Source organism: Ostrea edulis, chromosome 3, assembly GCF_947568905.1.
Source record: "Ostrea edulis chromosome 3, xbOstEdul1.1, whole genome shotgun sequence".
NCBI lineage: Eukaryota > Metazoa > Mollusca > Bivalvia > Ostreida > Ostreidae > Ostrea > Ostrea edulis.
The window spans coordinates 40,734,159-40,806,247 of record NC_079166.1 but is presented as its reverse complement, the minus strand read 5'-3'; the positions used below and the strand labels follow the sequence as shown (position 1 = coordinate 40,806,247).

The window sequence follows — 72,089 nt, the reverse complement described above, 5'->3', positions numbered from 1 at the left end:
TGTCTCTCTAATGTTCACTAACTATACAATGCTGATCAAGAGTAGCTAATGTTCACACATCTGGAATACACTAACTATAGGAAAATGTATCTCATGTTTGAATAAACTGAACCATACTATTTATACACAACTGTCATTCTATGATATTCACAAGGTCTGAGCTCCACTACCTATACAATATGTGAACTCCATTAAGGGACCGGTCAATATTTATTGGGGAGTTGGGACCGGTGCAAAGTGCGATGGAACACATATTTTTGGTGGGCTTACATACTGAGAGAACTCCATTTTTTTTTATTTTCAACACTAATAAGACATCAATATTTATATTGCAAATGTATCAATGAAAAAACTATTGAGAAAAAGTGTTCAAAAACTTTTAATTCATATTCCAGAACTTATCTATCTTACGAACAAAACTGTTGAATTCTATGCATGCTTTATTTCATGTCTAAGTTGACAATTTGCAATAAAATACTTGACCTTTGAAAATGATTAATATCTGAACATGTAATTAGATATCACAAAATAAGTGTGAATAAAATTGCAAAAACTTAAATTTAAGTTTTGCATTGAGTATGAATTTCAATCATAGAAAATAAAAGTGATGTATCATGTTAGTCATAACTTCAAGGATACCGACCAGAATTTAAAGTCTAAACACATCTTTCATAATTTCATAGATGATACTGTTCATGCGATGTGAAAAATACTTGTATGTACATGAGACAACAATTCAGTAAAACAGTATTTTGTTTTTTAAAAAGGCAGTGTGAACCACTTTCAACAACAATTCAACAAAAGAAAAAATTAGTTAAAAATATCAAGATTTGAAATTTCACGAACAACAATACTGTGTGTGATCGGTAACAAAGATAATGAAGTAAAATTGTTTTTAATCATTACACATATATTCATTCATTAAATAGGACACATACACATACTTTGTTGTTACACATCTGATGTAGGACAGCAACGATTTTCTATTCTTAGAAGATAAGACATTGGTTAAAAAAGAAAGCTAATATGGAATACATCGGTTCCAAATATTGACCAGTTCCTAATTATTTTTTAAAATGTTCTTTGTCGCGTACATTTGAAGAAGACTATCAATGGATATATTTTCTGTTTTGTAGGTATCATTTATTTACAATATACTTTAAAATACTTTACAAACTCCACTGAAGTACGATCATTTCTGTGAGGAAAATAACAAAAAGGGCAGTGTTGGCACGTGCAAGCTATCTTTCTCATGTTCCAAAAACAAGGATGCATGTACGCATTTTATCTCAAAACGTCATCACTACATAGTTGACAAATTCAGTATTGATAAGAAATAATATTGAACTATGGTACCTTAACAGTTGTTATCAAGTAAATAATGTACTATCACTTTTCATTTGCTTTGTCACTTTAATATTTACTGATGAACATATGGCAATTAAGAAATCAATGGTTTAAAAATATAAAAACTACGTATCATCATGAAGTGGACACTGGGATACTGATTCTGAAGATTGCAACATGGGACAACATTCGACTCATCATTATTACTGTCACCGCGGAGCTGGTAAGATATTCTATGTTATTATACCTCAGTATGAGAATTCTATGCAACGCGTAATCTGATTGCTCTAGACGGTCACGTGCCAGGGTTGACAAAACTTCATATCTTCCTCTCAAACATCATATCTCCCTATCATATTTACCCCTTGGGTAACCTCGTGCAATTTCCATAAATGTCAAGGTAGACGAAGTGTATTGTGACGTCACAATAAGTCATTCTACTTTCATAGTTCGTAAGGCAGAAAATATACGGGTCTCTGATACACAGTTGAATCGCATGATTTCGGTTGATACAATAACAAGCAATTAAATTAACATTTAAGGAGAATGAAAATGCAAAAACTTATTATCATATCACTGTATTTCGTTGTTTGTATATATATATATATATATATATATATATATATATATATATATATATATATATATATAATGTTACCTTTTGACAATCACGTAGATTTTATTTTTGTATACATAGAGAACACACGAATTTGATTTTTTCTTCTTCAACGTTTTACTCAATGAAAATTACGGTTAAGCATGTAAGATTTGAGATCAACAAAATGCAGATTTGTGTATGGCAGATTTATTTGTCGAAATGCCCATCTGGTGCATCAAAATTGGTACCGTATCAGTTTTACATTATGACCCCTGGGTCGAGGCCTCTGCTGATGGACTGTTCGTCCCCGAGGGTCTCTACAGCCCAGTAGCTAAGTACTTCGTTACTAGCTTGAAAATACGGATGTATGTTTAATTGCTGTTATAAAATTTAGAAATTCATTTCAAAATTAAAGATTATCTCCCTCACGCATAGCTCTTATCCTTAGACGAATTTGACTCCACTTTTTTGGCACACTGTTTTTCCCTGTAATACATGTAGCTCTAAAACTTCATTGTTATTTCGGATTTCAAACATCTCGGTTGAGCATCACTGAAGAGACATTATTTGTCGAAATGCGTATCTGGTGCATCAAAATTGGTACCGTATCAGTTTTACATATATAATAAAGCACAGAAAATTTCACTTTATTTGGATACCCACTTTCGCCCCTGCCCTTACGACCCGCGGAACCAAATCTCCTAACAGCACTTAACCAGCGCGCTAGAATGCTCGACCATTTAAGGCAAGTCTAATAAAACTTGCTTTCGATGACGATGGAATTCTCGCCATGCTGTCTCAGGCTGCTCGGTCATTGAGAATGGATATGGGATACAGTTTTTTAACGTACATTTAAGAGGATCATACATGATACACATTGCATTCGAAATATTAATATATAAAGCACATAAATAGCAATGAACTCATAAATAACTGCCCTAAGTGAAGAAATATTTAATATAAAGCACAGAAAATTTTACTTCATATGGATACCCACTTCCGCCCCTGCCCGGGGTTGAACTCACGACCTGCGGAACCAAATCTCCTAACAGCACGTAACCAGCGTGCTAGACCGCTCGACCATTTAGGCAAGTCTAATAAAACTTGCTTTCGATGACGATGGAATTTCATGGGTAGGAGCGGAAGTGGGTATCCAGTGATGACATACAAATACGTTAGCTCAACATGTCATGTCCGGTGGATCAATCGGCATTATGTCAGTTTCCGTTTCACACGTTGAGACAGTTAAAAGCGATATTTCCAGTAAATACATTTACAACGAAAGCTGGGAAAGAGAAATTTTAGACGAACACAACACAAACTTGACGAACGTACATTATGTGGCACTTGAGGACGGCAATGGTGTAGACGAAATCGATAATTTACCGACAGAAAAGTGCGCGGATCATTCCCAGATTAAAAAACCATTTAATAAGAATTTAAACTTTTTTAAAAGAACACGACAATAAGACACTGACATTTATATTTTAACATTTTGAATACTTTTGTAATATGATAAAACGTTAGCAATCATTACACACGTACGCATAATAGACAGCGAATACAAGGGAAGCAACTCTCGTATTTTCCAATATTCTGCACTCCGGACTCTGTGTAAAACGGCTAATTTCTTTGGAACCACACACAGCCGGTATAGACATCTTATGCAAAGCACTGAGTAATACATAAAGTACTGAGTAATAAATTAAACTTGTCTGATTTTAGGTTTATTTGTTTCTTTATATAATCAAACATCAAATTATTTCAACTGTTTTATGCAAAAACTTTTTTTTCAGTGTGTAGTGGAGTTGGCAAACGTGAGTATGAATTTACAAGTATTGTTTCGAGTAAAATTAAAGTGATGAAATACAATTAGGCACTTGCATACTTTGCAGATAGGCTCATCATAATGACTTACGGTTATCAAATTTATGTAGAGGTTGTGGAATGCAGACAGGCTCATAATGACTTAGTCACGGCTATCACATTCATGCAAAGGTTGTGGAATGCAGATAGGCTCGTCATAATGACTTAACCACGGCTATCAAATTCATGCAGAGGTTGTGGAATGCAGATACGCTCGTCATAATGACTTAGTCACGGCTATCAGATTCATGTAGAGGTTGTGGAATGATTTCCCTTAAAAATAAACAAAAATACCGAATACCTACATTTCACAGGGCCACATTCTCTTCAAGAATCAGTCAAACGCTCTGTTTTGTTGCTATTTTATAAAGAAATATGTTCACACTCTGCGCACATAGAAAAACAGAGACACAAAAGCGAAAACAAAAAACTAACACAATAATGATCATGCCTAGCATACTGCACTATTTCATATTGATGACAACTCAAAACGTGCGTTGAAAATCTAGCAAATCTTAAGTCATTGAAATGCCACTGTAATTATTTTGCTTTGCTATTCTTGATAACTTATTATATATTTTAGTATAAGCCGCAAATTCTGCAGTATCATATTGATTATGTTTAAAAGGGGAACACTTTTGAAGGTTGTAGATGTAAGTAACTACACTTTATATGTGAAACAAGTTGATGATTTCTTACGTAAATTCAAGTCCCATGTTAGAATGCATTCCCTGTATCGTGAGGGGAGATAATGAGCAATTTGTTAATATAGGATGGGGTAATTCAAAAACATTTCTTCTGAAGAACCTCTAGGCCAAAAAAGACAAAACTGATCAGAAAGCTTCCTTTGACGATTTCAAGTTCTAAATTCCTCACATTATTATCCCCGCGAATGTAGGGTGGTGTCACGAATGGTGACCAAAGATTTATATGTTTTTTTTTTTTTTTTTAAAAGTGAAGATAACGAACAGTGATCAGCTCCTACATGCAATACAAAAAATGAGTTGGGCAAACACGGACTCCTGGATGTACAAGAGGTGGGATCAGGTGCTTAGGAGGAGTAAGCTTTCCCTGTCGACCGGTCACACCCGCTGTGAGTCCTATATTTTGATCAGGCAAACGGAGTTATCCGTAGTCAAAATCAGCATGCCAAGAACTGCCTAATAATCTGTATGAAACACGTCAGACAGCATTTGACCCAATGATAGGTTGTATTGGCAGGCTATATCGTTATAACGACCATAAAATTTGCGTATTGCTGACTTTAAACGAGACTGTTGAATCCCCGGTTCCATCAACTTCTTTGTCAGTAGTTTACCTCGATTTAAAACCTTATCATACGCAGAGCAAGCTCTTGTGTATCGAATTAGTTGAGAGATATAAACACAATATGCAGGTGATAATTGCTGCATATATATGGGAAGTTGACAATGGAGAAGCTCAAATCATCCCGTCTGTCATAATGTTGAGTTGCTAGGTTGCCGTTACTGTCTACTTTCGATAAAATATCTAAGTATGAAGCAGAAGTGGACGACTCTTTTAAAAACGTTTTTTAAAAGTACAATAGAATAGAGCCTTGATTAGTCATTCGAAGATGCAAGCATCCTCATGTCGTCATTAGAAGAGAAAATTGCATAATTTTATTTTGTGATACTATATCCTATTGTACATGCTATGCCTTCCGGAGAGATTGTTTAATGGGACATTTTGCACTAGAATAAAGATTTAGATATATGTAGCTGCATCAATCTACAACTACAAATGTAACCAGAATTTATGAAAACTAATTTCAAATTTAGAAGTTCAAATATATTTCTGTGTTATTCCAATGATACATCCAAATCGTTTAAATAAATGCAAGCCAAGTCGACCATTACAGTCAGAATCAAAGTCGCGACTTGTGGAGCCAAAGATCAGGCCTGGAGGTTATAAATATTTTACCATGCTCATATTCAAACTCAGCCATGTTTGTTTTGAGTGCAACTCTGAGCAAGCTTCGAAACATACTCGGACAAACTTGAACATGTACTCCATTTAAGCATGAGAATGATTTCATAAAAGTGTTATTATCTTCACTTTTGAGTACAAGTATGATTTAGAGCACATATTTCGAATTTGAGTATGAAAACGTGCTAAAAAAAGTTGTATAACCTCCAACCAAACCAACAGAATTGCAGGCAACGCCAACTCAGTTGAGCTGCAGAACATCTCTGGAATGACCTTCAAGATTACATCAAGAGGTCAACATCTTTTGAAATTTTCCAATTCGTCTTTAAACTTGTTTTCATCGATTAGCTTTTCAGATTGTAATATGTATAAACTATGACTGCTTTTAATTATCAAACAATCCCCCAAAATTTAGCTATTAGTCTTAATTATAGTGTTTTATTTTGATGATTTTACAGATATAAGATCTTCTGTCAAACAGTTATTTGTGTTTTATCGTTGCATTTCTCTTTTTACCCCTGTAAAGCGCCTTAGAATATTTGTTTTATATTAGGCGCTATAAAAATTATATTATTATTATTACTATTATTATTATCAGCATTTAGTTTGCAAATTTAACCTGTCATTATGTCAAATGTTCATTGACATATTTCATATCAACTGTTAGGCCGTTCTTTACATAATGATTTTGACTACGAATTATTCCATTTAACTGATAAAGATATAGGGCTCACAGCAGGTGTGACCGGTCAACAGGGTATGCTTAGTCCTCCAACGCATCTGATCACACATCTGCTCCATGTTTGCCCAATTATAATCAATTTCGACTTCTTTGTATGATTTGAATCCGTGTTCGCTATCTTGCTAAATACAAACAAATTCCAATGATTTACTAAAATAAATTTGTGCCGTTTCAGGTGGTGACGAGACCAATATGTCATCCATTTTGACCAATAATGAAGGTAACCTGCTAAACAAATTTGTTACATGAAATCCATCTCTTCAACAGCTGCTAAATGACAAGAGAGATCTCAGCTGAAGTATTCTTATATTTTTACCTGTTTCCTTTCGACCTTTCAGTAGTATTTCTACTAACCCTTTTGTATAGAATGTGAATATAGTTACATATCTTTCATTCTGTTAATTGATGTCATATTTGATTATAGTTTCCTTAAACAAAATTCAATAATGATTATTAACGTCTTGATTTCCGAAATTCTACTTGCATGTATTAATGTTGGCATGTCATATACATTGTAAAATGTTATTTTTTTTTTTGCAAATCAGCAATGGTCAGAGCGACCAGTTTATGCTTTGCAATTTTGGCCGTCAAGATGTGTATGAGCAAACGCTTCAATAAACGACCAGAGAGCCCCGAGGAAATGAAGCTGAAAAATGTTTGGTTTGAAGGGGTGGATAAGATATCAGAGAACACTGCCCTTCCGAAGAGTTTTGATCGAACCAAGGAGACTGACGTCATTATCCATGGCTACTTGGTGGATACGTCACTTCCAGCTATACGAGACCTTGCAGACACCCTTAGACAGGTAATAGTATTTCATTTTTTTTTATTTATCTGTATTCTTTCTTATTTTGAAACACTGGTTGGATATCATACCTAGAACAGAAAGATGCTCACCTGCCGAGTTTTAACTTGTTGAGAACGTCTAAATATCAATTAACTACTTGTATTTATACCAAATCAAATTGTATTGTATTCATATGAAACCAAAAATGTTTATTTCTAAAGAGACATCATGCTTGCATCATATGATATATTTCATACAGGTATTGCATATCCATTTCTTAGGAGTATTTTTGTTAGATTTCTTTAATAAGGACAAACAAAATTGATATTACGGTTTTAAGGCCCCCACGTATTCGTTTTGAGGTTGCCGCATTGCCGATTTTATCGAATTTTCAATAAAATAAAAAGTTGGTAATAGACTGTTGTATCTGGGGGGAAAATCCGCATTCGTTCTAAATTTTCCCGTTTTGCATTTGAAATTCACTTGCAAATCAAATAAAATAAAATAATCTTTATTTTAAGTCAGACATCGTTACAACAAAAGAGCTATTTACCGACTAGACTTGCATGTTTATGACTTCCGATTCACAGCCCAGTGTATCAATTTAATTCATATTTACTAATAAAGAGTAAAGGTAGAAAACTTCCTACCCCAATTCATAAACAGGGATATGTAATATTACCTCCAAGTAAATGAAAATTGTAAAACCGCCTGCACTTTCACTTTGCACAGTCACTTTAACCAGTGTAACTAATACATAGATTGACTTCATTATTACAAGAAAGGTGGAGATAACGAACAGTGGTCAATCTCATAACTCCTATAAGCAATACAAAATAAAGTTGGGCAAACACGGATCCCGAGATATACCAGAAGTGGGATAAAGTTCCTAGGAGGAGTAAGCATCCTCTGTTGACCGGTCACACCCTCCGTGAGTCCTATATCTTGATCAGGTACATTGTAAGCGGAGGTATCCGTAGTCAAAATCAGTGTGCCAAGAACGGTATAACAATCGGCACGAAGCACGTCAGACAGCATTTGACCCAATGATAGGTTGTATTGGTAAACTAGTTCGTTATAATGACCATATAATTTTCGAAATGCTGACTTTAAACGAGACTGTTGGAACCCCTGCACTATCAAATTGTTTGTCAGTAGCCTGCTTCGATTTAAAAACTTACCATAAGCAGAGCAAACTCTTGCGTAACGAATCAGTTGAGAGATATAAACACCATATGGAGGTGATAACGGAATATTACTACATAAATAGGGAAAGTTGACGATGGAGAATTGAAATAATCCCGTTTGTCATACAGTTGAGTTGTCAGTTTGCCGTTGATATCTACTTTCAATAAAATATGAAAGTATGAAGGAGAACTGGATGACTCTGTGGTGTCCTTTATTTGAAGTTCACTGGAATATATTGAATCGACATATGAATGAACATTAATCGCCAAATACCTACGTTAATGTGGTTTAAATAAAAATATACATAATAAGAACTGTGTACCTTGATAAAGTCTTGTTATCAGCATAATGTATGTACTATATTGAATTCTTATTGATGAAAATTTATATTTGAGCCTCTAAATTGTTTTGGGTCCTTCATCATTTTTGGGCACCTGTCAAAATGGCTGTGATAGTGAGTGTGCAGAAGGTTTTACAATTTCAGTAACTTGAAGTTATTGTGGAACTCAATTTACGAATTGGGGTAAGACATTCCACTTAAAAATTATATTTAATATTCCACATTCTAATTGCTTCTTGCAATGCACAAACATTCTGTTTAGAGGTACAATATAATGAAGATTGTGCGAATATATTAGAATACAGAATGGAATTTTCAATCACGTGATTGATTGGTTGGATTTTTTCTCACGGCGACCTTAGATACCCTATATTTAGAGCTATACACCTTAACTCTTTAGTCATAGTAAATCCGAATCGAAGGAATATAACACGGCCTATGTTCCGAATGAATCATTTATAGTCAGTTATGTATTTGTTACATACATGTTCTGCAGTCTCCAGTTCAGATGACCTTGCCTAAAATTTTGTTGTTGGTGGCCCAGATAAGGAAAGTCTACTGTGTTCATGATTCAATTACATAACTTTTACATTTAAAGTTTCTTTTCCAACAAGTTCGAGATTAAACAAATGCCTCAATCATCTATTTTGTTGCTTATGAAAATGTGAAAAGGCCTTCCCTTATCTGTTTTTGCGAAAATTGGCCTCTCTGAACCAGAGAATTGATTTTATGTGTTCTAATGAATTTTCAATCAAATTCCTTAATGGTTAGCGATGATAAATTCAAACACCTGCACATAACTGACTAACAACTTTGCCCACATTTTGTTATTCTAACCCGGGACTTTATCTTCTGTCACTGTATTAAGCACCGAATTTGAATAGTTTTTTAATATGATTTAAATGCTGCATTCATAGAATAAATTGGTGTGAAATCATTAAACTAGGTGTAATGTTTTAGTGTGACACCATTTATAAAGTTACGCTGTAGCACAAATTACCGTCTTACATACAGGAACAGTCCTCTGCTAAACAGTTCCAACAAATTCATATAAGACAACCAACGTACCGTCCAATTTAAAACATGAAACATCGAACATTGTATCCGATTTGCATGTAGAACATAAATTCATATGCAATGATTTTGTGTTCAGAAAAGCGTCTTCTGGTAATTCTATTTTGGAAATGCGTAGGAGATTTGCCACATTTTTTTTTTTAAAAAGTTCCCTTTGACATCTCGATCAAAATGCAGAGAGAAATTACCCTACCAATTGACCGACTTCACAATTTCTAAAATAAGAGTCACAGAAGTACAGTATTGTTAAAATGAACCATATCTTATGTCCCGTAATGGATCTATCCGTCTGTTTCTCTGTCCGCAAAAACTATATCCGTGGTCATCATTTTTGAATGGATCTTGATAGTGCTCTCATATTTTGAAAAGACCTTTTGTTTAGTAGCAAATTATTGTTAACCTCTTGCCCTTGGCGTTTGACCTACTTTTGAAAAATTTACCTTAGCCATAACATTTGAATGGTAAGTGATAGGGTTTTCATATATTTCATATGGGTACGATAATTATTTTTGCTGTCATATGTGGACATCAGTGTTTCACAAATACATTTTGTTCCCATTTCAGTTGAGAAGATAAGTGACGAATACATTTTCAGATTTATGATACTCACAAACTCAGCCATGTATATGCTTGTTTTAATATATGCAAACTAAATGTCCTTTTAGTATCAAAATTCTACCGTTGAATTTTCGTTGACTCTAATGCAATAACTCACAAAATATGAAGTTTGGGGATTAAAAGGTCAAGCAAATAATCAGTAATGTTTTTAACGCTTTCATATTTTTTTTTATTCAATTGTAAGTTTGCAAGCAAACACTTTTCAGTTTTTCGATATACCAATCCCGAAAAATTTCGGGGGGTTGAATTTTGGAGATACTAAGCTGCGTTTGTTATATGATTTTAAAATGAACCTTTTTTATTTCAATTTTAATCCCGGCCAGTCTTTAACATATGTTAGCATCATTAGCCATAAAGAAAAAAAAACCCAGATGATAAAGATCGATTATTTTCAGAGGAAACACAATGTTTTGCTGATTGACTGGGCCTTGGGAGCGGGAGTGAACTACGCTCAATCCGCCTCTAACGTTCAAACTGTCGGGGCTTACGTCTATAGATTCCTGGAAAAGAACAATATTCCGTTGGACAAGGTTCATATCATCGGTCAAGGCTTGGGAGCACACGCTGCTGCAGAGGCAGGGAAACATTCCAAGGGAAAGATCGGTCGTATTACAGGTAGGTATTAAAGTCTGGTCCTAGCATCTAAGACATGTGCATCTTTTCTCCTTTGAATTAACTATACATCCTTTCATTTATGATCAAAGTGATTTCTTATCTATATAGTTTTCAACCTTGTTAGCTTTAGAAGAGGATTCGAAGAGCAAATCAAAGTACTCATAGTTGCAAAAAAATTCCGTCAACCTCCGAAAAATAGATCAAACATGTCTTTGCAATGACAGAATATAATGCATCACTTTAATCCGAAATTTCAAGCCTTTGTTTTCACTGTTTCTTAAGCTTTAACAATTCACTATACCCCATACCTTTTCTCAGTAGTGGTAAGGATCATTTGGTTTGTTGAAAGTGTTACCTTCACAAACACAAAACCAAGTATTACCTTCACAAATACAAAAGGAAGTGTTACATGTACCTTCACAAACAGAAACCAACGTGTTTCCTTCACAAACACAAAACAACGTGCTACCTTCACAAATACAAAGCAAAGTGTTACCTCCACAAACACAAAACAACGTGTTACCTTCACAAACACAAAACAAACTATTTGCCCAGTGTAAATTGTGAATGTTACGTTTCATAGGTAAGCTCAGATTATTTCAGTAAATTACTAACTACATCATGAATATAATGCATATTGTCCAAATTTGTAACAAATTAACCAAATTTTATTGTTAACATACTTTTATGAAATTGAATCAATATTAAATGTTCGTTTTTTAATTTCAGGTTTAGACCCAGCCAGTCCGTTATTTGAAACTTCAAAGTTTGCAATCAACAAAGAAAGCGCCCAATTTGTAGACATCATTCACACGGATGCGCGACCGTTTGGTGAGAACATAATGCTCGTTCATTTCCTAGTTGACTTGCGTGAATATGGCAGAAATATTAAACGTTTTAAAAATATTTGCTGATCTATAGAAAACTTTTGGATACGATAATTCTGTGGTTTTATAAATTGAATAGCAATGACTTATCAAATATAAAACTCACAGAAAATTAGACCATATACTAGTGTTTCCGAATATCCTTAAAAGTGGTCGTTAATTTATCATCAAATATTGTATAGATAATGTACTTCGTTTTCTGATATAGTATATTAAATGATTAATGCTACTTGGTTATGTGCACTGAATTTAAACTTTGTTATATGATTACATACTTTCTTTGGACTAAACGTTTTCTAAACAATTTTGTTTCTTAGTAATATATTTGCCTATGATTGGTTTAAATTGACATTATTTCTACTTTACAAAAAATCCTGTTTTCTTCTGGGAAAAAGTCCCTCTGACGCTCTTTTGGTGTATGTTGTATATGTCTCATCTCAGCACATGCGCATTAGATAATTATATACACGTTTATCAGATACATCAGTAGAGTATCTAATTTGAAATCAATGTCAATTAGTAAATGATCAGTGACATCATGAAATGCAATTAATTTCATATCAATGTCAATTAAGAAATAAACATAACATGCATACATGATCATTGGAGACTCCAAGAAAAATACAAACATTTGTAATTCTATCAAAGAACAAATTCATCGAAAATAAGTTCTTACATTGAATACCTTACAAATTCCCTTTAATTAGTGTCATGTAGATCTATTTGACTGCGAATAACTCCGTTTACCTGATCAGGATATAGTGCTCACGGCGGGTGTAACCGGTTAAAAGGGGATGCTTACTCCTCCTAGGCACCTGATCCCAATTCTGGTGTGTCCAGGGGTCCGTGTTTGCCCAACTATCTATTTTGTATTGCTTATAGGAGTTATGAGATTGATCACTGTTCGTTATCTTCACCTTGCATATCGTTATACCAGAAGTATGAATAAAAACAAATAAAATATAACACTAGATTACAAAGATAACAAAGTTACTAAGGTTGTGTAAAATGATTTTATTTACGGAAATAGACCCACCAGGTATTCTAAAGCAGGATTTTCCAACAGATATCATAATGACATGTTCTTAAATTACGCAGTGATTTAAAAGGCAAAACATCGGAAGCCCATTAAAATTTGATAATTGCTATATTTTATGAGATAATTTTTCATTGAGGCATAATGCTAAAAGGAAAGCTTGTAGCTTTCATTCATAAGGTCCAGTTTTTTTTTTCAAATGTTACTGACTTTTTTTCAAAAACGGATATTGGTATCCATCATGGAAACTAAAGAAAATTCCCGATTACTACTGTATTAAAGACCCCTGAAATGCAACATCCTGGGTTTTATTTGTTTTGTTTTTTTGTTTTTTTGCATAAGGTTCACGTCTGTCAGAAACAACAGCAGTAAAATAACGGCCATGTTTTGGACCTTCTAGAGTAGTCACATCTTATTACAAACTGAACACAGTCAAAGCATGTCTTTATCTTTAATCATTTGTAAAGAAATCAGGAATCAGAGCTCTAGAGACATGCCAATTGGCAGGTATATCATGCAATCATATTCATTGAAGAAAATTCAAACATTATGTTATAGAATTAAAATTACATTATTTCTCGAAATGCGCATCTGGTGCATCAAATTTGGTACCGTATAAGTTTTACATTATGAACCCTGGGTCGAGGCCTTTGCTGGTGGACTGTTAGTCCCTGAGGGTCTCTGCAGCCCAGTAGCTAAATACTTCGTTACTAACTTGAAAATACGGATGTATATTTAATTGCTGTGATAAAATTTAGAAATTCATTTAAAAATTAAGGATTATCTCCCTCATGCATAGCTCTTATCCTTGGACGAATTTGGCTCCAGTTTATGGCACTCTAGTTTTCCTTTTAGATCCTAGAAGTTTATTGTTATTTCGATTTTCCAAAATTTCGGCTTGAGCATCACTGAAGACATTATTTGTCGAAATGCACATCTGGTACATCAAAATTGGTACCGTATAAGTGTTACATCACATTAATATTAGTAAATATGGTCCTATCCTGAGTATGAAGTATAAATACATGTAGATGTCTACTTGATATGATAAGATGTAAACTTCCATTTCATTTAGGTTATGGAATGAAGAAAAGATGCGGCCATCTTGATATCTACGTCAATGGTGGAAGAAGACAACCAGGATGTACCTATAACCCGAAAAACCCTGTTAAGATTCATACTCTAAAAAGTAAGAAAGTTCTATATTTCTAAACATCTGATAACAATTGAACGGTCTTTATCTTATTTCATGATAATGTTTCATTCATTCTAGAGGCAACATTCCACAAAGCCTGTGGACATTTGAAAGCTGTAGGATATTACGTGGAGTCGGTCTCGGACAAGTGTAAACTCCGAGCCTGTGAATGCACATATATGAAATTTCTTGCGTCTAAATGTAATCCTAACAAGTGTGTCTTCTGGGGTTATGATGCTAAGAAAGGATCTGAAGGAATGTACTACGGCGTTACCGCCACCGCCTACCCGTACTGTCGAACAAACGGTTCCGAGTAGATCCATCAGTATCAAGATCTATAGACCAGACCCATGAAATATTTCCTTAAATCGATGTTTTTTGTTTCTTTAATAAACTATATGCATCAGGCGTTTTCTTTAATGTTTTATTTACTAAGAACGCCATTTTTGCTGCTTCTGTGAACCTGGCAAATTGGTAGTTTTCTCTTTGTGGAATGTACAAAACTATCCCGTAGAAAAGGTTCAGAAAATCTCATACTCCTATAGAGATTACCAAAGAGTAGGACCGGCATGGACTCCTGGACACACTAGAAGTGGATTCAGGTGCCTAGGAGGAGTAAATATGCCCTGTTGACCCGCGTAAACCCTCTCTGTTGATCAGGTGAACGGAGTAATCCGTAGTCAAAATATGTGTGTAAAGAGTCCGTTCATTTGAAACACTTCACACAGCATTCGATCATATGACAGCTTGTATTTGCAATTACCATCATAATAACGAACATAACATTTGCGAAACACTTACTTTAAATAAAACAGTTGAACCCTACCTAACATAAAATTACGTATAAGTATCCATCATCAACTTATCATTTTCATCCCATGGGTTTATGCAGCAATATTGCATTATCACCAGCATATTGTGGTTCGATACACGAGAAATATGCAGCTCAGTTAAGGCTTCCCGACACGACGTATAGGTTCTTGTAATCGTATCGTGGGGAAAATAGCAATTGGTGTCAGACAGAATTTTGCTCTATGAAAGGTATTTGTTACTAAAATCGTTAAACGACCATAACATTTGCAACATAATAACTTTAAAAGATACTGTTGAAACCATTGTAAAGGCAACTTATTTGTCAATAGCACGCCTCGATATAAAAACTGATCATATGCAGAACAAACTCTTCCGTATCGAATCAGTTCGTATAATAGGAAATTGGTGCATAATATGAGAAGTTTATGATGGAGATACTATCGCAATTTGTTTGTAAAATTGAAGGATTTAAATAACTTTTAATCGACTACGGATTGTTTCGTTTACCTGCTAAAGATATATGGCTCACTGCGGGTGTGACCGGTCGATAGGGTATGCTTACCCCTCCTAGAAACTTGATCCCACCTCTAATATGTGCAGGGATCCGTGTTTGTACTCCTCTTAATGCTGTATTCTTTATGGGAATCATGAGCTTGGTAACTATTCGTTATCTTCACATTTTCAATAAAGGTAAATATTCATTGTTATATAATAGATGAAATCTGGTAATTGATAACAAGTCTATTTTTTATATTTGGAAGAATCATTCGCTCTTCATAATAAACAATAAGAATGAATATGTGTACATATGAATAATTTTATTTCATATTGTAATAACGTATATTTTACCCCGATTTGTAATTTTGAAATTACAATTTTTTTTTAAAGAATATCTTTTTAAAAAAGGATCTTCCTATATACTTCAAGGGGAAATAAATCAAGTGATGATCAAAATTCTGTAAACTCCTGGGGTGGATTAGGCTTATTTCATAAACCCTACAAAATGATAGTTTTATTATAAGAATTGCCCACTTTTTTATTATATATAAAATATGATCGTTATGCATTTCGCAAATCCAGATATCCGTGCGTGTCCTACACTTAATTTTGTATTCTTTACAGGAGTTATGAGATTGATCACTATATGTTATCTTCACATTTTTATACATTGATTACCTTAAAGGAAATGTTGAAAATCGTTTAACGTCTACTTATTTTTCAGTAGCCTGCTTCGGTTTAGAAAATTATTGTACACAGACCAAATGAATTGAGAAGCATAAACACCATATGCAGGTGCATCTTCGCAAGCCAAATGTTCGATTCGCTTACTCTCAATTCGAGGAGACTAAGCGAATCAGACACTTGGCTTGCGAAGATGTATACAGGTGATAAAGGATAATTGCTACATGAATATGAGAAGTTGACGATGATAAGCTAAAGACATCACATTTGTCATGAAGCTGAATTTCAAGTTCGCCATCGACGTCTATATTCAATGAAACATCCTACTCTGAAATAGATGTGGAATACTTTGTGCAGATGTGTTTTCAGTTCATTGAGCATATATTAAATCGACATATGAATGAAAGGGGTGCAGTGTTGTTGATAAACAAAACATCGGCCATGTATCTAAATGTTGGATTGCATGTGACTGCAAACAAATTTCATCTCCTGTAAAGGGATTTGAATAATTCTGTTTAATAAGAAGATGAAAACAAGTCAGCCAATAATGGCGCACAATATGTACCCATGGCAGGGGCCAATTTTCGTAGGTTGTCTATATTTTGCAGTTTCGTGGTATGTAATTTCATGTATATAGTCCCTGCATAATGACATCATATAATTTGAGTATTTCGTTGCGAAATCCACAAAAATTGGTCCTCTATGAAATTTAATGATTCCACAACATTTCAATTTTTTTCAATATTTCTAGCTCACTAAACACAGATACATGTAGATAAATGGTATAAAACGTTAATTGATCTATACCGTCTGACTGAATATGACATACTTTTCCAGTCACAAATACCGTCAAAATTCCTAGTACGGCGTTCGCAACCGGCAACCATTTTCAAACATCTGAAAAGGAGCGAAATGGTTCACACAAAATGGCCGTCGATTGTGAAGTGCAGCTGAGGAAAGGGATGATTTTTTCCATTTCAAGTATTCGACACATCCATATTTAAACTCCGGTTAGTTTCCCAATTTCAAAATGTTATTAGATGGTGATAGAATGTAATTGTCTACTTCATTGCAAATGTTGCCGTATACAAAACGATCAAGTCTTCAGAGGGTCCACGTTCATTTCTACTCAAGTTAATCGTTCAAACATTTAAATTGATTACCTAATATCGCAAGAAGTACTTGATCATTTCATGAAATTTGTCGAACATCTAGATTAATTATATGAACGTCGAGAGATATTCAATACAATGTAATGCTATTGATTACTTTTTTGTAATGGCTGAAATTTAGTATCCTATAAGGGTTGCAAGTTTTTCTCTTTTATATCAAGGGTACCCAAACGTTTAGATATTTCTAATTAAAACTCAGATGACCTATAAAGGACAGCAAAGAGTTTGCATCCCCTCGTGACTAGTCACACCCGCCGTTATTAGCATATTCTGATTAGGTATACAGAGTAATCTATATAAATACCATATGCAAGTGATAATGGAATATTGCTACACAAATATGGGAAGTTGACGGTGGAGAAGATGAAATCATCGTGTTATGTATTCACATAGGGATTTGAGTTATCTCTCTTAGACCATGTTAGTAATCAAGGCGATCCGTCTCTGTTTGAACGTTATTGGTTCCGTAATTTATAATTCGTAGTTCCTGCGCACGAGATTTGCTTGCTCCAAGCACATATGTAACAAATTATGGATTGATGCCTCCCTGCACTATGTGTAAGTTGCATTTTTTCTCAACAAACATTTTTTCATGATATTGTAAGGTATGAAGTATTTTAGCAATATATATATATATTGGTGCAAGTGGTTTACTATGCTCAAGGCGAAATATTTGTTCCATGTCGGTAAAGTTAACTTTCATATACATTGTTTACCAGATTTTGATGCCTTGTATAAAAGTAACTCGGGGATTATATGTAGAATATTTTGATTATTTATTTTAATTATATCTTTGTCGATGTAACGTTCATGTTATTGTCTAAATTGGAGTGTCTTTGTATCACAAATCGAACATATTGTGAACAATTTTTCATTTTGTGTATTTCAGTTATTTACCACAATGCACAGTACGACTTGTACAGTAATAAACTTCATTGAGAGAAAAAACATGCTGACTATATTGTGGTTAACATCTGCAAAAAGGCAGAACAGTAAATAAACATAACCAGGATCATTGAAGATATGACACTATCTTCATGATGGCAACAGAGAAACCTGAAACCAGGGATCCTGAAATTCAAGGACCACGGATGGTGCGGCATACAGAGAAGGCCAAAATATTGTTTGACGAACAATTTGTTAATCTTCGGGATAAATTTGTGACATCATGCAGGGATATAGAGGACATAATCGATTCGTTTGATAGTGAGTGTTTTGATAGAACATATCTTCGTAAGATGGAAGACAATATGAACAGTGCATTTAAGCGATTCATACTTATGTCACAGAATTTCATGAATTTCCTAGGAAATGCTAAAACAGAACGATCTTTCAAGGAAATGGACGCACATTTAAGACAGGTAACAAGTATTCAGAAGCAGTACAAATTTTCCGAGATAGACTTTCTCAAATTTTACTGGAAGTTGTCGAACGCCTATCCGATCAATTCGAGACGAGGTCAGCTATTTCAGCATCTAATCGTTCTAACGGCTCTTCAGTCGCAAAGCAAAAAGAATCCATGCAGACAAGCAACATGTACGTCTAAAATTTCTTGAGGAACAAGCTACCCTAGAAAAACAGAAAGTGTCAGCAGAAATAGACATAAAGCTCTCTCGTGAAAAGGAGCCTGCTGCAGTTGCACAAGCTGAGGCAGTTGCATTTGAGCAGTATGAAACTGATAGTGTTTGTGACAGTTTTAGAATTAAAAAAGAATTTGATACTGCATGTATTAACTTGGAGAAAACTTCCCGAACTGAAGACTATGTCAAAAGTCAGGCGACATACGCTAGTGATTGTGCTTCTCACCCCGACACCAAAGACATTCCTCGGACTTTATCTCATAAATTTAATCCTAATGCTATTCCATACGAAGGACCCATAACACAGAATCAGCATTCTGTTATTCAGGATATGAGCAACTATTTGCTTAAAAAAGACTTATTAATGCACAGATTTAGTGCCTTCGACGATTCCGCCATAAATTTCACAGCTTGGAAAGTAAGTTTCCTTAGTATTATTAAAGAACTTAAGGCTACTCCCCTTGAGGAACTTGATTTACTTACCAAGTGGTTGGGCCAGGAGTCCAAAAAATTTGCATTCTATCAGAACAGCGAACGTGTGCGATCCTCAAAGAGGACTTGATTTGATATGGAACAGATTAGAGGACAGGTATGGGAAACCAGAAATGGTTGAAGCATCATTAAAATCGAGGTTTCAAGATTTTCCTAAGATAACGGAAAATGAGCTCCGTCGGCTCTATGATTTGCTGGACATTTTATACGAGATCGAATCAAACAAGAGTGACACAAGATATTCATTACTACTCGCATATTTTGACTCGTCATCAGGAGTTTTACCTATCGTTACCAAACTTACGCATCAACTCCAAGAAAAGTGGGCTTCCAGAGCTTCTCAGTACAAGCGAATTCATAAAGTAGCCTTTCCCCCATTTTCATTTTTCATCACCTTCATTCAGGAAATGTGTGATCTTAAAAATGACCTCGGACTTTCAGTAAATCAGAAAATTCAGAACGAGAAGAAGACTACTCGTGTCATTACTCGTGCTTCACACATTGAGGAGGAAACTTCACCTCCAAAGGCTCATGGTAAACGATGTCCCATACATAAAGCCGATATTGCTTTAGACGAATGCAGAGTATTTCGTGATATGACTTTAGATAAGAAGCGTGAAACTGTCATGCACTACAACTTGTGTCTTCAATGTTTCAAGGGTAAACACAAGGCAAATAAATGCAAATCGAACGTGAAATGTGAAAAATGTGGCAGTCGTTTTCATATGACAATTATGCACTACGACAGTGAGCGAAAACCAAAAGTAGATCATCAGGATCATGGCGGGGAGACTACTCCAATGGCTATAAATCAAACCATACAAAATCGTTGCACACAACTTTGTGGAAAAATCGAAGGAGGAAGATCCTGTGGAAAAATACTCCTAGTGAACGTATATCCGTCAAATGAACCTGAAAGGGCTAAAAGAATGTATGCTCTTATTGACGATCAAAGTAATAAGACACTTGCAACGCCTAAATTCTTTGATTCATTCGACTTGGAAGGACAAACATGTATGTACACACTATCATCATGTAATGGAACCATAACCATTACTGGAAGGACAGCAGAAGGATTTGTTATAGAAACTGTATCGGGAGATCAAAGACTTAAATTACCTAAAGTCATAGAGTGTGACGAAATTCCAAATAATAGGTCGGAGATACCTACACCTGACATCGCAGAGGCTTACTCTCACCTTCGATATATTTCATCACTCATACCCGAATTTGACAATTCTGCGGAAATTTCATTGCTGATAGGAAGAGATATGACTCAGGTTCATCATGTTTTGTCACAGAGAATTGGTTCTCCAAACGAACCATTCGCACAGAGGCTTATTTTAGGATGGACAATTATTGGCGAAGTGTGTTTGGGAAAATCTCATATTCCAAAGTCGGTCAACGTAAGAAAAACAGTAATTCACGATGGCCGTAATACCATGTTTGATCCATGTGACTCTCAATTCACCATTACAGAGAAAACATCATTTCATCAAGATGTATTTGCAACGACTCCATTTGATGAAACACCAGGACTTTCTACAGACGATCGAGTCTTTCTTGATATCATGAGCAAGGAACTGCATGTAGGACCAGATGGCAAATGGACCGCCCCTTTGCCATTTCGACCTGATAGACCTGCATTACCTAGCAACCGTGCTCAAGCCTATCGAAGGGCTGTGATATTGGACAAGTCATTTCAGACCAACCCATCAAAGAAGGACCATGCTATGGAATTTATGAACAATATATTTAAGAAGGGACATGCGGAGATTGCACCCCCTCTACAACCAGATGAAGAACATTGGTTTTTGCCAATATTTGGTATTTATCACCCGATGAAACTCGGAAGGATTCGTATGGTTTTCGATTCGTCTGCGAAATATCAAGATTTGTCTTTGAATACAGTGCTTTTATCTGGACCAAATATGACCAACAGTCTCATTTGAGTATTAATGAGATTTCGCATGGAAAGCTTTGCAATAACTGCAGATATTGAACACATGTTTCATTGTTTTGCCGTATCCTCACACCATCGAAATTACCTTCGTTTTTTCTGGTACACGGACAATGACTCAGATAAACCCCTTACAGAATACCGAATGTGTGTCCATGTATTTGGCAATACACCTTCCCCAGCTGTTGCCACCTTTGGCCTTCGACAAGCAGCTATCACTGCAGGACCGGAATTTGGAAAGGATGTTTATGAATTCATACAGAGGAATTTTTATGTGGATGATGCTCTTGTTTCATTACCAAGTACACATGAAGCAGTGGATTTATTACAACGTACACAACAAGCACTGATGACCCATGGAGGACTTAGATTGCTCAAAATTGCATCACGTAATCCTACGTTGATGCAACATTTTCCTACTAAAGACTTAGCAAGGGATCTCATAGATCTAGATTTTACCAAGGAGGAGCTACCTGAGCAAAGGAGATTAGGTCTAGTATGGGATCTGCAAACTGACTCATTCGGATTCAGATTGAATTTGGAAGAAAGGCCATATACTCGCAGAGGGGTACTTTCATGTGTAAACAGTCTTTATGACCCTCTTGGCTTTATCGCTCCGATAACCATTCAAGGGAAAATACTCTTAACAGAGATGATGCAATCACCATGTATAGATTGGGATGCTGACTTACCCGAAGAATATCTTTCGACATGGCTTACATGGACACACTCGCTGAGCATTATTGAAGATTTGAAGGTTCCCCTGAAATACTTATCCATTGGATTTTCAGAACTTGGGAACAAACAAGTTTTGATATTCTCGGATGCATCAGAATTAGCTATATCGGCTGTAGCTTACCTACATGATAACAGAGACAGCTCCCTAGGATTCATCATAGGAAAATCTAAAGTTGCTCCAAGGCTAGCTTCTTCTGTGCCATGTTTGTAATTATGTGCCGCAGTGTTAGGAGTCGAGATTGCTTGTATTATCCGTGATCAATTGGACATTAGCGCTGATCATTTCCAGTTCTTTATTGACAGTAAGATAGTATTAGGATACATCCACAACCACACTAAGAGATTTCTTACTTATGTGAGTAACAGGATTCAGCGCATCCTCAACTTTACCTCAGCAGATCATTGGAACTTCATTGCAACCAATCAAAATCCTGCCGATCACGGTACTAAGCCTACCTCTGACAGAGCTGTCTACGACTCATGGATTTGTGGACCTGTAGAATGGCTACAATTTCAGGACATAAACTCAATTCAAACTCCAATGTTTGAACTTGTAGAACCGAACTTGGACAAGGAAATAAAGCAAGAAGTTCTCATTAATAAAGTGCACTCATCTAGTCCACTATTTGGTACTCACCATTTTGAATAGTTTTCTTCAAGGAGGAATCTTGTACATGCTATCGCCTCATTGAAGTTATTGGTCAGGAGAAGGAAACGGCGCAGTGAGAATGACAAACAGTTAGGAGATACAGAGGAAGACAAGATACATGCTCGCAAGGACGCGGAGGAATTCATAATTCGCTTAATTCAGAGTGAAAATTTTGGAAAGGAAAGAGCTGCACTTAAAGATGGCAAAATACTCCGTAAGGATAGTTGGATTTCTAAACTGGATCCATTTTTGAACAATAAGGATATATTGCAAGTTGGTGGCAGACTGCGACATTCTGAATTTGACCTGGGTGAAAGAAATCCAATTCTTATGCCTGGAAAACATCGTGTTTCAAGACTGTTAGTTGTACACCATCATGAGGAAACACACCACCAAGGTCGCCATATAACCGAAGGTGCCATAAGAAATGCGGGATGGTGGATTACAGGTGCCAAACGTTTGATATCCTCCATAATACATAAGTGTGTGAAGTGTAGAAGAGGACGCGGGAAGTTTCTCAACCAGAAAATGGCTGATCTTCCACCTGAGCGTTTGAAATCATCGCCTCCTTTTACTTATGTTGGAATTGATTGTTTCGGTCCATGGAATGTGACAACGAGAAAAACACGTGGCGGCAGCGCAGACTCCAAGAGATGGGCTGTGCTCTTTACATGTTTGTGTTCAAGGGCTGTACATATAGAAGTGATTGAACAAATGAGTACACCGTCATTTATTAATGCCCTAAGACGTTTCTACGCAACCCGTGGTGCTGTAAAAGAATTCTACTCAGACAAAGGAACGAACTTCATTGGAGCTGTCCGTGAACTCGGAATCTGCTCAATAAATGTGGAGGATCCCCCTATTCAGAACATGTTAACAGAAAGAAACACTGTGTGGAAGTTTAACACTCCCTACTCTTCACATATGGGAGGAACATGGGAACGCCTCATAGGAATCAGACGTCGCATTTTAGATGCCATACTACTTGAAGTAAAACACACCAAGCTAACACACGAAGTGCTCTGTACATTTTTTGTCGAGGTTGTTAATATTATCAACAATAGACCTCTCATACCGGTGTCTAGTGATTCCGATTTACCATCCGTACTTACTCCGAATGTTTTGTTAACACAGAAGATTGGGGACGTGTCCGATGCCCCTTTGAACCTTAATGTGCGCGATTTATACACTTCCCAATGGAAGATTGTCCAAGTCCTTGCTGACAGGTTTTGGGAACGTTGGCGCAAACAGTATTTACAGTCTCTACAGTCGCGCAACAAATGGAAGGAGGTCAAACCAAATATTCAAGTTGGTGATGTCGTCATTCTAAAGGACAATGAACAGCATAGAAACCTTTGGCCTCTAAGTCGCGTTACCCGAGTGTTCCCTAGTAGGGATGACCTAGTTCGCAAAGTGGAAGTTGTCACCTTCGCAGATGGAATTAAACATACTTATGTCCGACCAATTACTCATGTGATTCCACTACTTTGACTTTAAACAGACTAGATGTATTCATCGCTTTACGTATTTTGTTGTAATGTTTCACATTGTGCCTTCACATGTTTCATGTAAATTTGGGAAACTTATGATATTTCATATCAGGCTGGGAGTGTTATGCATTCACATAGGAATTTGAGTTATCTCTCTTAGACCATGTTAGTAATCAAGGCGATCCGTCTCTGTTTGAACGTTATTGGTTCCGTAATTTATAATTCGTAGTTCCTGCGCACGAGATTTGCTTGCTCCAAGCACATATGTAACAAATTATGGATTGATGCCTCCCTGCACTATGTGTAAGTTGCATTTTTTCTCAACAAACATTTTTTCATGATATTGTAAGGTATGAAGTATTTTAGCAATATATATATATATATTGGTGCAAGTGGTTTACTATGCTCAAGGCGAAATATTTGTTCCATGTCGGTAAAGTTAACTTTCATATACATTGTTTACCAGATTTTGAACCCAAGTTTATCATACCTAAGATGCCTTGTATAAAAGTAACTCGGGGATTATATGTAGAATATTTTGATTATTTATTTTAATTATATCTTTGTCGATGTAACGTTCATGTTATTGTCTAAATTGGAGTGTCTTTGTATCACAAATCGAACATATTGTGAACAATTTTTCATTTTGTGTATTTCAGTTATTTACCACAATGCACAGTACGACTTGTACAGTAATAAACTTCATTGAGAGAAAAAACATGCTGACTATATTGTGGTTAACATCTGCAAAAAGGCAGAACACATCCTGTTTGTCATTAAGTTGTGTTGTTACGAGTAGTTTTCTGTTGGCATTTATGTTCAATAAAATATTCATATATAAAGCAAACATGTTTCTTAAAATACAAATACTCCCCGAAACTGACCATATTCATGAATGATATTATAATGTGTTATATTAACATTATCACTATTTTGAAATTTGTCGAGAATTAACAACGGGATTGTAAAAGTCACAATTTTGGTGCATCCCTTGTTGCTTTTCCTAATTATACACTAAGTTTTTAGTCTAGTCAATCTAGCAAATCACCTAAAAGTAATTGCAACAGAAACAAACTCGACGGAATTCAATAAACAAAAGTGTGATTAACAACATACAAAAAATCGGACAAAATCGGACAATGGAAAATATTTAAAATTTAGACTTAAATGTTTTAGTAAACCATCGATATTTTGTGGTGTTTACGGCACGCCGTACACGTAAAGGGGAGTGACTTAACTGTGACAGTCATCGGAATAAAGTTATACACGACGATCTAAAGTGCATGTAATAAAAAACGCGATTAAACAGCTTAACAGTTGTATTAAAAAGGTGATTTTAAGACTTCTATATACAAACAATATTGCTCAGCATCTCATATTCTTTGCCGACTTCCATTCCCGGGGAACTTTCGCGAATAAAGCTTCAAAATATTTTGTTTGACCCTCTACTGAATTAATTTTAATTATAAAACACAATATTTACTTTAGAAGTTATGAATAATCAATTATAAATGAAATCTTAAAGAATTAGTGTCAATTTATAAAGGGGAATTACGGTTGTTAAAAAAAGAAAGTATGGAAAGCCATTCGGGTTAAAAGTTTCAGTTATTTTGTATCTTCATCATTTGAGCAAGCGTTTTGTATTAAAAACTTTTATAAAACTAAGTAAGTAAAGTATTTTTGCTTTTCTTTTTCAAATCAGGTTTGGGGAGTCATTCATGGGTAATAATAATGATAATAAAACATTGATAATATAAATAATAAAAATCAATGTAAGTAAACACTTGCGCATAGTATCATGATTTGATGTAAAATCGAGTAGTTACTCTTTCTAATTAGTCTTGGGCTCACGACCTGCGGAACCATATCTCCTAGCAGCATGCGAACAGCGCGCTAGACCGCCCGGCCATCTATTCAAGACAAAACTTGTTTTCGATGACGACGGAATTCTCGCCACGCTGGCACACGATCATTGAGAATGGAAATGGGATACAGTTATTTATCGTAAATTTTAGAGGATCATACAAAATGCACATTGTGTTTTAAATGTCTATATATAAAGCACAGAAATAGCAACGAACTCTGAAATAACATAACTGCCCTAAGGGACGAAATCAATGTCGGATGAAAATTTAAATTCAATTAGTTAGGGGGAGGGGAATAAAAACTCCCGCAAGTTTCTGTCATCCGACATCGATTACACTTTAGTGGAAAAAGGAAAAAGACAAGCGACTGTTGAATACCACATAATATTTAAAACATATTAATGAACATTTAATAGATTTAATGTACACTTTCATTTGTGAATAAACAGTAGAAAAGATATACAGAGGTGTACAGAGTGTTATTTATAATCGTACGTTTCTTTTCTTGTTATTTGATTAGTTTCAGCATTTGTCATATTAAGTTTTAAAGGGGGGGGGGGGGTTGGGGTTCTTGGTGAAAACTATGTGAACTTAGTTTTTTGTGAGACATTGAATTTTTGATCTTGCCCCTAATATAAGTGAAGAATATCGTTAAAACCAGACGTCTTTTTAGGAAACGAAGTTTGACAATCCTTTCCCTTTCTACATGCATCCACAGGATGCGACACAACGTCAAGAATGTTCGGCATCGGAACAGGTCCTGTATAGTCAAAAGGTAGACAAATCGCGAAAAAATTCTGTATATGATTAGTTTTTAAATGGAGGCAGGCTACTGACAAACAAGTTGATGGTGAAGGGGTTTCAACTGTTTCGTTTAAAGTCAGCATTTCACGAATTATATGGTCGTTATAACAATCTACTTTGCCAATACAACCTATCATTGGGTCAAATCTGCCTGACTTGTTTCATATAGATTGTTAGGCCGTTTTTGGCACAATGATATTGAATAAGGGTAACTCCGTTTGCCTTATTAAGATATAGAGCTCACAGTGGGTGTAACCGGTAAACAGGGGGTGTTACTCCTTATAGCCCATAGGCATCTGATCCCACTTCTGATATATCCAGGGGTCCGTGTTTGCCCACCTCTCTATTTTGTATTGCTTATAGGAGTTACGAGATGGATCACTGTTCGTTATCTTCACCTTCCTATATGAGGATTTCATAGAGAAAAAGATATATTCTGGTGTCGATGTCATATCGACTTTGTACGATGGAATATCATAGAGACACTTATAGGAGATTTGCTATGTGAAGAATTGTCTAACACAATATCATTTTTATAAGTTCAGTCATTGCCACTAACTACTAACTACAGCTGCAGAAAAGGAGCACTGCAAGAATTTTTTAAGTCATAGAGTGGACTAAAGAAATGATTAATTTGGATCCTTCTAATTGGGGCTTATCACTGCTTTCAGCAATTCTTGTATCCGTTAAAACTAAATTACAAGTCGCGCCAGATAAACTTTTGAACGTTTTTCGCTGTAAATGCAAGGCAAATTGTGACACTAGCCGTTGTACTTGTAAAAACATGGACTGAACTGTACTGCAATTACTCAAATGATCACTTATATAATTATCAGGCACGTAGCAATAATGACTCTACACCTTTTATCATTACATGCAAAGTTGATAAATGTTTACGTACAGAGGTCGATTTTTAGACAGATTGGTTGCTCTCCCTCCTCTTTTTTTTAAATAGCATTGTCGTGAACTGTACACAGTGGAAGTGTAAAATTGAACTGAGAGAACAACCTTAGCCCCCCCCCCCACCAACACCACACACACCATCAAGTATTTTTATAACTTTGGATTAAAATTTACTTGTCAATTTTCAGGCAATATTGTGAAATTATCTTCACACCCCCTTTTTGATCATGCTGCGTGCCTGATTCATTTTGCTTTTAATTCTATGTGTCCATTGTTTTTAAAACAGATTACTCCTGACATTCTCGGTATTAATTGCACAATAATTAGGATAGAACTAAACATCAAATACGGCTATAACCCCCCCCCCCCTTCCCAAACTCTAGAACTTGACGAAGTGCACGTATTAAAGATTTCTTTATAAAATCGAAGAAACTGAACCTTGTTTTGTCATAGATGTAGTACAAACTGTTAAAACTCAGCTTAATAAAGAATTTGGTAACGTAAGCTTTACTATACACTGTTTGTTTTAAAATACTACATGTATTTATGTGAAACATGAGACCGGAATGGAAAGCGCGCCTCCAACTTTCGATGTAAGGGGAGTATCTGCAAAAATGTAGGTCATCTTTTACAGACCATTTTTGAAAGGGCACTTGTTTTGTGTTAACAGTTTATTTTTATGTATAAATCTTCATGTGGTAACTCATATATGGCTAATGGACAGGAAAAAGTATTTTCTTCCAAAATCCAGTTTTTAACGCTTTTTGTAGGAAAATGAAGATTTCAGCCCAAAATTCGGCAAGGGAAAATAAATTTTGGTACAGAAAAGATAAGTTGTGCATTTGGACGTTTTATTCTTAAATTTATAAGATCAATGCCATATCTTGTATAAAACAGTCATTTCCTATCATTTCCAGTTTTTCACTATTTTTGTTTTAGAAAAAGGTAGGTTTTCCTACCTAATATGGTATTTTTCATATATATTGCCAATAATCTATATATCATACTTGTTGAGCAGTTTTTAAAATAAATCCTAACTTCATTTTTTTATTGTTAGATTCAAATGTATGACAAAATGTAGGTTTTTTTCTTAAAATTTCAATCTTTAACAATTATATTTTTTAAAAAAACAAGATTTTACCCAAAAATTACAGTCAAGGAAAGAATATATTCTGCTGTAAAAAAAATTAATCGAACATTTCCAGGTTGAAATTTGAGATATGAAACTTATTTTCACTGTATGTTACATAAAATGGACATTTTCTTCAATTTCCAGATTTTAGCGATTTTCATGAAAAAACACATCCTTTTACCCCAAAATTCCAATTTTCCCATGGAAATACAAAAGCCGATTTTTAATATGTTGTTTGCATGTGTTTTCTTGCATGAATAATCAAAATTTCATTTCTGTTGCAATTAGTTTGAGGTTTTGCTCATTTTTGAGCTAGATTGACTAGACTATTTCATGCAGATTCAGCAAAAGTTAAAAGTCGTCTTTCAAAATGATAAAAACAATAATCACTATGAAAATTTTGGTCCCATCCTGGAAGAAAAAAAAAAATCCCTACCCCTGAGGCTAGTGATTATTGTTTTGTAGGAGTCCTCAAATTTGCAATTTTTGTCAACTTTGTCCCAACAATGTTTCATATCAAATCTGAAAAATAATCAGAAGTTTAAAACGTTAAATTGTCAATGCACGATGGACTCTAATCAGCAATGATCTAATAATTAAGTGAAGGAAATACAAACTACAATATACTGGACTTAACTAGCTATGCACGACTGTCTTTCTAAAGTCCACAAAGTCTTACAAAAGAATTAACGACTAAAGACCATCTTTACATTCTGAAATTTTCGCGTTCATTCCAAGGCCATTCACTCTAATGCAAAACAGTAAAACAGTAATGTTAAAAGTGAAGTTTCCCAAAAGTTTTAATTCATTCATATAAACTAAAAATTTTGTAATACAATTTAAGACTTTGCGACTTTGTCGTAAATTGTTTTGTAAATCTGATCCCTGGACTCCCCAAACTTAACATTACCCTCTCTCTAATGTTCACTAACTATACAATGCTGATCAAGAGTCTCTAATGTTCACAAATCTGGACTACACTAACTATAGGAATATGTCTCTCACGTTTCAATAAACTGAACCCTGCTATTTATACACAACTGTCATTCTATGATATTCACAAGGTCTGAACTCCAGTACCTACGTGTATACATATTACTGTCAGTTACAGTTAGGCTACCTTTGTGCTACTAGGTTAAGACTAATTAACTTTTTGTCGCTGTGGGCTTGAGAGTCAACATCACATACCATATCTGCTATCAAAACCACAACATGCTGGGTTCATAGTGAATAACTGAGGTATTGCATTTTGGTTTGCCTGCTCGTTCGGGTAACCCACGTATAAGCTTTTACCTGTAATTTAGCAGTTTCAATATTACAAATAGATATGACTGTCCCATTACAGAATGTGGACACTTATTCACATGTTGCATTGAAACCGCAAATAAATCTAAAAGCTTGACAAACAGACCCCTAATTTATCCATATTTTTTTCAACAATGCAGATCTGAAGTGTATAACGCTAAAAATAATGTTTTCGAACATATAAATGCAACGACATTTCGAAGATTTCATTCGTAAATCGCACTTTGAACAAACATGGATAGACGAATAGCGTCCATATTTCAAGCTGTTCTCCTAGCTGTCTACTCGTATAATCTTTGTAGTGTCTCAAACAGGTCCCAGATCTTCCGCGATATCAATAATGTGAGGGATCCCGATGTAGCTCCTTTCGAATCCACCAAAACCAGTATCACTGTAGAAGTGGATATTGCACTCTTGGGAATTTTCGAAGTCAATGAAAAACAAAAAACGATGTCCGGGTCATATCCAATGTTTTTTTTTTCATGGAAAGACGATCGTATAATGTGGGATCCAAGTTCGTACCAGAATAGTAGCTCTGTTCAAGTAAAAGCCAAGAAGATTTGGATGCCAACTTCTCTTTGTATCCTTAATGAAATAGGAAACGAAAATTGTATTAGCGATGATAAAGGCATTGTTACTGTCTATTCAGGTGGATATGTTACCAATAAGTTATTTAAGGAAAACACTGTACGATGTGGTATAGATGTGACGAAATACCTATTTGATTCGCAAACTTGTTATCTGCAGTTTATCAACATAAATGTAGGAACTGAATATCTTACATTTGAGGAAGAAGATTCCCACTTTTATCCCCAAAATTACGAAAAAACACCCGAAGTCTCGAACATTGTCGCTACCACAGAAAGCATATGTGAGATTGGAAATCCTACTGGTATACCAGAAGTATTGACATTCAGAATGGTGTTACAGGGATAATCTTTGTATGCAGTCACATCCACCTTGTTACCTGTAAATATTTTATCAGTGATCAATCTGTTTTGTTTTTTGTTACCAATTAAATCCGGAGAGAAGATGAGTTTCTGCATGGCTATCTTTCTAACTTTTGCAGTGTTTTTGACGATCATTAACGACTCCATGCCGCAATCATCAGACAAAGTGGCATATTTCACAATATACTTAATAACACAAGTCCTTGTCAGTGGTTTAACCATTGTACTACAAGCCACCGTGCTGCTTGTTCATTTCCATTCTAAAGCAACAACAGCGAGCTCTCAAAGTAGCTTACAGGCTACTGATAAAGTGAAGAAATTCAAAGTGACTAGTGTACTATTAGATAAGACTTTCTTACTGTTCATTTGTGCCATTGATACATTTTTTGTGCTTTACTATACTTTGAATGTGTGTTAATTAGTGCCCCAGAATTTTTTCTATGCAAGGTGAAGATAACGAACAGTGATCATTCTCTATCAAACATGATTGTCAAATTCGACATGAGAAATTTGAGATGATGGTGGAATTTGAGATGATGGCGGAGAAAACATTTATTGCATATAGAGAGTGTAAAAAGAGCGATAAGCATGATTCAGGCATCCATACTAATTCATGTTAATACATTCTCTTCCATTGGACTAACAATTGATTATTTTACATTTCATCTTAATAAATGTCCATTAATCAATATTTATATTTTAATTCATTGTTTTAAGATAAGTGTAATAACCACATTTCAAAAGAGAAAATCAGCATGAAAAGATACTAAGTGAAAAGCATAAAACATCAGTAAATTAATTAGAAACCGTTAGTAAAATGTGAAATTCTATTAAATACCGTATATAGAAAACATAAATGATAATCGTAACAGAAAATTCTTCATAACTTGATATATTTACATTATGTAAATATTCAAATCTAAATATCATTTATACACCCATTGTATTATATACATGTACTTATATGATCTAGCATCTGAAATTCAACATGATCGACATTAATACAAATATCGGTTTTCATACCGAGCTTGGCATACGCTTTAATATCTCTCAAGCATACTACTATTTCTTTCTTTTTCATACAACTGATCTGTATGGAAATCAATACAATCATATGAATATCATATTGTAAACAAATGCATTATATAGTTTTAGTTTTATGAACGCAAATGCATTCACCCTAATACAATCGTTTTCCGCTTCATTTCACCAGTGAGCATGTGAAAGCATATGTAATTCTTATAAAGACAAGAAATTATTTTGTGGATGAAAGGCGAAGATGTTGGAGACATTTTCCTTTTTTTTTTTTGAGATTCCAATGACAGAAATGAAACTCATTTGATGTTGGGGATATATGTACACAAACTTGCTACGAAATATAAGGCTATGCAAAGCTAAAGTTTTCGTTATTAAGGTGATACGGCTCCTATAGCCATGCTCTTGTGCATTGGACTTTTGACCCGTTGGCATCACGAAAACTTTCTATCACAAGATCACCTTAGATTACAAGTAATTTGTTTTCAGTATGATCCTCCAAAGACATGTTAACAAATTTTTACTTTTCACATTATGCTTTTAAGTTATTTATCTTAGGGGCCTCCACGACCGAGTGGTTAGAGCATCGCGCTGAAAATTACACGGCCTCTCACCTCTGTCGGCGCAGGTTTGAATCCCACTCGCGCCGGTAAGTGAGAAGGTTTCCCAGTTTACTTTCGGAAGGTCGGTGGTATCTTTCCAGGTTCTTCTGGGTTCTCTCTTCTACCAATAAAAACTGGGCGCCACCAGATAATTGAAAAATTGTTGAGTGTGGCAGAAAACATCAGTCAATCAATCAATTTTAAGTTTTTTATATAGCCTCTTGACACAAGCTGCAATACGAGTCTGGTTTGAGCTTTTCAATATTTTTTTCCAGAATACCGACCTGTTAAAAACTTCCCACTTAATACCCAATGATACTGACATTGTCGAAATGGTTTCAATCGTTTTGACTCAAACAATACTCTCATATTTTCCCGATGAGATCTTAACGCCCTTGAATGGAAGCCAATGTTTTTTGTTATACCGTGATTTGAAATCCCGGTGGTGGTGCTTACACACAACATGGGCATTTAACTGATGTATATATCCTTATAATTTTAGTTACTGGGAATATGATATGTGAGGCTTGAGAGAAAGTTTGTCGGATGAGCTAACATGAAGACTTAGGGGTTACTTTTACAATACTTAGACACTTGAAATAAAATTTTAGATAAAAGGCTAGGGAGAACTGTTCCGCCCAGTCTTAAATTTTCACACTGACAAAGGGAGGGACAATAAAAGGGGGCAAGTGTTCCCTTGGGTATATTATTTATTTTATAGGTATTACACATTTCTGTTTGTTTTTAAAGGGGGCAAACGTATCCTTGTGTACAACATTTATTTTATGGTGTGTTATACATTTCTGTTTTTCTTCCCATACGTACATATGGCCAGTGTTATAGATTGATATAAATCAATTCATTCAATTACAAGGAGACAAGTTTGAAATTCAAGTAAAACAAATAATTGATATAACAGATTAACAGTGAGACCTAGACAGACATTTAAACACCATACATGGAAGTATTCTTACCAGAGCATTGTTTTAGAATAGATTACATACCTCGATGTTTGCAATTCCATCTGTCCTATTCCAGGGTGAAGCAGAGAATGCCAAAGTGGGCAGGTATGGTATTGTGGTATTGGAGAATATGATGTGAATGATAATAAGCCATGTCATTACGGGTTCATCTGGCTTGGTCTATATTAGATAGATAACGCTTGCACACACCTTGCTCTCACACACGTAGCTCGGGAAAATTAATAACGATAATACGTACAAGCTGTAATTTGATATATACAATGATAATTCTGGTTAAATATCCACACCCGTCATGTTTTTATACGTTCACCCCTATAGTTCCAAAATATTACTTCCTCCATTTCATGAGGAAAATTCAATAGTTTAAACATATTTTCTGTTTTGAATGACAATGCATTTTCATGACGTCATTATGAGATACTGATTACTCAATGAGTCTTGCGCCTCTAAATCCACATCACAAGGGCATCGATCGAATCAAGTTTTTTCCTAGATGTCGTGTGACGAGGCAGTATTTTCTTCTCAAGAGAACGTGTTTCTGTTCAGATTGCAATGATCTATTTAGCCACGACAAGGCCTTTGAACAATATTTTCCCAATTTTAAAATACACCTCCCAACGCATGGTACTCATACATATATTGTATCGATATGTTGTTTAGGGGGAAATGGAGTTGTGTTGTTTGTTATACTTCTAACCACTTGGATATATGTGTATGTACGTTCCAATAACAATATCAAATAGAATTCAAAGAAGTGTATAAGAAACATTTTCAAATATTATCAACCTTATGAATAAGTAATTAAGACATACATTACAAATATATACATTGGTGAAAATACGCACCTGAATTATCATAGTTTCCAATGTACAGAAGATATACTTGTTCATGATCCACTTTTGATGAACTTTGAGATGTATCTTCGGATTTCAAACATTTCGGTTGAGCATCACTGAAGAGACATTATTTGTCGAAATGCGCATCTGGTGCATCAAAATTGGTACCGTATAAGTTTTACGTCTTGATATTTTTCATAGTAAAAAACGAAAGAAATTGGAATTTATTTATCCGAAACGTTATTATTTCTATTGAATTTAAACAAGGTAGACAAGTTGATCCTTTATTAGCATATGAAACTTATACGTCTTAACAAGCAAGTTGATGGTGCAGAGGTTCCAACAGTCTCGTTTAAAATCAGCATTTCGAAATTTCCATCGCCGATTTAACTATCTAGTTTGAAAATACAATCTATCATTGGGTCAAATGCTGTCTGACGTGTTTCATGCCCATTGTTGGGCCGTTTTTAACACACTGATTTTGACTACGGATAACTCCGTTTGCCTGATCGAGATATAAAGCTCACGGTGGGTGTGACCGGTAGACAGAGGATACTTACTCCTCCTAGGCACCTTATCCCACCTATGGTGTATCTAGAGGACCATGTTTGCCCAACTCTTTATTTTGTATTGCTTATAGGAGTTATGAGATTGATCACTGTTCGTTATCTTCACCTTTATAGGAGTTATGAGATTGATCAGTGTTCGTTATCTTAACCTTTCATAGTTGTATCATAGATCAAATCACGGTCACATTTCGATTATATAATTTCTTATTTGCGAACAAACCTTTGTCTTTATTCTGGAAAAACACAAAAAAATCATATAAGATAACAGAGCTTGTATTCTTTTGACGGTAGAACCATACATCATACATGTATGAGGTGCTTTTAACCAGCCATTTAATAAAATCGTGGTGTAATGAACCACCTTAATATGGTAGTATTGAGTGGAAGTTAATATTCGAACAATCATTCAAAGTTATCGAAAATTACAACCTTCAGTGGTTTCAATATAGAATTATTCATTAAATGCTAGTTACAAGCTTATCTTTATATCAGGAAAAGAATAGAGGTTCTAATTCTCGCAACTTCTGACACAGAGAAGAGGAAACAATATAACACATTGTTTGGGCTTGTGGTAAAGTTCAGTATTTCTTGACACTGTAACACATTGTTTGGGAATGTGGTAAAGTTGAGTATTTCTTGACAGAATTTGATATACAGGTGCGAATGTACAAATAACAAAGTTACGTTTGTCTTTCATTACAATTAACATTGTATAAGGTTTACTTCTACAAATAAAAGGGCAGACATGTATGTTTCAACGTGAAATTGTGGGTAAATGGTATATCCATATTATGAATGTGCAGATAAAACATCAAATGTGAATCCGACATAGCCTATCAGAATTTATTATTAATCTCAAAAGCCGTTTGTGTCGCTTTAAATTGTTATCAGAGGGTTTAGCAATATCCATATGAACAGATGAAATTCTTCATCATTGATCTGTACAGATCAAATTTTCAGATTTAGCAGCATTGGTCTGTATAGTTCCAGTTTAGCAGCATTCTTATGTAGAGTTCCGGTTTAGCAGCATTGCTTATGTAGAGTTCCGGTTTAGCAGCATTTCTTTTATATAGTTCAGGTTTATAAACAGCCTTGGTCTGTACAGTTCAGGTTTATAAACAGCCTTGGTCTGTACAGTTCAGGTTCATAAACAGCCTTGGTATGTACAGTTCAGGTTTATAAACAGCCTTGGTCTGTACAGTTCAGGTTTATAAACAGTCTTGGTCTGTACAGTTCAGGTTTATAAACAGACTTGGTCTGTACAGTTCAGGTTTATAAACAGCCTTGGTCTGTACAGTTCAGGTTTATAAACAGTCTTGGTCTGTACAGTTCAGGTTCATAAACAGCCTTGGTCTGTACAGTTCAGGTTTCTAAACAGCCTTGGTCTGTACAGTTCAGGTTTATAAACAGTCTTGGTCTGTACAGTTCAGGTTTATAAACAGCCTTGGTCTGTACAGTTCGTTTTTATAAACAGCCTTGGTCTGTACAGTTCAGGTTTATTAACAGCCTTGGTCTGTACAGTTCAGGTTTATAAACAGCCTTGGTCTGTACAGTTCAGGTTTATTAACAGCCTTGGTCTGTACAGTTCAGGTTTATAAACAGCCTTGGTCTGTACAGTTCGGGTTTATAAAGAGACTTGGTCTGTACAGTTCAGGTTTATAAAAAGCCTTGGTCTGTACAGTTCAGGTTTATAAACAGCCTTGGTCTGTACAGTTCAGGTTTAACAGCCTTTGGTCTCTATAGTTCATGTTTAGAATCATTACTATCTACAGTTCAGGTTGATTAACAGCATTCGTCTGTACAGTACAGGCTTATTTACAGCATTTGTTTGTAGAGATCGAGTTAATTAACAGCATTGGTCGACACATTTCATGTTCTGCAGCATTGGTCTCTATAATTCAGGTTTAATAGATCATTTGATTGTACAGATTTGGTATGTATAATTCAGACTTAGCATAATCTTCTTTCTGTACAGTTCGGGTTTATAAACAGCCTTGGTCTGTACAGTTCAGGTTCATAAACAGCCTTGGTCTGTACAGTTCGGGTTTATAAACAGTCTTGGTCTGAACAGTTCAGGTTTATAAACAGTCTTGGTCTGAACAGTTCAGGTTTATAAACAGCCTTGGTCTGTACAGTTCGGGTTTATAAACAGCCTTGGTCTGTACAGTTCGGGTTTATAAACAGCCTTGGTCTGTACAGTTCAGGTTGATAAACAGCCTGGTTCTGTACAGTTCAGGTTTATAAACAGCCTTGGTCTGTACAGTTCAGGTTTCTAAACAGCCTTGGTCTGTACAGTTCAGGTTTATAAACAGCCTTGGTATGTACAGTTCAGGTTTAACAGCCTTTGGTCTCTATAGTTCATGTTTAGAATCATTAATATCTACAGTGCAGGTTTATTAGCAGCATTCGTCTGTACAATACAGGCTTATTTACAGCATTTGTTTGTAGAGTTCGAGTTAATTAACAGCATTGGTCGACACATTTCATGTTCTGCTGCATTGGTCTCTATAATTCAAGTTTAATAGATCATTTGATTGTACAGATTTGGTATGTATAATTCAGATTTAGCATCATCTTCTTTCTGTACAGTTCATGTATAGCAGCATTTTGTGGGTACATTTCAGGTTTAGCAGCATTGATTGGTACAGTAAAGGTTTAACACCATTGATCTTTACAGGTTGAGTTTATCAGAATTGGTGTATATAGTTCAGACTTCACGGCATTGATCTGTATAGTTTATATTTCGCAGTATTGATTTGGATAATTCATGCTAGTCATAATTGGTCTGTATGCAAGGTGAAGATAACGAAAAGTGATCAATCTCATAACTCCTACAAGCAATACAAAATAGATGGTTGGGCAAACACGGACCCCTGGACACACCAGAGGTGGGATCAGGTGCCTAGGAGGAGTAAGCATCCCCTGTTGACCGGTCACACCCGCCGTCAGCTCCATATCCTGATCAGGTAAACGGAGTTATCCGGAGTCAAAATCAGTATACTTTTAGGTTTAGCAACATAGGTTTGTGTAGTGTGGGTTTAGCAGCATTGGTCTGTGTATTGTAGGTTTAGCAGCATTTGTCTGTATAGTGCAGGTTGTGCAGCATTGGTCTGATAAGTGCGAGTTTAGCAGCATTTGTCTGCATAGTGTGGGTTTAGAAGCATTAATCTGTACTGTTTAGATTTATCAATATTCCTCTCGACAATTTTGACAATGCATTACAACTGCTTCTTTCGTTATTCACAAAGAAAACTACGATCTGTAATAAAAGATATTGCATTATACTTATAGATAGTAAAAACAAGATATCTAATGGGAGCCAAAATAAAATCTTGATGCTGAATGGTCAATAGAAAAATGCATACATGAGAAAGAATCATTGCTTAAGACACGACACTGTAAGGTGCATAGCTTCATTGGCTTATTGCACCAACGCAAAATCTGTTATCTTGAAGATTCCACTTATTAGATTCGCAATAACAAATTTTATCTTGTAATATCTACATTATATTTTGTCTCTATTCAAACTAGTATCTCGATGAATGTACCATGAGAAGCAAGTGGTCTTTCGATATGACATATAAGTCTATCCTTTAACAAGGTACAAACTATTTGATCACACAATACAAGTATTAGAATTTTTATTGCTTCATCCTACCTGTATTAAGATAAATATAAGCTAAAAGTCCCTAAATAACATCCACGTATAATGATTGGCTTCCAGGTATACATTTCTTTTAAAAGCTCACAGACAGATCCGCAATTTGATTAGAGAAGTATCTAAGTCTATTTACTTTCGTTTGCAACATATTGATGCTTTGTCAGAAATGCAAATATGTGTAAATTATCCAAATGCATATATTAGCATACTACTTATTTTCAGAAAATAAGCAATATATATAATATTTCAAAGTGAGTTGAAATAATTCAATATCTGCTAAATATTTATTGAAACAAAAATTTTGAAATGCACAGAAAATGCTATCCACTTCAAGGCATTTAAAAAGATCGAAGTGCGTGGACTTTTCAACATAGTGTGTAAAAAGCGTGAATTATTCTTTCAATGGTAAAACCACACTTCATATTGGGTGCTTTAACCAGCCAGTTAATAAAATTGTAGTGTAATGAACCACCTTAACAGGCTGATATTGAGTGGAAGTTAATATTCAAACTATCATTCAAAGTTATCGGAATTACAAACTTCAGTGTTTTCAATATATGATTATTGATAAAATGCTAGTTACAAGCTGATCTTTATATCAGTAAAAGAATAGAGGTTCTAAGTACCATACATTCTGACACAGAGAAGAGGAAACAATATAACACATTGTTTGGGAGTGTGGTAAAGAGCAGTATTCCTTGACAAAATTTGATGTACAAGTGTGAATGTATTTTAATGCAAAGGGCAAATTTACGTTCGTCTTTCATTAAAAGTAATTCTGTGTAAGGTATTGCTCCATAAATAAAAGGACATATATGTTTTAATTTGAACTTGCGGGTCAAATGCTATATCCATATTATGAATGTTCAGGTAAAACATAAAACGATATTGATTGAATATGCAATAGCATATCGGAATTTGTTATAAAACTTAAATAGCAATTTGCGCCGAGTTAGTTTGTTATAAGCAGAGGGTTTAACAATCTTCATATGTACTGATCAAACTTTCCAACATTGACCTCTACAGTTTAGATTTAGCAGCATTAGTCTGTACAGATCAGATTTAGCAACATTGGTGTCTATTATTTAGATTTAGCAGGATTATTCTGTATAGTTCCGGTTTAGCAGCATTCTTATGTACAATTCAGGTTTAGAAGCATTGCTTTCATACAGTTCAGGGTTATAAACAGCTTTGGTCTGTACAGCTCAGGTTTAGATGTATTGCTTTTTACAGTTTGGGTTTATTAACAGTATTCGTTTGAATAGTTCAGGTTTATTAGCAGCATTGGCTTGCACAGTTCAAGTTTATTCAAAGGATTGATTTCTACAGTACAGGTTTCTTATAAGCATTCGTTTGTACAGTTCTAGTTTACTAACAGCATAGATCTGCATATTTCATGTTTAGTTGTTTAATTATATCTTGTTTAACGGCCCTCTCGAGAATTTTTCACTCATATGGAGACGGCATCAATTCCGGTCAAGGGCTTCAAATTTAGGACTATGCTCGGCTCTTACGACCTTTGAGCAGTGAATGTTCTTTAGCGTGCCACACCTACTGTGACATGGGACATCCGTTTTAGCAGCATTTGTCTATACAGTACATGTTTATTTACAACATAGATGTGTAGAGTTCACGTTTATTTACAGCATTGGTTGGTACAGATTCACCTTTATTCACTGTCAGCATTGGTTTGTATAGTGTGGGTTTAGCAGCATTGGTCTTTATATTTCAGACTTCACACCGTTTTTCTGTACAGTTCAGGTATAGCAGCATATGTGTGTATATTTCAGGTTGGCACAGTTAATCAGCATTGATCTTTAGAGCTTAGGTTTAGCAACATTCGTCTGTATTTAAGATTTAGGAGCATTGGTCTGTATGATTTAAGATTACCTGCATTCGTATGTATAGTGTGGGTTTAGCACCATTGGTCTGTATAGTGTGGGTTTAGCACCATTGGTCTGTATAGTGTGGGTTTAGCAGTATTGGTCTGTGTAATGTAGGTTTAGTAGCATTTGTCTGTGTAGTGTAGGTTTAGCAGCATTTGTCTGTGTAGTGTAGGTTTAGTAGCATTGGACTGTATAATGTAGGTTTAGTAGCATTGGTCTGTATAGTGTAGGTTTAGCAGTATTTGTCAGTAATGTAGGTTTAGCAGCATTTGTCTGTGTAATGTAGGTTTAGCAGTATTGGTCTGTGTAGTGTAGGTTTAGTAGCATTGGTATGTATAGTGTAGGTTTAGTAGCATTGGTCTGTATAATGTAGGTTTAGTAGCATTGGTCTGTATAGTGTAGGTTTAGCAGTATTTGTCAGTAATGTAGGTTTAGCAGCATTTGTCTGTGTAATGTAGGTTTAGCAGTATTGGTCTGTGTAGTGTAGGTTTAGTAGCATTGGTATGTATAGTGTAGGTTTAGCAGCATTGGTCTGTATAGTGTGGGTTTAGCAGTATTGGTATGTGTAGTGTAGGTTTAGTAGCATTTGTTTGTGTAGTGTAGGTTTAGTAGCATTGGACTGTATAATGTAGGTTTAGCAGCATTGGTCTGTATAGTGTAGGTTTAGCAGCATTTGTCTGTGTAATGTAGGTTTATCAGCATTGGTCTGTGTAGTGTAGGCTTATTAGTATTAGTCTGTGTAGTGTGTGTTTAGCAGCATTGGTCTGTGTAGTGTAGGTTAAGCAGCATTGGTCTGTGTAGTGTGGGTCTAGCAGCATTGGTCTGTGTAGTGTGGGTTTAGCAGCATTGGTCTGTGTAGTGTAGGTTTAGCAGCATTGGTCTGTGTAGTGTAGGTTTAGCAGCATCGGTCTGAATAATGTGGGTTTAGCACCATTGGTTTGTGTAGTGTGAGTTTAGCAGCATTAGTCTACTGTTCAGGTTTATCAATATTCCTCACTAAAGTTCAGATACAGAATTACAACTGCTTCTTTCGTTAATCACAAAGTAAATACGATGAGTAATAAAAGACATTGCATAGACTTGCTCAAGTTTCTATGTTTAATAATAGTGCTCTCTTTAATACTTTTGAAAATGCCAAACATATGTTTGGTGACATTAAGTATGGTAGAGAGCAGAGAAACACAGTAAAATTTGGATGAAATGATAATGTAATAAAAACAACATAGAGACTTGAGCAAGTCTAGACATTGCATTATTCTCATAGATATTAAAGCAGGAAAATTGATGGGAGGCAAACTCAAATCTTGATGATGAATGGTCTATAAAAATTCCTCCATGATAAAGAATCAATGATTAAGATAATCAACATTGTACGGTGCATAGGTTATTCTATCAACACAAAATTTCTCATATTGGAATTTTGTCTTACTAGAGTCACAATAACAACTTTTTATCATGTTACATTTACACTTGTCTATGTTTTGTCTCTACTAAGGTTAGTATCCTGTTTCTCGTTTAAAGTACTGTGACAAGCAAGTTGCCTTTCGATATGACATACAAGTTTGTCCTATAACACTGTACAAACCGTTTGATCACAAAATATAAGCACAGTGTATTAGAACTATTTATTGATTCATCCTACCTGTACTAAGATCAATATAAACTAAAATTCCCTAAATGATATCCACATATAATGACTGGTTTTCAGGTATTTATTTCTTTTAAAAGCACACACACAGTTCCGCAATTTGATTACATAAGTACCTACGTCTATTTACTTTTGTTTGCAACATATTGATGCTTTATTAGAAATGCAAATATATATATATATATATTAATCATCCAAACATATGTTATCATCCTACTCATTTTCAGAAAATAAACAATTTATATAATATTTCAAATTGAGTTGAAATAATTCAATAATTCCTAAACATTTATTGAAACATAAATTTTGAATGCACAGAAAATGCTGCCCACCTCAAGAAACTATAAGGAAAAGATGGAAGTGCGTGACCTTGCTCAACATAATCTGTAAAAATCGAAACTCTATTCAAACTTTCATTTTTCTGACTGGTATTTATTTCATATTCTTTAAGAGATTTATAAGATCGATTACTGTTCGTTATCTTCACTTATCATGTTCAATGTACGGAGTTGGCCTATACAATGCTTGGTTGTATATAATCAATGTGCATTGTACATGTACATGTACCTACACAGTCGACGCTTGTATATGCCATGCAAATATCATTTAATCGTAGATTACAAACCTACTATACACTATTTGTGACTGAAATTAACTTCATATATGCATTCAGACGGCATGGATCATTTCACGATGTACACCTGCAGTGGTTAAAGAATAAGATTACCCGAGGTATATGTAATGGTTCCAGCTTGCAATATAACAACCATTGTTCGTAAGACTTAATATTGAAAACTGAAGAATTTGAGTTTGATTCTACATTTGGTAATGGACTTATGCTCTCAGTTCCATGTCAAAGTAGGAAATTCTTCAAAATTACGTTTCAGTCAATGTAACAAATGAATTGAAGTTACCACACTCATATTGGATTTCAAAACTTCATCAAAATCGTTACAAAGTTTTATTATATACCCATCAATGTTTTGTTTTTGATACTGTGGGTTTCACAGAGTGTGTTCCGGTTTTCCGGATCACCACACTGTGGTTTTCTTATTCCGTATCTGTATCCTCTGAAACTGATGTCGTCAAAATGCATCAACTTTTTTTGTGGAAAATATTGACCGCGTCAGAAAAACACCCTGTATACACAAAAACATATTTTCACTGTATGTCCGTATTTTTGATAATTTGATTACATTCATTATCTTATAAATGTGGATTTAAAATGCATAAGAGTGTATATGATAAATTTATCACCACTACAGTAACTTGATCCGAAGAGTTGAATCACGTCTCGTTGACGTCAACTCTACGTGATCCGACTCGTTGGATGAAGTTACTGTAGTAATTATATATATATATATATATATATATATATATATATATACTCGTATATTGCGAATCCGGTAAATTTTCTATCAAGCTCCTCTCTTTAGTCCTCAAAACTTATCGACTCTTGACAAGTTGTTTTAATAGAAAGATCAGAGAATTTGTGTAATGCTGACTTTAAACCAGACAGTCAAAACACCAGTACCTCATCTTATTTGTCACTGCCTCGTTGTCAAAATTGATCATGTGTAGAAAATCTCAAATCATTTGAGAGATTTAAATAGTGAAGATAACGAACAGTAACCCTACATGTATAAAGAATGCCAAATTGACTGTATGCTAACCACGGATCATGTTCTTAGTAGAGGAAAGCACTCTCTGTTGACAGGGCACACCCGCCATCAGCCCTACATATAGAATTTTATTCAACAGTCTGGATATCAAACATAATTTTGACAAAAGGTACACATTCGTCACATTATCACAATTTGGATGAACTCTTCAGTTACATAATTTTATGTACAAATTTTAAATATAAACTAGTCCTAAAGCAAAACTTCAATGCAAGCATTACAAAATGAAGCGGAAGTTAAACAAAATGGCGAGACATATGCAGATAAGCAAAGTGTATTTAGAATATGAATTCAACATTAAAAGAAATAAATGAAAAAGAGGGAACAAGAACTAGGAGAAATATGGACATCTACGATAAGCCGTAAATTAAATATAATGCCCAAGGCTTTAGAAGAAATAAACACCCTCCCCTTATTGCGGATGATATACGATTGATAAATGTTTTATTAGATTTCACTAGCAACTTTTATTACGTTGACCCCAGTATGATGCAATTTTATTGTAACTTAATTAGAAACATAACGACATTTCACTGTATTAGTATTTACGACTAATAATGATGAATGCTGCTCTGCTACTCATCGTATGAGGTGATGTAGTGTACTTAAAGGTCAAATGAAACGATTTCTAACAATGGTATTTTACTTTAAAACATAAAGATGGGTATGAATGAAGGTCAAATAGCGCTTAAAAAAATATTGTCTTTGGATTGATAAGCAATAAAGCTGTAAACTTGTACATAGAATGAATTTGTTACCCGCTTATCGTTTTTGATTCTATGTGTTCGTGACGTCACAACGACCCATCGAGGTAAACAACGCAATGAAAATAGTGTAGGCCTACCGTTTTGTTCAACGAAATATCTCACTGCATTTAATGGATATGGATTCATTTCTGTTTTCTGACGAACTGTCCGATTTTATGGTTCAACCATATCAGTTTAACCCAGTCAGGAATGATGCACGGCAAGCGAATAATGTTCTTCAACAGAGGATGATATTGAACAATGCACAGGCACCTGAAGTATGGCAACCACTATCCCCTCCATTTCTGACTTTTGTTCGGGGATAATTTCTCCTCCAAAATGTATGGATTCCTTGTCTATCCTATGGACACTTCGATTTATGTAATCCTTTTCCACTTTTGTAAGCTTTAGAGATTGGCCGTCTACCGGAAACAATAAAGCCAGTAGAGGGTCAATCTCTAAATCTTACAAAAAGTGGGAAAGTCAAACGATTACATAAATCGAAATTGGGATGAGTAAGACTGGGAATCCACATATTTTGGAGAAATTATCGCCGTCAAAATAAATCAGAATTGGGGGGAGGGGGGGGAGAGGGTTAGTACTGTCCATACATCAGATGCCTGTGGATTTCAAGACCTCATACCATCATATACTGATATTTAACTATCATTTTAAAAACATTAGAAGTCGTATGAACTTGTGTACATTTATTTATGAATATCGTAATAAAAATAATACAAAATCTGTAATGATAATCCCATTTTCCTTTTTATACGATTGATTGAATATTGTTTTACGCCCCTCTAGAGAATATTTCACTCATATGGAGACGTCACCACTGCCGGTGAAGGGCTGTAAAAGGCCTATTCTCGGCGCTTATGGCCAATGAGCAGGGAGGGATCTTTATCGTTCCACACCTGCTGTGACACGATACCTCGTTTTTTTGCGGTCTTATCCGAAGAACCACCTCTTTCGACAAGCAAAATGGTACTGAGGTCCTATTCTAACCCGGATCCCCACGGTATACGAATAACCACAATATTGAAATAGCGTTAAAATGTTCTTGTAGGTGTAGAGTACCCTAGTTGTGGCAAATGTATCATGTATGTCATCTGTTGTACTGGCGCACAGTTCTTCATAATCAGCTAGTGTTTCCCGTGTGTCCCAATTTAAGAATAAAATTCCCAGCTCGTTGTTTTTGATATGGGAGGGGGTGCTTCTATATTTTTCAATTGTAAGTTATATATAAAAATTGCTTACGTTTAATTCTATAGCAGGTATTTACTTTCTCGCTTTACATCCCCGCTGTTCAAATATTATTTTAATGGAAGAAAGAAATTATCAATTTTTAAATAAACATGTTTAGTTCTCAGTACTGATACAGTATATGGAATATAAGTTATAATTTCTGAACGATACTTCATTATTTCCTTCTTTAATTTCAAAATAAAAGGTTTATTTACAATTTTGATTCAATTGAATTTTACAATTAATAATAAGAAAATAAGAATTACACACGTTTGGGATACTAGTGTAGGTATGTTACACGTATTTAAGCCTAGGCCTAATAAACATGAAACTATACGAATATCGTTGACTAGGCTTTATATAGTTTCATATGACCTTTAAGTCATTCGTCATCTGTGTTAACCTTATTTCATGTCACAAAAGTCAAGTATGGATTTATTGATTTCAAAATAAAAGATGATTGACTATATATATTTAGACACTCATATGCAGAGAAGGGACTATAACGGACATTAATGCACGTATAGAATTGGTGGAGGCGTGACCTTGTGGCCATGAACGTCTTGACTCGAAACTCAATGGATTTTTCTGATTCAAATCTGAGAATATTTCTCAAAATGCAGAGTTGAACTCAAAGTATTCCAGGAAAATTTGAGTTTTACTGAAGTTGAGAAAATGCTTCAGTTTCTCTTAAAAACAGGAGTTTGCTAAATGAAAGGTGAAAATAACGAACAGTGATCAATCTTATAAATCCTATAAGCAATACAAATTAGAGAGTTGAGCAAACACGGACCACTTGATATACCAGAGGTGGGATCAGATGCCTAGGAGGAGAAAGTATAACCTGTCGACCGGTCACACCGGCCGTGAGTCCGATATCTTGATCAGGTAATAGAAGATGAATCACTTACAACACGGTCATCAAATTCAAGATCAAAACTTCTCATGTTATGAGATTGATCACTGTTCGTTATCTTCACCTCTATAAGTCTGTGTTTTGGTGCGAAAACTACAAGTTCAATTTTTTTTTATTGAGTTTGAGGAGGTTGATACTCATCCACATACGTATGTCCGAAAAACAATTTTAGAGTCTTTGAGACATATCGGTCCAATTGTCATAAAGTTCAACGATGATATAGATCTGGGTGTCATCGGTGTATATATGATACGTCATATCATGACGTCTGCATACTTCCCCTAAGGGTTTAGAAAAAAGACATTAGAGTCTCGGACCCAGGACTGAGCCTTGCGGTACACCACATTCGAGGGGACAAGCACTGGACAACGATGAAGCGACGGCAGCACATTGATATCTATCACTAAGATGTATAAAGTATAAAGAATAAAGCTACAGCTCTCTAATTATAGCCATATTTTCCTGAATTCTTTGGTTACGTACTTGTTTTCTTGTTTTATAACAAGAAATGGTATAAATGTAAAATCGTTGACTGAAATTTTTCTATATTTAGTATTTAGCCTTTACCAAGGAATTATTTTGTTCATATATATATATGAACAAAATACGTCTCCATATGAGTGAAAAATTATCGAGTGAGACGTTAAGCAAGATACAATCAATCAATCAATCAATCATATATATATATATATATATATATATATATATATATATATATATATAGTGAAACTTCTTCAAACCGAACCCTTAAAAAACCGGTCTTCCATGAATATCAGCCGATTATTAAGTCCCAACAGAAATCTTAATAGTTCTGTATGATTTATAACACATACCACCTATTTGATTGTTTAGTTAGGGAAATTAAGTTTCATATATTCTCTTGCGAGGAAGTACGAATCGTTAGTCAGGCTGTTTTATTACTTATATCATCATTGTTAGATAATCTTAAAAATATATTGTGCAAAGTTTTCGAAAATCTGATAAAAGTTTCGCAAATTATTGCACCTCACATTGAAAGCATTTCTCATGGTTTACGGACAATTTTACTGTATTTCTATGGGATTGTTGAAGTAAAATACTATAAAATAAAATATCTTACCAGCTCCATGATGACAGTTGTAACTATGAGATGACCTTTGTCCCATGACACTGTCTGATAATATAATGTATGATTTATTTCTCAAAACAATTATTGTCACAATGCTAATGCATTATCTATCCCTATTAGATTATCCAAAAATTCACACTAAATTACACCGAACAAGTCTTGTGACAGTCATCTTATCCATGGGTTTATTAATAAGACAAGTATGCTGTCTAACGTGTTTCATACCGATTGTTAGGCCGTTCTTGGCACACTGATTTTGACTACGGATAACTTTGTTTACCTGATCAAGGTATAGGACTCACGGTGGGTGTGATCGGTCAGCAGGAAATGCTTACTTCTCCTAGGCACCTGATCCCACCTCAGATATATCCAGGAGTCTGTGTTTGTCCAATTCACTATTTTTTATTATTTTGTTGGTTATAGGAGTTATGAGATTGATTATTGTTCGTCATCTTCACCGTTCAGGATAACCATACCTATGATTATTTAGCATAAGTTTACACCCCCACATGCCCTTGGGATAACGGGGTCACTTGAATATATGATATCTAGTTGAAAATCGGCTTATTGGTCACTCTGAGTCTGTATAACATACTTTGCAGTGTACAATATGAAACTGTTTTCAGCTCGCATCAAGATATTAAGGAATTGTAGTAGAATTCGAAATATTCTAAATATGTACAAATAGAGAGAGAGAAAGGGTTTCATTATCTGATCAGTTTATTTTTCGCCATATATAGAGGGGGTATTATGTGTGCATGTTTAATTATCTTTGTCAAATGGTGAGGTAGTGAGCTAGAGGTGATTGTTTTCTTTTATAGGGATATCATATGTATAAGTGTATAAGTGTGTGTGTTTGTTTAATCTGATTGAGGCCCATTACAGATAATAAGGTATGAACTGTGTTTTGATGAAAAAAGAACTTCAGATCTCCAATGAAGATATATTATTTAAACAATTACAAGATCTCAAAGTGATTAAATACTAATCAAATCAATCATGCCAATGTATCTCTATCTAACTTAGAATATTTGATACAATGAACATGAATTGTATATAAGTTCTATAATCAAAGTTATCAAAAGAGGAGGATCACCATTTATACTTTTATATACATATACATGGAAGTCGAAGATAACGAACAGTGATCAATCTCATAACTCCTATAAGCAATACAAAATAGATAGTTGGGCAAACACGGACCCTGGATACACCAGGGGTGGGATCAGGTGCCTAGGAGGAGTAAGCATCCCCTGTTGACATGCAAGAATCAACAGTAATTAATCAACTATTAATCGATTACACCCTTTAAAGTAATTGATCACAGTCGATTACGACCGGTTGCAGCGGTAGCTCAGTGTTTGTTTGATATTCGTAGGATTGGTTAACTATATATATCATTAACCGATTGGTGACTGTATTATCTGCCATAATACTATCCATCTCATTGCGATCCAGCCTCACCCTCCAACACCTCCCAAATGCACCAACATAGTGAAGTTGAAGTGTGTTGTAGTAACATACTTATGCTCCGTATGAGACGTATGGGTTGTCCCATGGTTTAAAAATAAATAAATAAGGATCATCGTGTACCAACACGTCTGATGACTGCGGTGCTGTCTTTTGATGGCCGGACACATACATGTGGTCGTATGTCATAAATCATAATGAAATAAAGAAGTAACTTATATTTATTAAAACTAAATAAAAAGTAAAAAATTAATAAAATAAAATATATTTTTTATTTATATGATAATTTTAATAATAATATTTATCTAATTTATTCAATAAATTAAAATTTAAAAAATAAAATAAGTAAATTAAAATTAATTAATTAAAATAATTTTTATTTATGAATAATTATATTTTTTATTTATATAATAATTTTAATAATAATATTTATTTAATTTATTCAATAAGTAAATTAAAATTTAAAACAATTTAATAAGTAAATATAAAATTAAATATTAAAAATATTTTTTTATTTATTTGGATTCTAATAGAAGGTAATAATTAGTAATCGCACGAGTCTCCGTCCTTCGTCCAAATAAATCAAGATATACCGAAATAAATATACCATAATTATTACATAATTAGTAATATTAGTAACAGGTAATAGTAATAGGGATGTAGGTATGTATATACATGAAAAATAACTAAAATATATACAGAAAAGAATTAGGGTAGGGTCGCCAAAGAAAATTTTGATAATAGAGTGCCACTAGTTATTACTTTGTTAATCATAAATTATAAAATTATGCCAGACAACAACTTTGAGATCGTCATCAGGCAAGAATTTTGAGGTCGTCGTCAGGTGCTACACCTCAGACCCTGTACCATGATTCTGTAACTGGATCCAGCTCGTAGCACGACATGGCTCCATAATTCTTATTCGATAGTATGTATTATGTGTATAAAACTGAAGATGCATAATGTAATAAGTGGTTAGTTAGTACTTATGTTAAAATTGTATGACAGATAAAATATCAACCATAAGAAGTGGTATACTTAATTACATAACATATAGATTTAATTAATTAATGAAAATACAGAATAGGTGCAAAATCACAAATCGCATACATCCAACAAGCTTAGATATATTAAGTATAATAGTATTGCAAATGTATCAATGAAAAAACTGCTTAGAAAACGTATTTCAAAACTTTTGATTGATATTCCAGAATTTATCTATCTTACAAACAAAAATGTTTAATTCTATGCATGCTTTATTTCATGTCTAAGTCGACAATTTGCAATAAAATACTAGACCTTTGAAAATGTTTAATATCTTAACATGTAATTAGATATTTCAAAATAAGTACATTGGATTCAGTTGTGAATAAAATTGCAAAAACTTAAATATAAGTATTGCATTGAGTATGAATTTCAATCATAGAAAATAAAAGTGATATATCATGTTGGTCATAACTGAAGGATACTGACCAGAATTTAAAGTCTAAACACATTTTTCATAATTTGATAGATGATACTGATCATGCGATGTGAAAAACACTTGTATGTACATGAGACAACAATTCAGTAAAACAGCAATTTTCAAATTTTCAAAAAAAAAAAATGCAATGTGTACCACTTTAAACAACAATTTTAATAATTTTAACCAGAAAAAATGAGTTAAAAATAACGATATTTGTAATTTCACTAAAAACAATACTGTGTGTGATATGTAACAACAATGAAACAATTACACATATATTCATTCATTAGATAGGACACACACACTTTTTTTTATTACACATCTGATATAGGACAGCTAATTTGGAATGCATCGGTTCCAAACCTCCCACCCTTAACAAATATTGACCAGTCTCTAATTATATAAGACTGTCTTTTTAAAAATATTCTTTGTCGCGTACATTTGAAGAAGAGTATCAACGGATCTATTTTCTGTTTTGTAGGTATCCTTTATTTACAATATACTTTGAAATACTTGACAAACTCTACTGAAGTACAATTATTTCTGCGAGGAAAATAACAAAAAGGGCATTGTTGGCACGTGTAAACTATCTTTCTCATGTTCCAAAAACAAACATGCATGCACGCATATTATCTCAAAATGCCATCTCTACATAGTTGACAAGTTCAGTATTGATAAGAAATAATATTGTACTATGGTACCTTAACAGTTGTCATCAAGTAAATAATGTACTATCACTTTTCATTTGCTTTGTCACTTTAATATTGACTGATGAACATATGGCAATTAAGAAATCAATGGTTTAAAAGTATAAAAACTCCGAATCATCATGAAGTACGCATTGGGATACTGATTCTGAAGATTGCAACATGGGACAACATTCATCTCATGGTTATCACTGTCACCACGGAGCCAGTAAGATATTTTATGCTATTATCCTTCTGAATAATACAGTCAATTTCATTGGTTGAGGGCTGGTCACGTGGAGGGAGACAATTCGTGATATCTCCCTCACGCGCAGGGTGACAACTGTGTTGTCGCCCTTTATAACATAATTTCTAATGGCACAAGCGAGAAAGCTCTATCAAAAAATAATTGAAAATATGCAGGATCGTAAATCATAAACTTCAGCGTCAACATTAACGGTCACAAATAACAATGGAAAAGAAATACATTTCCATTCTAATGCAATTTTGCATTTCACTTCATGTTTACGTTTTTCTCTTGAAATACGTTACGAAATGTTTACGTTTGACGTTATGTTTTTGCGTCATTCTACTGTGACGTCACAATTGAAATCTTTCTCTCGTTTAACGTTCTCAAACCTCAATGTTTTGCTTTCGTTAATATATATATCTAATAAATGTATGACATTGAGTTAAAAAAAAATAATGTATGTAGTTGAGGGTAACATTGATTTCACCCCTCGAAAACTATTGAAAAGTTATCAGAATTTTCTGCAGAGAAAGTTATTACGAATATGTTGACGTTTTAAATTTAAAAAAAAAACCCGGATACATGGTACAAGTCAATAAATGTGTGATAGTTTTTTTAACGTTCACATTCTTCAGGATAATAAAACTATTATGGACTGTTTAGCAGGGAGACATCACAAATTATCATGTCTGAGTAGGGTTATCACCCCTGGGTGCATATTTCTCTGTCATAGCAACGTAATGCAAGACTGCATACACAAAAGTACTATGACGTCACAGTAAGTATCATACCATTGAAAAGTAACGTCGAAGTTGATATTGCGCGAAAAACATTTGAAAAAGGTAAGAGTCTAATAATAAAATGAACAATACTCACCCGACCTCGTGGACACATCTTGAAATATGACTATGCGTATAATTAAATATTTGGTAAGTAATGTAGCAAAATTTTAGGACATGTTTCTTCACAAAGCAATTCGCTTCTGGCCTACGTGAATACAACCAAGATTTATTAGAGTAAGTAGTTAATCGTAAATACATCAATATTGTTAAAATCAGTTATTATAACACGTTCTTCGTATTACTTATTAGAGACAAAAATGTTCCCTTTTGTTTATTCCGAATGGTACATAAGTATTCAATTTTTTCTTCCATACATTTTCTCTAAGCGACGATAAATGTTATCTTTGTAAAGTTTTTCAATTCCTATTATAGAATATTCGTCAATACTATGACAATCTATATAGAAATGAATAGCAACAGGGTCATCAGTTTCTCGTCTAATAAATGACAAATTCAAAACATGCATTTGATATAAAGTTACCCCAGTTTCTCCCACATATACAATTTTGTTGCATTTTTTGCAAAACACTCCATAAACTACATTGCTGGATTTACAATTGATATAATTTTTGATATGATATTTGTTACCGTTGCAGTCCTCAAATTGATTATAGTTTTAATGACATATTGACATAAAGTACACTTTTCAGCACCACACAGCTCGCATAAATTTTCTTTTCTAAAAAATAGATTATTGTGTTTGTTATGTACCAGAATGTCTTTGAACTTTTTTGTCTCTTTTAAAACCCACTATGGGCATATCTATAAAAACGTTTTTGAGGCGGTCAGAAATTTCAAGAATTTTTGACGTTATTTCTTAAATCTTATGAACAATGGGAAGCCATATAGAATAATTTATCAGGGTCTCTACAGCCCAGTAGCTAAGTACTTCGTTACTAGCTTGAAAATACGGATGTATATCTAATTGCTCTCTCTCTCTCTCTCTCTCTCTCTCTCTCTCTCTCTCTCTCTATATATATATATATATATATATATATATATAAATCAGTTACATGAGATTCAGAGATATAGAAATCACTGAGTAATGAATTAAACTTGTCTGACTTTTAGGTTTAATTTTTCTTTATATAATCAAGCATCAAAATATTACAACTGTTTTAAGCAAATTTTTTTTTTCAGTCTGTAGTGGAGTTGGCAAACGTGAGTATGAATTTACAAGTTTTATTGTATTTTTTCGCGTAAAATTAAAGTGATGAAATACAATTAGGCACTTGCATACTTTACAGATAGGCTCATCATAATGACTTACTCACGGCTATCAAATTCATGCAGAGGTTGTGGAATGATTTCCCTTTTGAATAAAAAAAACAAATACAACGGGTGTGACCGGTCAACAGGGTATGCTTACTCCTCCAACGCACCTGATCACACGTCTGGTCCATGTTTGCCCAATTATTATCAATTCCGAATTCTTTGTATGATTTGAAATTTATCCGTGTTCGTAATCTTGCTAAATAGAAACAAATTCCAATGATTTACTAAAATAAATTTGTGCCGTTTCAGGTGGTGACGAAACCAGTATGTCATCCAATATGAACAATGCAGGTAACCTGTTAAACACATTTGTTACATGAAATCCATCTCTTCGACAGCTGCTAAATGACAAGAGAGATCTCAACTGAAGTATTCTTATATTTTTATCTGTTTCCTTTCGACCTTTCAGTAGTATTTCTACCAGCTCCTTTATATACAATGTGCAATTGAATATAGTGATATATCTTTCATTCTGTTAATTGATGTCATATTTGATTATAGTTTCCTTAAACAAAATTCAATAATGATTATTAACGTCTTGATTTACGAAAGTCTACTCATTAATGTTGTCATGCCATATACATTGTACATTGTTATTTTTCTTTGCAAATCAGCAATGGTCAGAGCGACCAGTTTATGCTTTGCAATCTTGGCAGTCAAGATGTGTATGAGCAAACGCTTCAATAAACGACCAGAGAGCCCCGAGGAAATGAAGCTGAAAAATGTTTGGTTTGAAGGAGTGGATAAGATATCAGAGAACACTGCCCTACCGAAGAGTTTTGATCGAACCAAAGAGACTGACGTCATTATCCATGGCTACTTGGTGGATACGTCACTTCCGGCTATACGAAACCTTGCAGACACCCTTAGACAGGTAGAAGTATTTCATTTCTTTATTTATCTGTATTCTTTATTTTTTCAAACACTGGTTCGCTATCATAACTACAACAGAAAGATGTTCACCTGCCGAGTTTTAACTTGTTGAGAACGTCTAAATATCAATTAGCTACTTGTATTTATACCAAATCAAATTGTATTGTATTCATATGAAACCAAAAATGTTTATTTCTAAACAGACATCATGTTTGGATCATATGATATATTTCATACAGGTATTGCATATCCATATGCATTGATATTACGGTTTTAAGGACCGCACGTATTCGTTTTGAGGTTGCCGCATTGCCGATTTTATCGAATTTTCAATAAAATAAAAAATTGGTAATAGACTGTTGTATCTGGGGGAAAATCCGCATTCGTTCTAAATTTTCCCGTCTTGCATTTGAAATTCACTTGCAAATCAAATCAAATAAAATAATCTTTATTTTAAGTCAGACATCGTTACAACAAAAGAGCTATTTACCGACTAGACTTGCATGTTTATGACTTCCGATTCACAGCCCAGTGTATCAATTTAATTCATATTTACTAATAAAGAGTAAAGGTAGAAAACTTCCTACCCCAATTCATAAACAGGGATCTGTAATATTACCTCCAAGTAAATGAAAATTGTAAAACCGCCTGCACTTTCACTTAGCACAGTCACTTTAACCAGTGTAACTAATACATAGATTGACTTCATTATTACAAGAAAGGTGGAGATAACGAACAGTGGTCAATCTCATAACTCCTATAAGCAATACAAAATAAAGTTGGGCAAACACGGATCCCGGGATATACCAGAAGTGGGATCAGGTTCCTAGGAGGAGTAAGCATCCCCTGTTGACCGGTCACACCCTCCGTGAGTCCTATATCTTGATCAGGTACATTGTAAGCGGAGGTATCCGTAGTCAAAATCAGTGTGCCAAGAACGGTCTAACAATCGGCACGAAGCACGTCAGACAGCATTTGACCCAATGATAGGTTGTATTGGCAAACTAGTTCGTTATAATGACCATAGAATTTTCGAAATGCTGACTTTAAACGAGACTGTTGGAACCCCTGCACTATCAACTTGTTTGTCAGTAGCCTGCTTCGATTTAAAAACTTACCATACGCAGAGCAAACTCTTGCGTAACGAATCAGTTGAGAGATATAAACACCATATGGAGGTGATAACGGAATATTACTACATAAATAGGGAAAGTTGACGATGGAGAATTGAAATAATCCCGTTTGTCATACAGTTGAGTTGTCAGTTTGCCGTTGATATCTACTTTCAATAAAATATGAAAGTATGAAGGAGTACTGGATGACTCTGTGGTGTCCTTTATTTGAAGTTCACTGGAATATATTAAATCGACATGTGAATGAACATTAATCGCCAAATACCTACGTTAATGTGGTTTAAATAAAAATATACATAATAAGAACTGTGTACCTTGATAAAGTCTTGTTATCAGCATAATGTATGTACTATATTGAATTCTTATTGATGAAAACTTATATTTGAGCCTCTAAATTGTTTTGGGTCCTTCATCATTTTTGGGCACCTGTCAAAATGGCTGTGATAGTGAGTGTGCAGAAGGTTTTACAATTTCAGTAACTTGAAGTTATTGTGGAACTCAATTTACGAATTAGGGTAAGACATTCCACTTAAAAATTATATTTAAAGTTCCACATTCTAATTGCTTCTTGCAATGAACAAACATTTTGTTTAGTGGTACAATATAATGAAGATTGTGCGAATATACTAGAATACAGAATAGAATTTTCAATCACGTGATTGATTGGTTGGATTTTTTCTCACGGCGACCTTAGATACCCTATATTTAGAGCTATACACCTTAACTCTTTAATCATAGTATATCCGAATCGAAGGAATATAACATGGCCTATGTTCCGAATGAATCATTTATAGTCAGTTATGTATTTGTTACAGACATGTTCTGCAGTCTCCAGTTCAGATGACCTTGCCTAAAATTTTGTTGTTGGTGGCCCAGATAACGAAAGTCTACTGTGTTCATGATTCAATTACATAACTTTTACGTTTAAAGTTTCTTTTCCAACAAGTTCGAGATTAAACAAATGCCTCAATCATCTATTTTGTTGCTTATGAAAGTGTGAAAAGGCCTTCCCTTATCTGTTTTTGCGAAAATTGGCCTCTCTGAACCAGAGAATTGATTTTATGTGTTCTAATGAATTTTCAATCAAATTCCTTAATGGTTAGCGATGATAAATTCAAACACCTGCACATAACTGACTGACAACTTTGCCCACATTTTGTTATTCTAACCCGGGACTTTATCTTCTGTCTCTGTATTAAGCACCGAATTTGAATAGTTTTTTAATATGATTTAAATGCTGCATTCATAGAATAAATTGGTGTGAAATCTTTAAACTAGGTGTAATGTTTTAGTGTGACACCATTTATAAAGTTACGCTGTAGCACAAATTACCGTCTTACATACAGGAACAGTCCTCTGCTAAACAGTTCCAACAAATTCATATAAGACAACCAATGTACCTTCCAATTTAGAACATGAAACATCGAACATTTTATCCGATTTGCATGTAGAACATAAATTCATATGCAATGATTTTGTGTTCAGAAAAGCGTCTTCTGGTAATTCTATTTTGGAAATACGTAGGAGATTTGCCACATTTTTTTTAAAAAGTTCCTTTTTGACATCTCGATCAAAATGCAGAGAGAAATTACCCTACCAATTGACCGACTTCACAATTTCTAAAATAAGAGTCACAGTACAGTATTGTTAAAATGAACCATATCTTATGTCCCGTAATGGGTCTATCCGTCTGTTTCTCTGTCCGCAAAAACTATATCCGTGGTCATCATTTTTGAATGGATCTTGATAGTGCTCTCATATTTTGAAAAGACCTTTTGTTTAGTAGCAAATTATTGTTAACCTCTTGCCCTTGGCGTTTGACCTACTTTTGAAAAATTTACCTTAGCCATAACATTTGAATGGTAAGTGATAGGGTTTTCATATATTTCATATGGGTACGATAATTATTTTTGCTGTCATATGCGGACATCAGTGTTTCACAAATACATTTTGTTCCCATTTCAGTTGAGAAGATAAGTGACGAATACATTTTCAGATTTATGATACTCACAAACTCAGCCGTGTATATGCTTGTTTTAATATATGCAAACTAAATGTCCTTTTAGTATCAAAATTCTACCGTTGAATTTTCGTTGACTCTAATGCAATAACTCACAAAATATGAAGTTTGGGGATTAAAAGGTCAAGCCAATAATCAGTAATGTTTATAACGCTTTCATATTTTTTTTTATTCAATTGTAAGTTTGCAAGCAAACACTTTTCAGTTTTTCGATATACCAATCCCGAAAAATTTCGGGGGGTTGAATTTTGGAGATACTAAGCTGCGTTTGTTATATGATTTTAAAATGAACCTTTTTTATTTCAATTTTGATCCCGGCCAGTCTTTAACATATGTTAGCATCATTAGCCATAAAGAAAAAAAAACCGAGATGATAAAGATCGATTATTTTCAGAGGAAAAACAATGTTTTGCTGATTGACTGGGCCTTGGGAGCGGGAGTGAACTACGCTCAATCCGCCTCTAACGTTCAAACTGTCGGGGCTTACGTCTATAGATTCCTGGAAAAGAACAAGATTCCGTTGGACAAGGTTCATATCATCGGTCAAGGCTTGGGAGCACACGCTGCTGCAGAGGCAGGGGAACATTCCAAGGGAAAGATCGGTCGTATTACAGGTAGGTATTAAAGTCTGGTCCTAGCATCTAAGACATGTGCATCTTTTCTCCTTTGAATTAACTATACATCCTTTCATTTATGATCAAAGTGATTTCTTATCTATATAGTTTTCAACCTTGTTAGCTTTAGAAGAGGATTCGAAGAGCAAATCAAAGTACACATAGTTGCAAAAAAATTCCGTCAACCTCCGAAAAATAGATCAAACATGTCTTTGCAATGACAGAATATAATGCATCACTTTAATCCGAAATTTCAAGCCTTTGTTTTCACTGTTTCTTAAGCTTTAACAATTCACTATACCCCATACCTTTTCTCAGTAGTGGTAAGGGTAATTTGGTTTGTTGAAAGTGTTACTTTCACAAACACAAAGTAAAGTGTTACCTTCACAAATACAAAAGGAAGTGTTACATGTACCTTCACAAACACAAACCAACGTGTTCCCTTCACAAACACAAAACAACGTGTTTCCTTCACAAACACAAAACAATTAGACGTGTTACCTTCACAAACACAAAGCAAAGTGTTACCTTCACAAACACAAAACAATTATACGTGTTACCTTCACAAACACAAAACAACGTGTTACCTTCATAAACACAAAGCAACGTGTTACCATCACAAACACAAAACAATTATGCGTGTTACCTTCACAAACACAAAACAACGTGTTACCTTCACAAACACAAAACAATTAGACGTGTTACCTTCACAAAAACAAAGCAAAGTGTTACCATCACAAACACAAAACAATTATACGCGTTACCTTCACAAACACAAAACAAAGTGTTACCTTCACAAACACAAAACAACGTGTTACCATCACAAACACAAAACAATTATACGTGTTACCTTCACAAACACAAAGCAAAGTGTTACCTTCACAAACACAAAGCAAAGTGTTACCTTCACAAACACAAAACGAAGTGTTACCACCACAAACACACAACGAACTATTTGCCCAGTGTAAATTATGATGTTACATTTTGCAGGTAAGCTCAGATTATTTCAGTAAATTACTAACTACATCATGAATATAATGCATATTGTCCAAATTTGTAACAAATTAACCGAATTTTATTGTTAACATACTTTTATCAAATTCAATCAATATTAAATGTTCGGTTTTTTATTTCAGGTCTAGACCCAGCCAGTCCGTTATTTGAAACTTCAAAGTTTGCAATCAACAAAGAAAGCGCCCAATTTGTAGACATCATTCACACGGATGCGCGACCGTTTGGTGAGAACATAATGCTCTTTCATTTCCTAGTTGACTTGCGTGAATATGGCAGAAATATTAAACGTTTTAAATTTTTTGCTGATCTATAGAAAACTTTTGGATACGATAGTTCTGTGGTTTTATAAATTGAATAGCAATGACTTATCAAATATAAAACTCACAGAAAATTAGACCATATACTAGTGTTTCCGAATATCCTTAAAAGCGGTCGTTAATTTATCATCAAATATTGTATAGATAATGTACTTCGTTTTCTGATATACTATATTAAATGATTAATGCTACTTGGTTATGTGCACTGAATTTAAACTTTGTTATATGATTACATACTTTCTTTGGACTAAACGTTTTCTAAACAATTTTGTTTCTTAGTAATATATTTGCCTATGATTGGTTTAAATTGACATTATTTCTACTTTACAAAAAATCCTGTTTTCTTCTGGGAAAAAGTCCCTCTGACGCTCTTTTGGTGTATGTTGTATATGTCTCATCTCAGCACATGCACATTAGATAATTCTAGACACGTTTATCAGATACACCAGTAGAGTATCTAATTTCAAATCAATGTCAATTAGTAAATGATCAGTGACATCACGAAAAGCAATTAATTTCATATCAATGTCAATTAAGAAATAAACATAACATGCATACATGATCATTCGAGACTCCAAGAAAAATACAAACATTTGTAATTCTATCAAAGCACAAATTCATCGAAAATAAGTTCTTACATTGTATACCTTACAAATTCCCTTTAATTAGTGTCATGTATATCTATTTCACTGCGAATAACTCCGTTTACCTGATCAGGATATAGGGCTCACGGCGGGTGTGACCGGTTAAAAGGGGATGCTTACTCCTCCTAGGCACCTGATCCCACCTCTGGTGTGTCCAGGGGTCCGTGTTTGCCCAACTATCTATTTTGTATTGCTTATAGGAGTTATGAGATTGATCACTGTTCGTTATCTTCACCTTGCATATCGTTATACCAGAAGTATGAATAAAAACAAATAAAATATAACACTAGATTACAAAGATAACACAGTTATTAAGGTTGTGTAAAATGATTTTATTTACGGAAATAGACCCACCAGGTATTCTAAAGCAGGATTTTCCAACAGATATCATAATGACATGTTCTTAAATTACGCAGTGATTTAAAAGGCAAAACATCGGAAGCCCATTAAAATTTGATAATTGATATATTTTATGAGATAATTTTTCATTGAGGCATAATGCTAAAAGGAAAGCTTGTAACTTTCTTTCATAAGGTCTAGTTTTTTTTTCCCAAATGTTACCGACTTTTTTTCAAAAACGGATATTGGTATCCATCATGGAAACTAAAGAAAATTCCCGATTACTACTGTATTAAAGACCCCTGAAATGCAACATCCTGGGTTTTATTTGTTTTTTGGTTTTTTTCTGTTTGTTTTTTTTTTTTTTGCATAAGGTTCACGTCTGTCAGAAACAACAGCAATAAAATAACGGCCATGTTTTGGACCTTCTAGAGTAGTCACATCTTATTACAAACTGAACACAGTCAAAGCATGTCTTTATCTTTTATCATTTGTAAAGAAATCAGGAATCAGAGCTCTAGAGACATGCCAATTGGCAGGTATATCATGCAATCATATTCATTGAAGAAAATTCAAAAATTATGTTATAGAATTAAAATTACATTATTTCTCGAAATGCGCATCTGGTGCATCAAATTTGGTACCGTATAAGTTTTACATTATGAACCCTGGGTCGAGGCCTTTGCTGGTGGACTGTTAGTCCCCGAGGGTCTCTGCAGCCCAGTAGCTAAATACTTCGTTACTAACTTGAAAATACAGATGTATATTTAATTGCTGTGATAAAATTTAGAAATTCATTTAAAAATTAAGGATTATCTCCCTCATGCATAGCTCTTATCCTTGGACGAATTTGGCTCCAGTTTATGGCACTCTAGTTTTCCTTTTAGATCCTAGAAGTTTATTGTTATTTCGATTTTCCAAAATTTCGGCTTGAGCATCACTGAAGACATTATTTGTCGAAATGCACATCTGGTACATCAAAATTGGTACCGTATAAGTGTTACATCACATTAATATTAATAAATATGGTCCTATCATGAGTGTGAAGTATAACTACATAAAGATGTCTACTTGATATGATAAGATGTAAACTTCCATTTCATTTAGGTTATGGAATGAAGAAAAGATGCGGCCATCTTGATATCTACGTCAATGGTGGAAGAAGACAACCAGGATGTACCTATAACCCGAAAAACCCTGTTAAGATCCATACTCTAAAAAGTAAGAAAGTTCTATATTTCTAAACATCTGATAACAATTGAACGGTCTTTATCTTATTTCATGATAATGTTTCATTCATTCTAGAGGCAACATTCCACAAAGCCTGTGGACATTTGAAAGCTGTAGGATATTACGTGGAGTCGATCTCGGACAAGTGTAAACTCCGAGCCTGTGAATGCACATATATGAAATTTCTTGCGTCTAAATGTAGTCCTAACAAGTGTGTCTTCTGGGGTTATGATGCTAAGAAAGGATCTGAAGGAATGTACTACGGCGTTACCGCCACCGCCTACCCGTACTGTCGAACAAACGGTTCCGAGTAGATCCATCAATATGAAGATCTATAGACCAGACCCATGAAATATTTCCTTAAATCGATGTTTTTTGTTTCTTTAATAAACTATATGCATCAGGCGTTTTCTTTAATGTTTTATTTACTAAGAACGCCATTTTTGCTGCTTCTGTGAACCTGGCAAATTGGTAGTTTTCTCTTTGTGGATTGTACAAAACTATCCCGTAGAAAAGGTTAAGAAAATATCATACTCCTATAGAGATTACCAAAGAGTAGGACCGGCATGGACTCCTGGACACACTAGAAGTGGATTCAGGTGCCTTGGAGGAGTAAATATGCCCTGTTGACCCACGTAAACCCTCTCTGTTGATCAGGTGAACGGAGTAATCCGTAGTCAAAATATGTGTGTAAAGAGCCAGTTCATTTGAAACACTTCACACAGCATTCGATCATATGACAGCTTGTATTTGCAATTACCATCATAATAACGAACATAACATTTGCGAAACACTTACTTTAAATAAAACAGTTGAACCCTACCTAACATAAAATTACGTATAAGTATCCATCAACAACTTATCATTTTCATCCCATGGGTTTATGCAGCAATATTCCATTATCACCAGCATATTGTGGTTCGATACACGAGAAATATGCAGCTCAGTTAAGGCTTCCCGAGAAAAATCCTAGTACTTAGTGATGCATATATGTACCTGTGCACTTCGTACCATTTGACGTCACAATGGAAAAGTACGTCACGACGTATAGGTTCTTGTAATTGTATCGTGGGGAAAATAGCAATTGGTATCAGACAGAATTTTGCTCTATGAAAGGTATTTGTTTCTAAAATAGTTAAACGACCATAACATTTGCAAAATAGTAACTTTAAAAGATACTGTTGAAACCATTGTAAAGGCAACTTATTTGTCAGTAGCACGCCTCGATATAAAAACTGATCATATGCAGAACAAACTCTTGCGTATCGAATCAGTTCGTATAATAGAAAATTGGTGCATTAATATGAGAAGTTGATGATGGAGATACTGTCGCAATTTGTTTGTAAAATTGAAGGATTTAAATAACGTTTAATCTGTACTAGATATGTATGTATATTCCCAAGCGAGCTAAGAGTCGTAGAACTTAATTCAGTCTGTTTTCCAGGTGATGAGATCTAGGTTTTCTTAGTCCTGGTAGTACTGGCTATTTTTCGTGCTTACAAGTGTTCACTCAATGAATCAATGAAAAAGTTTATAATGTTGTTTCAGGTGAAAAACACTTTAAATACACATAACACACATGTAATCGAAGATAATCGCTTCCAACAAATATTTATGGGAAAAAAAGGACACGTATACCATAAATATTGAAAACTTGTAACGCCCCTGTCCTGAGCACTCAAACAAGGAAGTTGAGTTTGACCGTTATATTAGAATATATGTGTGCGAATTGTTAGGCCCCTCTTTACATACTGATTTTTACTACGGATTGTTTCGTTTACCTGCTAAAGATATATGGCTCACCGCGGGTGTGACCGGTCGATAGGGTAGGCTTACCCCTCCTAGAAGCTTGATCCTACCTCTAATATGTGCAGGGATCCGTGTTTGTCCTCCTCTTAATGCTGTATTCTTTATGGGAATCATGAGCTTGGTAACTATTCGTTATCTTCACATTTTCAATAAAGGTAAATATTCATTGTTATATAATAGATGAAATCTGGTAATTGATAACAAGTCTATTTTTTATATTTGGAAGAATCATTCGCTCTTCATAATAAACAATAAGAATGAATATGTGTACATATGAATAATTTTATTTCATATTGTAATAACGTATATTTTTACCCCGATTTGTAATTTTGTAATTACATTTTTTTTAAAGAATATCTTTTTTAAAAAGGATCTTCCTATATACTTCAAGGGGAAATAAATCAAGTGATGATCAAAATTCTGTAAACTCCTGGGGTGGATTAGGCTTATTTCATAAACCCTACAAAATGATAGTTTTATTATAAGAATTGCACACCTTTTTTATCATATATGAAATATGATCGTTATGCATTTCGCAAATCCAGAGATCCGTGCGTGTCCTACACTTAATTTTGTATTCTTTACAGGAGTTATGAGATTGATCACTATACATGTATGTTATCTTCACATTTTTATACATTGATTACCTTAAAGGAAATGTTGAAAATCGTTTAACGTCTACTTACTTTTCAGTAGCCTGCTTCGGTTTAGAGAATTATTGTACACAGACCGTGTTATCGGCTATCAAATGAATTGAGAAGCATAAACACCATATGCAGGTGCATCTTCGCAAGCCAAATGTCCGATTCGCTTACTCTCAATTCGAGGAGACTAAGCGAATCAGACACTTGGCTTGCGAAGATGTATACAGGTGATACAGGATAATTGCTACATGAATATGAGAAGTTGACGATGATAAGCTAAAGACATCACATTTGTCATGAAGCTGAATTTCAAGTTCGCCATCGACGTCTATATTCATTGAAACATCCTACTCTGAAATAGATGTGGAATACTTTGTGCAGATGTGTTTTCAGTTCATTGAGCATATATTAAATCGACATATGAATGAAAGGGGTGCAGTGTTGTTGATAAACAAAACATCGGCCATGTATCTAAATGTTGGATTGCATGTGACTGCAAACAAATTTCATCTCCTGTAAAGGGATTTGAATAATTCTGTTTAATAAGAAGATGAAAACAAGTCAGCCAATATGTACCCATGGCAGGGGCCAATTTTCGTAGGTTGTCTATATTTTGCAGTTTCGTGGTATGTAATTTCATGTATATAGTCTCTGCATAATGATATCATATAATTTGAGTATTTCGTTGCGAAATCCACAAAAATTGGTCCTCTATGAAATTTAATGATTTCACAACATTTCAATTTTTTTTCAATGTTTCTAGCTCACTAAACACAGAAACATGTAGATAGATGGTATAAAACGTTAATTGATCTATACCGTCTGAATGAATATGACATACTTTTCCAGTCACAAATACCGTCAAAATTCCTAGTACGGCGTTCGCAACCGGCAACCATTTTCAAACATCTGAAAAGGAGCGAAATGGTTCACACAAAATGGCCGTCGATTGTGAAGTGCAGCTGAGGAAAGGGATGATTTTTTCCATTTCAAGTATTCGACACATCCATTTTTAAACTCCGGTTAGTTTCCCAATTTCAAAATGTTATTAGATGGTGATAAAATGTAATTGTCTAGTTCATTGCAAATGTTGCCGTATACAAAACGATCAAGTCTTCAGAGGGTCCACGTTCATTTCTACTCAAGTTAATCGTTCAAACATTTAAATTGATTATCTAATATCGCAAGAAGTACTTGATCATTTCATGAAATTTGTCGAACATCTAGATTAATTATATGAACGTCGAGAGATATTCAATACAATGTAATGCTATTGATTACTTTTTTGTAATGGCTGAAATTTAGTATCCTATAAGGGTTGCAAGTTTTTCTCTTTTATATCAAGGGTACCCAGACGTTTAGATATTTCTAATTAATACTCAGATGACCTATAAAGGACAGCAAAGAGTTTGCATCCCCTCGTGACTAGTCACACCCGCCGTTATTAGCATATTCTGATTAGGTATACAGAGTAATCTATATAAATACCATATGCAAGTGATAATGGAATATTGCTACACAAATATGGGAAGTTGACGGTGGAGAAGATGAAATCATCCCGTTTGTCATAAAGTTGTGTTGTTACGAGTAGTTTTCTGTTGGCATTTATGTTCAATAAAATATTCATATATAAAGCAAACATGTTTCTTAAAATACAAATACTCCCCGAAACTGACCATATTCATGAATGATATTATAATGTGTTATATTAACATTATCACTATTTTGAAATTTGTCGAGAATCAACAACGGGATTGTAAAAGTCACAATTTTGGTGCATCCCTTGTTGCTTTTCTTAATTATACATTAAATTTTTAGTCTAGTCAATCTAGGAAATCACCTCAAAGTAATTGCAACAGAAACAAACTCGACGGAATTTAATAAACAAAAGTGTGATTAACAACATACAAAAAATCGGACAAAATCGGACAATGGAAAATATTTAAAATTTAGACTTAAATGTTTTAGTAAACCATCGATATTTTGTGGTGTTTACGGCACGCCGTACACGTAAAGGGGAGTGACTTAACTGTGACAGTCATCGGAATAAAGTTATACACGACGATCTAAAGTGCATGTAATAAAAAAAACGCGATTAAACAGCTTAACAGTTGTATTAAAAAGGTGATTTTAAGACCTTCTATATACATACAATATTGCTCAGCATCTCATATTCTTTGAGGGCTTCCATTCCCGGGGAACTTTCGCGAATAAAGCTTCAAAATATTTTGTTTGACCCTCTACTGAATTAATTTTAATTATAAAACACAATATTTACTTTAGAAGTTATGAATAATCAATTATAAATGAAATCTTAAGAGCCATTCTCTGTAAGCATCAAAATTTTTATTATAGGGGTGGAAAGGTATCCTCACCGATTTTGCTGAAATTTGGCATATAGTGATTATTTGATACCCTCTCATAGAATTTGGTACCAAAATTCGAAATTGAGGTACCGTTGCCATGGTAACAAGAACACTGTGAAAACAGTTCCCAAGATGCTTAAAAATGCTCGATTTTGGCCTATTTTTGATTAAAGATAAACAAATTAATTTTAGTGATGTACAAATTTCTCTATTGCTTGTTTAAAGATTAGGTTCAGCATAATAAATTCTTAATAAAACATCAATAAATCAATATTGGATTACCTATTGTTCCTGGGGTTGAAAAATCAATGTTTTAGTATTTTGACTATTTTTGAAAAAAATCATTTTAAAGCCATTTTATGACATCATTTACAAGAAAACGCAACAACACACATCAATGAAAGTTATATATGATTTACTTCATCCCATTATGTGTAAAATATAAAAAAACCGACAAATGTCTTATTTTGCTAAATAAAATTATATAGCTTGAAAAATTGGTTGACATGGTAATATGAAAAATTTCATAATATGAATATATGAGTACAATTTTAATAATTTATCAATATAACATCCTTAAAACCTATTAAATTTGGCATAAACAATGATAAATATCATGAATTCTCATGTTATGAAATATTTCAATTGCCATAGCAGCCATATTTCAGTATTTTATAACAAGGTTTTAATAAGTAAACTAGTATGCTAATTTGTATCAGAAAGCATTACAGCTCTGCTTATTACCATGTGATAGTGTAAACTCATTGTCATATTATATTTGAACATATAAATTGATGTAAAAGTCTGCTTAAATTAGCAAAATAAATGATTAATTCTTTTGTTACCATAGCAACCCTTATAAGATACATATATATGGTTCCTTTAAGTTTTGAAGAAAAGTGCTGACTATAAAACTGAATTGTGTCAGGAAGCAGAAATGTGTATGCCTATTATTAAGTGAAAGTGTTCTGTCATAATCTTAATAATTGTTATAAAGTACAAATTTCATAATTTCCATGGATTAGTCATAAGTTGGATTAGTTGGTGTAGCAAACATTTAAAAAAATCTTCAAGTCAAAAGGCATTGGTAGAAGATTATTACATTTAAAATGAAAATTAATGTTTTTTTAATGTTTTTGAATTACTTTGTATTGAATAGAATTTTTACTTTTCACAAGATAAAATTACATATTTATCTCTAGGTATTTCCTGTAAAAGCATTATATGACTCTGTTTAATCATTTGAATTCATTAATTCTTACAAATGGGAAAATATGAAGAAAAATGTGTTACTATGGAAACGATAGGGCCAGCAACCATAATCATTGAAAACAATTTAATGTACGTGTACTTCAGTAGATTTATTCTATAATATCATAACTTTATCTTTGTATTCATAGGCTGGTTAAAATATACTAATTAAGAAGGAATTCAATTTGTAGTTTAGTTGCTATAGAAACCTACTTCCGTGGAAACATTATGTTGGCGATTTAGATTTCTTTTCATTTTAAACTACAAGTATTTTACCTACTTATACTCAGTTGAGTCAGTTTTGACCAGAGATAGCTAGTCCAAAAGTCCTGTTATGAAAATGTTGGTAATCTGACTGTTTTGTCTCCATGGAAACAATAAATAGGAACTGTAACAGCTACATGTAACTGTAGTATATTAATGATTGGGTATGCATTATTTTCCCAACATTTTCTTGACACTGATTTTTATAAGCTACCCACATACACATGTACTAATGATTTCTAAATTCTTTTGTGTGTCAACTAAAGCTGCAAGGTACCAGAAAGATGATGTTACTTAGGTCATAATCTACTTACACCAGTACACCACCCTTTCATTTCATTTCTTTATTTCTCGATTAATCCAACTTTAGTAGGGGGAAAAACAACTGAATATGGATGGCATTTTGGCTTGTGTCGGTACTTTCTCCATAAGTACATTAGTGCACTTTTCTATTACTTTGTTGCAAATAATTTCACTCATTTCCATGAATACTAGATTCTGTGATGATGGCATTAAAAAGGATTTGCAATGCAAAATCAATGCCCATTAAAATTCCCAAAACATCCATTGTTTATAACAACACAATTTACAGGGGTGGGGGATTGCTGTTGTTAAAAACAGGTTTTGGTTTTGTATCAAAATTATAATATGGGTTTATGTGTCATACATGTAGATGAATGACTTATAAGATGCATGCATTACAAAAAATACTGCCCAAATTCCAATTCGGGGTGGGGGTGGGGTATTATTTTGTTTTTAAAAGCAAATTTTGTGTCCATCTTGGTTATACTAAAAATATGAATTTAAAGTTGTCCTGTTTCTGTCAGACTTATCCTGATTGTTTTCTATCAGACTGAAATTGTACATTTTAAATTGCAGTCTGTGAAGCTCTCAGTCAGTGCAGAAAATAAATTAAACAATCTTCAATTATATGTTGAAGCTTTATCTAAATATGAGTTTGTAAACAATGTCTAACACACTATATTTGTTTTTGCATATATATCAGTATTTTTCTGTAAACTATGGACATATACAGTTGCATTGTTCAGCTGAGTACAGTTCCTTCCATGAAAGGGGATGAGAAATTCAAAAACAGGTCATCAAATATTCTCCAACAGCTTCAGCCTCTGTGATTTTCTCAGTGGACACATTCCAGCTTAACAATCTTTAAACAAGTTCCAGCCATATTTGATCCACTTAAATTTTAATGACCCACACCTGTGTTGTCATAATGATGATGCTGAGTCTTAAACATTCCTCACAGAAAATATTTCTGTCTTAATTTCATTTAGAACATCCAATCTTGAATCTGCACCCCTGACTGTCAGAGCTACAAATGTATATTAACAATAATACATATTTCTTGCTGATTAATAAGTTTAAATAACATCAGAACTTCAAAATGAAATTAAATTGACAGATTCATGAATATTTACAAACGTTCAAGTTAATGTGATAAATCTTATTCACAAACACCTATCGGCACAGGCATTTCTCATGTACAAGATTTTGCTTGAAGTTTATATTCAACGGTGAATTGCATATGGAATTGGATAGATCTATATTTGTTTATTGTCTAGTTATTTTACAAACTGAGGCAAAATGAATGATAGCAAAGTACTTACGGATCTGAATTGTTATGACAACAGCATTGAGCACATTTAATGCCACCTGTGCGTTTCTTTTTCGGCTAATCTTCTCGGAAGTTTTTGCATACAAGTTCTCCCTGTTGTAATCACGATCGCAGCGTAAATCCACTGATACATCATCATTGAAAGCTACCCATCGAGAGCAGAACGGCCTCCGACAAACACTTAAGTATCAAATGTAAAATTCTAGTTGATTTAAAGACTTAAACCAGCTCAAAATATCCAAAACACCGCTCATGAATTTCTACTTTCACTTCAGAAAAGGGACGTAACTTGTCTTGATCATGAATATACTTGGAATACGCTTTGCAGTCAAGAGTCGAGGTGATCTAGATTTCGGAAAAACTCGCATATTTTCGCAATTGTGCAAATTTTAAAATCAATTTATTTTCTTAAATGAAATATGACATCTCTAATTTTTTGATATGTTATTCTAATAGATACGATACACATTTATCAATGTAAGAACAATCCACCAGTGGTTGTGTTTTTGCACAGTATTGAAACAATTTTCTCTCATTTTCAGTGGAATGTTGGGGTATTTGAGGACATATATTTCATGTTAAGGTGTTGCAGCAAATTAATTTTATTTTTAAAAATTACACACAACATATCTTAATTAAATAGCAATAGAAATTAAATGAAAAATGAATATACACATTTTTATAAAGAAAAATTCAATATTTACTGAGGGGCACGTCTTTTCACAAAATTGGATGTCTTGTTGCCATGGAAGCACGAGTCAAAGCCCATTTTTAAAGGTGTCATGATTAAAGGACTGAAGTATGTATACTTTGTGTAAAATTTCGTCAAAATCCGTGTCTGTCGTTTTCCACATGTTTTGATGCTTACAGAGAATGGCCCTTAAAGAATTAGTGTCAATTTACAAGGGGGAATTACGGTTGTTAAAAAAAGAAAGTATGGAAAGCCATTCGGGTTAAAAGTTTCAGTTATTTTGTATCTTCATCATTTGAGCAAGCGTTTTGTATTAAAAACTTTTATAAAACTAAGTAAGTAAAGTATTTTTGCTTTTCTTTTTCAAATTCAGGCTTGGGGAGTCATTCATGGGTAATAATAATGATAATAAAACATTGATAATATAAATAATAAAAATCAATGTAAGTAAACACTTGCGCATAGTATCATGATTTGATGTAAAATCGAGTAGTTACTTTTTCTAATTAGTCTTGGGCTCACGACCTGCGGAACCATATCTCCTAGCAGCATGCGAACAGCGCGCTAGACCGCCCGGCCATCTATTCAAGACAAAACTTGTTTTCGATGACGACATAATTCTCGCCACGCTGGCACACGATCATTGAGAATGGAAATGGGATACAGTTATTTATCGTAAATTTTAGAGGATCATACAAAATGCATGTTAAAAATTAAAAATTGTGTTTTAAATGTCTATATATAAAGCACAGAAATAGCAACGAACTCTGAAATAAACATAACTGCCCTAAGGGACGAAATCAATGTCGGATGAAAATTTAAATTCAGTTAGTTAGGAGGAGGGGAATAAAAACTCCCGCAAGTTTCTGTCATCCGACATCGATTACACTTTAGTGGAAAAAGGAAAAAGACAAGCGACTGTTGAATACCACATAATATTTAAAACATATTAATGAACATTTAATAGATTTAATGTACACTTTCATTTGTGAATAAACAGTAGAAAAGGTATACAGAGGTATACAGAGTGTTATTTATAATCGTACATTTCTTTTCTTGTTATT

The 72,089-nt window shown here is 34.2% G+C and overlaps 4 protein-coding genes and 1 long non-coding RNA gene across 5 annotated transcripts; 4 read left to right on the top strand and 1 right to left on the bottom strand.

Annotated features, from left to right (window-relative positions):
* The first annotated feature begins 1,490 nt into the window (after nt 1-1,490).
* On the top strand, nt 1,491-14,648 carry LOC130053449 (pancreatic triacylglycerol lipase-like). The gene is made up of 8 exons (XM_056160726.1): nt 1,491-1,570; nt 3,742-3,762; nt 6,676-6,720; nt 7,046-7,305; nt 10,903-11,122; nt 11,852-11,953; nt 14,121-14,234; nt 14,319-14,648. Exons 1-8 carry the CDS (start codon nt 1,525-1,527, stop codon nt 14,555-14,557), a joined length of 1,047 nt encoding a protein of 348 aa, XP_056016701.1. The 5' UTR covers nt 1,491-1,524; the 3' UTR covers nt 14,558-14,648.
* Nucleotides 14,649-19,592: 4,944 nt separating this feature from the next.
* Nucleotides 19,593-21,431, top strand: LOC130053557 (uncharacterized). The gene has a single exon (XM_056160898.1). It carries the CDS (start codon nt 19,593-19,595, stop codon nt 21,429-21,431), a length of 1,839 nt encoding a protein of 612 aa, XP_056016873.1.
* Nucleotides 21,432-21,584: 153 nt separating this feature from the next.
* On the top strand, nt 21,585-24,317 carry LOC130053556 (uncharacterized). The gene is made up of 3 exons (XM_056160897.1): nt 21,585-22,384; nt 22,481-22,673; nt 22,827-24,317. The coding sequence occupies exons 1-3, from the start codon at nt 21,585-21,587 to the stop codon at nt 24,315-24,317; spliced, it is 2,484 nt and encodes an 827-aa protein (XP_056016872.1).
* Nucleotides 24,318-51,978: 27,661 nt separating this feature from the next.
* Nucleotides 51,979-62,772, top strand: LOC130053448 (pancreatic triacylglycerol lipase-like). Its single transcript, XM_056160725.1, has 8 exons — nt 51,979-52,045; nt 54,049-54,069; nt 54,433-54,474; nt 54,798-55,057; nt 58,604-58,823; nt 59,960-60,061; nt 62,245-62,358; nt 62,443-62,772. The coding sequence occupies exons 1-8, from the start codon at nt 52,000-52,002 to the stop codon at nt 62,679-62,681; spliced, it is 1,044 nt and encodes a 347-aa protein (XP_056016700.1). The 5' UTR covers nt 51,979-51,999; the 3' UTR covers nt 62,682-62,772.
* A 6,858-nt stretch (nt 62,773-69,630) lies between these two features.
* LOC130053447 (uncharacterized) lies at nt 69,631-70,625 on the bottom strand. Its single transcript, XR_008802030.1, has 2 exons — nt 70,327-70,625; nt 69,631-70,031 (listed from the first exon to the last, which is right to left on the bottom strand). It is a non-coding gene; the product is annotated as an uncharacterized LOC130053447 (long non-coding RNA).
* Between the last annotated feature and the right edge of the window lie 1,464 nt (nt 70,626-72,089).

Bases quoted from the DNA above. Each gene is read 5' to 3' on its own strand.
- LOC130053449 (XM_056160726.1), top strand. From the start codon at position 1,525: ATGGGACAACATTCGACTCATCATTATTACTGTCACCGCGGAGCTG. The intron at 1,571-3,741 runs GTAAGATATTCT...CTTTTTTTTCAG, and splicing joins TTACTGTCACCGCGGAGCTG to TGTGTAGTGGAGTTGGCAAA. The intron at 11,954-14,120 runs GTGAGAACATAA...CATTTCATTTAG, and splicing joins CACGGATGCGCGACCGTTTG to GTTATGGAATGAAGAAAAGA.
- LOC130053557 (XM_056160898.1), top strand. From the start codon at position 19,593: ATGGTTGAAGCATCATTAAAATCGAGGTTTCAAGATTTTCCTAAGATA.
- LOC130053556 (XM_056160897.1), top strand. From the start codon at position 21,585: ATGTGTGTCCATGTATTTGGCAATACACCTTCCCCAGCTGTTGCCACC. The intron at 22,385-22,480 runs GTAATTATGTGC...CTTTATTGACAG, and splicing joins GCTTCTTCTGTGCCATGTTT to TAAGATAGTATTAGGATACA. The intron at 22,674-22,826 runs GTAGAATGGCTA...CATTTTGAATAG, and splicing joins ACTCATGGATTTGTGGACCT to TTTTCTTCAAGGAGGAATCT.
- LOC130053448 (XM_056160725.1), top strand. From the start codon at position 52,000: ATGGGACAACATTCATCTCATGGTTATCACTGTCACCACGGAGCCA. The intron at 54,070-54,432 runs GTGAGTATGAAT...GTGCCGTTTCAG, and splicing joins CTGTAGTGGAGTTGGCAAAC to GTGGTGACGAAACCAGTATG. The intron at 62,359-62,442 runs GTAAGAAAGTTC...CATTCATTCTAG, and splicing joins TAAGATCCATACTCTAAAAA to AGGCAACATTCCACAAAGCC.